Below are 60,948 nucleotides of genomic sequence, written 5' to 3' on the forward strand. Positions count from 1 at the left end.
CCGCCATTGCTTAGCCCGTCTACGCCGGGGGAGGAATTATTCCTTTACCTTGCTGTCTCATCGGCAGCGGTAAGTGCGGCTCTCATTAGAGAGGAAGGGAAGGTACAGAAGCCCGTCTACTTTGTAAGCCGGGCGCTACGAGGCGCAGAGGAGAGGTACCCACGGATGGAGAAACTCGCCTTCGCACTTGTAACTGCAGCCCGAAAACTGAAACCGTATTTTCAAGCACACGCAATAATAGTCCTGACGGATCAGCCAATGCGGAGAGCAATGAACAACCCTGAAGCCGCCGGACGGATGGCTTTGTGGGCTATCGAGCTAAGTGAGTACGACATCTGATACCAGCCACGAACAGCTGTGAAAGGACAAATATTGGCAGACTTTATTGCGGAATTCACTACACTTGAGGAGCAGGGGGCAGCAGAGAAGCCCACATGGAGAATTCACACAGACGGATCCTCCAATAAGCATGCGGGAGGAGTCGGAGTTGTACTCCATACCCCGGAAGGAGACAAGATTGAATGTATGATCCGTCTGGAGTTCCCCACTACGAATAATGAAGCAGAGTATGAGGCCCTAATGGCGGGATTGGAGCTTGCAATAGCGGTTGGGGCCAGGAAGGCAGTGGTCTACTCCGATTCCCAAATCGTAGCTAGCCAAGTTAATGGGAGTTATGATTGTAGGAGTGAACGAATGAGAAAGTACCTCGGAGAAGTGAAGGGTCGAGCGAGTGACCTCCAATTCACAATAACTCAAATCCCGAGAGAAGAAAATCAGGAAGCGGATCGACTCGCAAAGGCTGCTTCGGCCAAACCCATGGTCGTCCCAGAACAGGTATTGTCCTTCGTCCAATATTCGTCGTTGCTAGATAACTTTCAGGTGCAGGAATTAACCACTGAAGACGATTGGACGGTTCCAATTGTGGCGTACCTCAAGGACGGCAAGATACCAGACGGGAAGGAAGAAGCTAGGAAATTGAAGGTTATGGCTGCCCGATTCATACTGATCAAAGGCATCCTCTACAAAAGAGGATTCTCCCGACCATATATAAGATGCCTGGGCCATGACGAAGCAGACTACGTAATGAGGGAAGTTCATGAAGGGATTTGTGGAAACCACTCAGGATCAAGGTCTCTGGTACACAAGCTACTCAGAGCTGGGTATTACTGGCCGACAATGCAGAAGGATGCCCATATGTACGTGAGAGCCTGCGATAAGTGTCAACGGTTCGGCAATCTTATTAGGCAGCCAACGGAGGAACTCACACCCATGACGGCCCCATGGCCGTTCGCACAATGGGGGTTGGACATCATGGGTCCATTTCCAATGGCGGCAAGACAACTGAAGTTCTTGGTAGTTGGTATCGACTACTTCACCAAGTGGGTGGAAGCAGAAGCTCTTGCTACTATCACGGAGAAAAATATTCGCAACTTTGTATGGAGAAATATTATTTGCCGATATGGGATCCCGAGAGTGCTCGTGTCGGACAACGGGAAGCAATTCGACAACGATACGTTCCGAGACTTTTGTTCTCAGCTGGGAATCAAGAATCACTACTCGTCGCCCGCTCATCCACAGGCCAACGGACAAGTTGAAGTCACGAACCGGTCATTGTTAAAGATCATCAAGACCCGGCTCGAGGGGGCAAAGGGCATATGGCCGGACGAACTACCAAGTGTCCTATGGGCGTACAGAACAACGGCAAGAACGCCAACGGGAGAGACACCATTTCGATTGGCGTTTGGTGCTGAAGCCCTCATACGGGCAGAAGTGGGGTTGACGAGCTACCGCATGGAAAGCTATGACGAGAGCAAGAATGTTGAAGCATTACGTCTAGAGCTTGACCTTGTAGATGAAGTCAGGGCAACAGCGGCCCAAAGACTGGCGCGGTACCAGGACATGATGGCAAAACATTACAACTCTAAGGTTCGGCATCGGGACTTCAAGGTTGGAGATCTAGTGTTACGAAAAGTGATTGGCGCAACAAAAGATGCATCCCTGGGAAAGCTGGGTCCCAATTGGGAAGGACCGTACAGAATCATCTCATGGCGCAGGAAAGGAACGTACTACTTGGAGACATTAGACGGAAAGAAATTGGGCCATCCCTGGAACACGGAGCACCTGAAGAAGTACTACCAATAGTGCAGCAGTCACAATACCTACTGCCTTACTTTTCAGTTTAATTTTAGACAGTTATAGCTTTTACTTTTTAGAGCTCAGTTTTTTTTTTTTCCATTGACAATTTGGTTTGTCTAACTTATGAGAGGAATTTTTAAAATGCATGCTGATGAAAATCTACAAGTCCAAAAGTGGACGGATCATTCCAAAACGATGAAATCAACAAGTCCACAAAGTGGACGGATCACCCAAAGGGTGAAAAACCTACGAGTCCACAAAGTGGACGGGTCACCCAAAGGGTGAAAAACCTACGAGCCCACAAAGTGGACGGGTCACCCCAAAGGGTGAAAAACCTACGAGCCCACAAAGTGGACGGGTCACCCCAAAGGGTGAAAAACCTACGAGCCCACAAAGTGGACGGGTCACCCAAAGGGTGAAAAACCTACAAGCCCACAAAGTGGACGGATCACCCAAAGGGTGAAAAACCTACGAGTCCACAAAGTGGACGGGTCACCCAAAGGGTGAAAAACCTATGAGCCCACAAAGTGGACGGATCATCTCAAAGATGAAATTCTACTTATCCACATGGTGGACGGACCATCCGAAGAATGAAAATTTTATAACTCCATTATGTAGACGGTCAATATAAAAGACTAGAATCATTTCATTCACAAAGTTGACGGGTAGCAAAAATCTATCTGAAAGTCCAAACAAAGGACGGACGTCTAAAACTTTTCACTGGAGACAGGTTACCAAAATTAGACAAACATGCGACGGATAAATGATCAAAGCAAATAAGCAATAAATGATTCCATAAGTTAAAATGTAGCAATTACAAGCGACGGTTCAACATGTTTGTTTACAACGGAAATAATTTTTACAAGTACTACGCATTCTTTTGAGAGTCGTTCATTTGGCCATCGTCTGGCTGACTTGGAGGCTGAACTTGACCTTCATCAACTGGAGCCGTGACGGGCAATACTTCATCGGTACTCTCTGACCTGACGGATTGTGCAAGTGTTTGCCCTTGAGCATCGATTGAAATATGGGAAACATCCAAATCAGGATACGACGACTTCATCTGACGGATGGCGTCGTCGAAACCGTCAGCGAATGAACTCCCAAGCTCCGTCAGAAGGAGTTCGGAATCGCGATATTCCTGAATGGCTATCTGTTTTACGTTGTCAAGTTTGGACATTGCCTCCGTCAACTGCTTCTCCTTGTCCTTCAGGATTTCTCGCAGATGCCCGTTCTCCTTTTCCACCTCTCCTCTAACTTGCTCCGAGTACTTGAGCTTTCTGTCCACATTGATCTTGTAGGTCTTCAGCTCGTGTAGTTCATCCTCCATCGTCTGGTTCTTCTTTCTAAGACGGTCCATGGTTGTCTCATGATTGAGACAACGGCCAAATAAGCCTTTCATCATCAACATGGCCTGGAAGTATAAAATGCAAACATCGAGGTGATGACGGGTAGAAAAGAACTAAGTAAAATAGTAGACGGATTCAAAGTTACCTGTCCGAGGGTGAAAAGGCCCGTCTCACCCATCGCCTCCGTTGTGTGATTGCCAAGGTCTGCGTAATCGTCAGATGACCACATGGACGATATCTTTTCTAGGGCATAGCTGGAGTCCTCACGAAAGAGAACGGGTGGTTTCTCCTCAGTAGGGACGGGACCCTTCATCAAGCCCTTACCTTTACCGTGCTTGACGGGTATTTTCTCGGCTCCCAGTGCCACGACGGTCTCTGGTGTGGCCTTTTGTTTCTTTGAAGGACGGTCAATTTTTTCTGGTTGATTCCGCTTTGATGGAATGATTGGGGTCGTCTCCTTTGCTTGGCCCCCCTCCTGTTTTTTCTTCGCAGCTTGTTGTTTGATGAAGGCCCGTCTCTTGGCAGCGTCCATTTCTGTAAATTAAAGATGAATGAGAAAGCCGAAGGTAAACACTTCAAAAAAAAAAAAAGGACGGAGAGGGTGAAGACGGACTTACGTTTTCGTATTCTGTTATCGTAGTGACGGGCGGAAGACGAAGGTTCAGGTCCGTCACAATACCAGTGTAGCGTATCAAGGGTGACGAGCTGTGCCCACGTTCTCTCTTGCAGCTTAGTCTTGTTGAAAATTTTCTCTAGAAAATTCCACTGTTCTAGGTCAACTTGTGGACGGTCTCGAGCTGTGCAAAAGACAGTTATACCTTACAACATAAAAAGTTTTCAAAGATTAAGTTGACGGAAATGAAGAAATGACATACCCAACGGGGGCATTATGCCCCATGTAGTGTCGACGGGCAAGTGTGTCCTATCCCCTGGATGACACATCCATTCGTCCCCCTCTAAAAAGAAATACCGGCTCTTCCAGTCTCTATTTGAGTCCGGTGTGTCATTGACGAGCCTCAACAATTTGCTTCTAGCAGCAAAACTGTACATACCTTTTGACTTAACGATTTCTGTTGGACGATAGCAGTGGAAGAATTCTTCCACCGTCAACCTTCTTCCACCGTTAAACATTGCTCCGTATAGAATTTCTACCCCAATGAACACCCTCCAAGCATTTGGGGAGATTTGAGTGACGGATAGGCCAAGATACTGAAGAAGACGACGGTGAAGAGAACTTAATGGAAATCTAAGCCCCACCTTTAAGGCTTGCTCATAGATCCCAACACCGTTGACTCCCTTGTAGTAACATTTTTCTGACGGTTGGGGAAGGCGTAGACGGACGTTTTCTGGTATTTGGTACTTGGTTCTAAGTGTTCTGAGGTGGGACTCAGTAATTGTGGACCTAAAGTCATTTACCGTCCAAAGGGGCAGCATAACGAACTCCCTCAGACCGTCCGGTCCAATCGAAGATTGAACGGGGGGATCCACACCGTCTAAATCACTACTCGATGACTCTGAGCTATCCGTCTCCAGACCTTCGTCTTGGGAAGAAAAGGTACTGGACAGACTCCTTTCTTCACTTGAAGCGTCAGGATCTCTCGGACCTGACTGTAATTTTTCATCGTAGTCCGCCCCGTCGCGGACAAACGATTGATTACTTGACGCACTAGACATGACCTACATTTATGACGGTATAGCCTAAGACACTGACGGGTCTAAAGTGCACGTATATAGAACAAAAACCATAAGATAAATAAAAATGACGGAAGAAGGGTCTAGAGTACATACCGGATTGAATTGACTCCCGATGTAAGACGATGGACGAGATTGGCAGGATGACAGGAATGCACAACAATACTGACGGTAGCGCTCTGCTCACAAACTTTTGATAAGAAAAGAGAATGAAGGGAGAAATGACAAGTTTTTATAGAGTGATGGGCACGGAAAACGAAGCGTCGCCTCGTTTTGGGGGAACTACCAATCTGTAACAACCACGTGTCCTTCGTTAGAAGTACATGCCACGTATCTTCCGTCATGACCGTCCAATCTCAATACTTTGCTTTGAATCATTCCGTGAATCCGTCAGGTTAAAAAGACGGATCCAAGGACTGAAGGGGGCAACTGAAGGGGATAAAAAATGGAAGATGAATATTCCCATATTATTTGAAGGGACGGAGATCATGAAGACGGTTAGGGCTTGAAGGGCGCGACTATGACGGTTAACTTTTACTGAGTACCCGTCATGTATGTATTAATTGTAGTTTCCAGGTGGCATGTAATTTGATATGCTTCAGATGAACTTTTGCGTTATCCCCACGCAAACGTGCGCACTTGGACTTCTTACGACACATGTTTGAGAAGACTCCTATATGGAAATAAACTTGAGAAGGAAGTTGTATCCTAAAAGAAAGGTAATTCCACTCAATATAAATACCTGAGAAACCCTAAATATGAAGGTACGCATAATATTCTTAACTCTGGCACTCTAGGGTTAAAGAAACAAGATTCTAACTTGACATTCGGAGGGTATTCGGCCGACACCACACCGGTGCTCTCTTCTAGGTCCTTTGTTTTCTTTTTGCAGGTATTGCTTTCGTTTGAGGAGCGCTTGCAACTCACTGGTGATATTTTCAGCTTCATCAGAAGTTACACCAGGATAGCCTGTTTTCTAAACATACAATTGGTCATGTAAACAATGGTGTTTCAAAAAGAAAGATTCCAAGCACATATAAGCAGAACGTATGAAGACCATTAACAAAACTAAACAACGTAACCTATCAAAAAAGGAAACATAATGCTACAGTGGAATTTTTCTTTCTTTTTCGAAAGAGTTTTAGTGACTTATTATTACATTGATATCATGATCTATCATGTTTTTCTTTATAGGTGTATTAGAGTTGCCATTGAAGCAATGACAAAGATTGGTTTGATTCCAGTGAAAGATTTTACAAGTCACATATCCCCCGTCACAATAAAAACTTATCCAACCACAAATCTTACGTTGAAAAGTATTTCTGAGTCTTGATCAAAGAGGTTCATCACTAGGAGTCTTAGCAGGCTGAATGAAATTGGACTCCGACAACATCTAAAGCTGCATTCTCGAATTTGCTACCCAATGCGGCCATGAATTTTCCTTGTTGTAACTAGCTTAAACTTTGGGCAATAGACACCAAGGCATCTCCTTAGGCAACTAATCCAGTATGAAACATCAACAATCCTCCAAAACCTCAAGCATGTCTCATAAAATTAGAGCCAATTCCTTCTAGGCTTAAGATGCTTAATATGCATTATAATACCTCACTTGCCCCTCTTAAACCTTCATTACCTAAAGGGCCAAAAAGAACTAGTCAAATTGTTTCATAATTTTTTCGTAATAACAGTTGAGTTGAGACCATGCTAAAAAGCCCAATGAGTAAGCACATGAAACAAGCAAAACCCATTAGGATGAACTTTTTATACCTTTACCGATGACTAAATGTGATACAACTCATACAAGAGCAACTAAATCACTTGTGCATGTATGTTCCAGTTAGCTTAACTGGTAAAATATTTTATAATTGAATAAAATATTTGAGATTCAATCTTTATCTACACCAAAAATCGATCGGTATCTTAATTTGATGATGGAGAATTATTATTAGGAGCAAACATCATAAGTTAAAACTCTAAAAAAAAAAGGAATATTATTCATAAACTGAAAAATTATTCGCTCAATGTTTTTTATTTCATTGGACCACGAAATTCAGTATCTTTCACTAGACGAATTTAGGCAAAAATAAAAATAAACATCATAACATTTTCAACATGTTACAATGTTGCATACATCACCACTATTGATTTTGAATACACTAATGCTCGGTTTGGCTGCACAAAAAAATTCTTGTCTTGGTCTTGTTTCTTTCTTTTTCTCACTTTTTTAGTTTTTTTTGCTTCTTTGTGAGATGCCGGTAAGCTCAAAATAGCTCAATTACATACATTAGAATTATTAATGTGTTTTTTCCCATATCACGTCCTCTATTTGTCACAGCAACCAAACAGACTTCAATGAAGTGACTAAAACAAAACGAAGCCTAGCATGTGAAAGAAATAAGGCCAAGTAAGAAAGGCAGGTAATCTAACTTTCTTTCACAAAAATGACAAAACGGATACTTACTGCCAATAACAGGTGCAGAAAGAGCAAACTAGTCGTTTCCTTTTACATACTCACACACATAAAGAGACCCCTAGCACGTGTAAGATGATTCTTCTTCTTCTTCTTTTTTCAATTTACTCGTCTAATTTACCTATTTTTTAAACCCACTATTTTGAAAAGTAAAGTTGAGCAAAAAAGTAATCACGTATCGCATCAATTTGTCGCATCAAAATCATTACAAAATTTGTGTCCACATATTTTATCATTACATTTAATTACCTAACCTAACTATTTACACCAAGTACTATCATATAAAATTGTAGAGAGAAACAAAATAGGATCCAACTTTTTCTTTTTTTTGGCAATAAATAGAGTGATTGTTTATCATTTCATCTATCTTTCAAAAAATTGTGGTAAAAAAGTTTTGTTTTGTAAAATTTTGAAAAACACTCCAAGAAGTATCTCTCTTTCAATCAAATCAAAGACTTCTCTATTGCTTTGACAGATTGACTTGACAACTCAATTTCACCAAGGAGCCAGAGTTGAATCACATTACCTAAACCACCGGGACAGGCGACAGCACTAAAAGGTAAAAATTCTATAACTATAACAAAAGCCACAATTTTTGCCACGCGATTAAAGTGATGACTTTGTGGCTTGCTGGATCGTCCGTTTGGTATTAAATTCATATTTTTAATTTTTAAATAATATTATATATATTTTTATATATTTGTTATTTATATTTATTTTAAAATAATAAAAAAAAATATTATTTAAATACACGTATTAAACGGGCTTCTAACTTCTTCAATTGTTATGATTTTAGTTATTTTAATTTAGAAAGTTTTTTATACTTGAATAAAAGACTAGGATTTAATTTTCACCTATATTAAAAATTGATTAATATCTTGATCAAATGATATAGAGTTATTATCATAAACGAATATTATAAATTGAAAATTAAAAAAAAAAACAAGATAAATTATGTTATGAGTTTATTTAATGGTCTTAGAGGGCGTTTGGATCCGCGTTTGTGCGTCCACGTCCGCACTTTTCACGTTTTAGTAACTTTTTCATTAAAAATGAGTCTCACAGCACTATTTACACATTTAAAAATTATTTTGCTACAGTGTTTTCAGTTTTCAGTTTCAGCAAAATAAATTCTATCCAAACGGACCCATAATATTATTGAGCGGAATAATATTACTAATCAAAAGTTGGCATTGCAAAGTTTACTGCTAATAAATATAACTAATTAAAGAAACAACTCCTCAACCATTATTTTTAAAGAAAAAATGTAAAATTTTATTACACTTAAATTTATTGTTTGTTTAGGGGCATTCATGGAAGACTCGGTTGCCTTTAAATTTTGTAGAGATAATTAGATGTTAAATTTTATATGCGTGTATTATTTTCTTCTTGAGAAAAAAAAAATACTTTTATGTACTTTTTACTTGTGATTTGAAAATATCTTTTTTTTTTCTACTTAAAATTAACTCTTTTAAGCTCCATAGTCCATTTTTAGACTGTTTGGGATTTTTTTTTTTTTAACCTTTTGTCTTAGATATTTTTTTGCAAGTAATCTCTTTTAGTTTCTTAAAAAAAAAAAAAGCTAGTTTGTCACACATTTAACATAAAAATTACAAATATATATTGTGAGGGTAAATGAACCGAACAGGAGTGTTGGGCCGTGGGCTAATCCCGAGGACACATAAGAGCCCGAGGATGGTCAAAAGGTTTAATAAGTACCAAAGTCAATGAGTCGAGTAGAAGGAAAAATAATAGCAAGCTGATGGTGTCTCCCAAGGAGCCGAGCTTTCTCGGGAAAGTATTGTGGAAGGTTGGAACTCGACCACCAAATGAAGGCAAGACACCGCAGGGAAGAATAGGCTTGGGGTGTACCAGGGGTCTCGCAAAGGGAAGGTTAGGCGCTCCATGACTTCCTATGACTCGCCCTGTACGGAATCAGAAGAACCCTCGCCCTCAGAAGGGCTAGGAGTATGCTCCCTCCTTTTTCAAGAGGAAGAGGAAGCCATCAGAATAGCAAGTGTGCTAGGGAATGGCAAAGTCAAAGGGATGAGGAACACGGAAAGGAAGACAAAGAAGCAGATTGAAGATAAGCTTAAAGATGGAAAGGTCGAGGAAGTAAAGGAAAAAATAAATAATAAAAATTTGCAATAATAACGCAAAGAGAAGTTGGAAGAAAACGATGTATGGAAAGGCGTGCTAGTTGCCAAAATTTAATTTCAGGGGTGAAGTTATTGGTGGTTATTAATGGGAGTTACGGGGAACGTGAAAATTGGGTGGAGGAAGTTTTTCACTCTAAAAAAAAAATGTAACTACCACATCTCGTGCAAAAAGAGGAAGTTACGAAAGGGTGAAGCACAACACACAAAGGAGACCAGGATACCCAAAATCAGCAGGAAGTCAAGACCCTGAAAGAAGAGAGAAAGGAACCCGAGAATGATTAAAATGGAAAGGAAGGAAGTCCTACGGAAACTAAAACTCTATATTACTCACACGCAAGCTGCAGGCAACCCACGAGCTCTGGGGGCTAAATGTTGAGGTCTAAAAAAAAATCATGACACAAGGCCCAATAGAATAGCACATTGGGCCAGCCCATGGAAAGTAAAATTGAGAAAAAAAGGGGGTTGGGTTCACAAAAAAGAGAAGGATGGTAAACCCCATAAATTTAAGACTCAAGATCCATGAAGGGGGGCTGGTCTTAGAATCCCTAAAGCAAAGGGAAGAAAGAAAATGGCTCAGCCTACCAAGATTAGAGGACCAAGAAGAGTCCAGTAAAAAGAGCTGGACTGGGATCCCAGAGACTGCCAAGGGCCCGGGATCCTTGGGGCATGCAGCATAGCCAAAGCAGGATTAAGACAACTTAAAAAGGGAACCAAAAGGCACAAGGAACGAAGGACTGATATGTCCTTCTCAAGCACTCAGTGACACGGTACAAAACCAGAGGGTGGGGAAAGCAACAACTCATGAGCAAAGGGTCGATATCTCTGGGAACCCAGAAAGAAGAACCATAAGGGGAAGTAGCTGGGAAAACCTTCGACATGGCAGAAAAGAACTTGGCTCGCTGGAGAAAAATGACAAAAAAGGAAGGGCGGCCAAAAGGCTAACTCTGGAAAAAGGAAGATAGAGAAAGCTTGGAAGAAGCGAAGTTGTAGGTCAGCTCCCCCGAAGACACCTTAGAATGGAAGGTCAGTAGAGGGCTTTCGGAGAAAAAAGCACCAAAAGAAGAGAACTATGAGGAATAAGGAATGGGTCAGGCACCAAAGTTGTTAGCACGCTACGGACTCCGTTATCAATGAAGGCAAAGAAAGGAAACTAGCGGTACCCCAGAGCCCTAAGGCAACGCTATAAAAGGAGAAAGCAGCAACAGTGAAGGGGACAATTTTAGCAATTGTGAAATCAGGATAGAATCATAAAATTCTATCAAAAAACTTTAAGAAAACAATAAAATATCTCCCGGTATCCCAAAAACAGCCACTATAACACATACTTGGATTCAAAAATGACTCAAACTTTGCAAGTCTTAGAGACTTAAATAGCCATCAAAGTCTGTAATTTTTGAGCTTATTTGGACCTTGTATCATGTCTTAGTAAGCACATTATGATCATTAATTAAGAAAAACTAACAATACACTTCTTGTTAAATTGAGGATACTGAACAATTATTTTGTGTTTCTTTATTACTTTGTCTACCTTTGTTATTTTCTTGTTGTTCAAAACCTATATTCTTGCTTACCAGTGTATACGTATTGCAGGAGTCTTGCCCCGTGCACCACTTGGTTTGTAAACAGCCTATTTAGCTGTGGTGAACCAAGCCTAGTCCCTTCAAATTACAACAAGAGGGCCCAGGGTCCTTACTTAAGCTTAGGTCGGGACATTGTCCAAAAAGCGACCATCACAGAGTGTTATTTCTATTTAAAGTGTTCTTTCTTATTTTCTTGGCTTGAATCTAATCCATGAAGGCACATACTTGATTTACAGATTCCGTTTTTTGTAAAATCCATTCTCTCACAAATACATTGTTTTGGGTTTGTTGGACCATCTTCCATTGTTTTGGATTCCTCATACTCTTATCTCAGACAATGGACTCCAATTTTATAGTAAGGCCTTTAGGAGGTATTGTGGTGAGTTTGGCATTAGGAATAGGTACTCAACCCAAGCCTATTCGCAAGGGGGCAAGCTGAGGCATTCAATAAGGTTATAGTTAGTGGGCTGAAGAAAAGGTTAGATGATGGATTGAAGAACTCCTACGCATTCTTTGGACATATCGGACAACTCCTTGTCATTCAACTGGGGAAAAACCATTTTCCATGACCTATGGTTCCGATACCGTGATCCCTTTGGAGACAGGATTTCTAGCGTTAAGGACAAGCCTATTCGATCCTGACAACAATGATCAATTACTACGGTAGAGTCTAGATTTAATTGACAAATGGAGAGAGGTGGCTATGGTCCAGTTGGCACATTATCAATAGAAGCTTTAGCAAGGGTACGACATGAGGGTGAAAGTCAGACCGATATCACCGGGGGATTTGGTGTTGAGAAGGGTCGTAGGAACTGCAAGAACCCATCTTGGGAAAAACTAGGACCTAACTGGAAAGGGTCATACTGCATCACTTCGGTGGTTGGAATAGGAGCTTACTTTTTGGAAGATTTAGATGAAAATGTTATACCACATCCATAGAATGTAAATAACCTTCAAAGATATTATTACTAATGAAAGGCAATCTTGTCATCTTTTATTTTGATTATTATTGTCCAATGTTCTTTTTATTTATTTAAATGTTAAACAGAATCTTGGCCATGTCTAGTTCCTCGGACTACGTGTTTTGGATAAATTAATATTATTTATTTCTTTAAGTATTAAATAGAACATTGGTCATGCCTGGTTTCTCAGACCACATGCCTTGAGTAAATTAATATTATCCATTCTTCTAAGTGTTAAACGAGACTTCGACCATATATGGCTCCTCGGATTATATGCCTCAAGTACATTAATACTCTTTGTTGAATTAAGTGTAAGCTTGCTACTTGCTTGGGTTTATGTAAATATGTTGAAACAGTGTTGTGCCAGTTTTCAATCTATAAGAGCTTGCAGTTTTGTTTTATGATTAAAACTTAGTCATGTAAAAAAGTAGACCATTACCAATATAGATTACGCTTAAGTAGCACACACTTGGAAGAAATTGAAGCTTTTCATTGAATTGTGCCTTGATTAAAAAAAAAAGGAGTACATTTATGCTTTCTTTAAAAAAAAAAAAACCAACAACAACAACAAAAAAAAATAAACCAATGTCTTAGCTGCCAGTAAATGGTGGGGGGTCGTTTATTGCTGTTGGTGATGGTTTGGAGTGTTTAACCTCTTTCCCCTTAGAAACTCCTTTTTCCTTAGTTGGTGCTTTTGTCAGCTTTGAGGATATTTTAGTGGTGCCTACATCAATTCGTTGAGTAATTGTAGGACCTTTAGCAGCAGGCTGGGTAGCTACAGGAGCTTTAGCAACAAGTTGGGCGGTTGAAAGAGTTTCAGGAGCAATGGATGTTTGGGCAGCTGGCTGGGCTGCAATTCAGGGTGCTAGAGGATAAAAAATGTTCCCCGTTTTCCTCAGGTCCGAGGAAGCCTCCACTTTGGCCATGTTCAATGCTTCAGTCCATACTTGAAGACAATACCCACGGCAGACTCCTGTGACTTGAGCCCTAAAGCATCCTCAATCTCCTTCACTCCAATATCAGACCAAGATTGCTCAGCCAGAGCAAGGGCCTCTTCTTTCTTTTATGGCTCTTTTTTCAGAGCTTCAATCTACTCTTAAGCAATAGCCAGCTGATCTTCAGTCCTGCGAAGTTGCTAGTGCTGATCCTTAGCCTAATTTTTAGCATTGGCTAAAGCAGCTTCAATTCTTTTCATTTCTCTGTTTGCCTCGATCAGCTTTGTGCCAAGGTCCTTAATCTTCTTTTCGGCCACAGCCAAAGTCTTGACAGCAGATACTTGGTATGCCTCTTCGTCCTTCAACTGGGCATGAGCTCAATCCACCCATTCCTTAGCAACGTTTATCGTTTGAACTGCCCAAAAGATAGCAATAATGTGAGGAATGGCCTAGAAGTAAATTTTTAAGAAAACAATAATAATAGTAAGAACATTCATAGACGTGGTACAGAAAGTAAGTTGGGATGCATACCATGGCCAGGTCCCTTTTTAGGGTTAGGAAAACCTCATGCTTTTTCAGGGTCCTGAGGTCAGCCATGTCTTGTGGCAAGAGTAGGGGCTACTCCAAAGCATTGGCCACGTAGCCCGATTTCCCTTTTTGGAAGTCTCTAACGGGGGAGTTCAAAGGGAGGGGGGCTCTATCCAACTCAAGCGAAGGGTTCCAAATTAGAACCCTGGGACTGTGCTCAAAAACCATCTCCACGCCTGAGCCCTTTGCCATGTTTTTTCGTGGCACAACTTTAGCAGCTTTTACCCCTTTTTGGGGCTCAGGGTCTTTTGAGGGAACAACTTCACCCTCATCAGTTACTTCTTTACCCTTTCTATCCCTCTTCCTTTTCTTTTCAAGTTGTTCAGAAGGGGCAGTATGGGTAGGATGGGGAGTTGGGAATCGAGGTTGGATGGCTATCTCAGGAGTAGACCCCCTGCATGTGACTCTAGTAGCTCAGGGAGACTAGTGTCCTTCCTATGGTGGAGTACCATAGCTTCGAGAATATCAGTCGCCTCTTGGTTAGCGCTAATTTGAATGGAGAGTAGAGGCCTAGAAGTGGTGCTTGGAGACTCTGTAAGGTTTGGTTGGTCAAAGACTTCAAAGTCTTTTTCAGAGTCTGTCACCTTAATGATTTTGACCGCTTCTTCGTCTCGTACTGAACCCCGAAGAGGTCTCTCTTTCCTTAGCTGTGGGTTGAATGGGCAGCACAACCTGATAAGTACCTTCAGGAGGAGGACCAGTAAGGAATTCAGGTATTGCAACGTTTATTTGCTTTATCCAAGGATCCTTTGCTTTGATGACGTTCTTTGGGGATTGAAAACTGGATGAAATCGGCTTGAACCCAAGGATTATGTGGGCGGCACACAGTTGTCCGTCCGTGTGTAGAAAAATCTCAAACTGGAGAATTCTGGTAAAGTCCGCCTCGTTAACCAAGCTGAGGTTAGGAGTGGTGTGGTTCTTGTCTGCAGAAATCCAAAAACAAAAGAACAATTAAAAGAAGAAAGAGTGAAGACATTTAGGAGCTGAAAAGAAAAGGGGATTCAAGATTAAAGTTTTTACTATTTGAAGGGGTTGCTTAAGCCTAGGAAACCCCACTTGGGTGCCCATCTCGCATTGGACAATGTAAGTCATTGTGTCATTCACCCAAAACAATTAAGAAGTCTTGGTCCAGGCCTTTGTTGGATTCAGGGAGACACGAGATGAGTCTGATCGAGAGAACCCTAGTTTTAAGGTAATATCCAGTGTCCTTAAGGTATTGGAAATTATATACCCAGTCGACATCGTGGTGGGTAAAGTTCGCCCCTATTTTTTGGTTAAGGGCATCAACACTACCTAGTATCCTAAATAGATTTGGGGAACATTGGGTCAGAAAAAATCTATGGGCAATTAAAAAGTCCCTAGTCACCCTTCCCATGGGGATTTGCATTCACCCCTCTATAAAAGCTATCATCGGGATCACCACAGCCCCTTCTGGCCTTAGAACATGCCAATCCCCCAAAAGGCAATGTTGTAACCTCGGATGACATATTATATTGGGTTTTAAAATCTTCTATGCCCCCAGGAGTATCTGACAGACTAGCAAATCTACCCATTTGATTAGGAGAGAAAGAATTGCTAAAGAATAAGGAAAAGAATAAGAAGAATAGGCCGAGGAAGAATAGGAACCTAAAGTCAGTATACAAACTAAATGGTACTTACAGAGAGGTATGAAAGGAGCACCTCAGACCGCTTCTTTGAAAGTCTGAAGATTCAAGAAATGGAAAAAAAGGACCCCCCCACTTCCTTTATATTGGAAGGCACAGGGTGCGGGAAATTTCCCGATCGAATTCTCATGAAAAATCTCCACCATATGAATCTCATCGTACCGTAGAATGTGGGGGACAGAGCGCCGTGTGAAGCAATTAATGGGGCGTCGCGGATACCGAAATTTCAGGAGCGCGTTCAGAGCAGCTGAAAAGACGTTGTCACTTGGGATTGTTCACTAAGTGTGTGAAGTTTGAAAACAAAAATCAAAACCCCACTTTCTTCAAGAAATGAAAAAATTTGAAGTTTTGAGGGGCTATTGTGAGGGTAAATGACTCGAGCAGGAGTGTTCCGTCGTGGGCCATGCCCGAGGACACATAGGAGCCCGAGGATGGTCAAAAGGTTTAATAAGTATCGAGATAAATGAGCTAAGGAGAAGGAAAAATAATAGCGAGCTGGTGGTGTCTCCCGCGGAGCGGAGCTTCCTCGAGAAAGTGTTGTGGAAGGTTGGAACTCGGCCACCAAGAGAATGTTGTGCAAGAGGTAATCATTCTTTTGAGGATAAGCTTTAGGAAAAGAAATCAACAATAAAGGAAGAAATATCTGAGAAGAAGGCTAATACCACCATATTAAATGCTCTGCACCTAACCAACTGACTGCATTTATGTGAAAATGACACCTGCACAATAATATTTTAGCTTACAGCTACTTACAAAAGCTTCCAGGAGGTTTCTGATGGGACAAGCATCCATGAGATCACTTACAGGATCAACAAGTGGAAGGTTGGGATGAAGGATGGAAGAACTATATAAGGAAAATACCTCTATAAAAAATGGGGCATGTAATCTGGGGGGGGAAAAAAGAAAAGAGAAAAGTAAAACATCTTGTACTTAGATAAACTTAAGTAAATATTAAAACACTTCGTCCTTGGATTTGAACGGGAAGTGTTATTTATGTTTAAAGTGTGTTTTCTTATCTTCTTGGCTTGAATCCAATCCATGAAAGCTCATACTTGATTTGCAGAGTCTGTTTCTTGTAAAATCCACTCTCTTAAAAATACATGTTTTGGGATTGTTGGGTCATCCTCTATTGTTGGCAAATTCTAGTCCTTACGTATATATATTTAAATAAACATTAAACAAATAAATTGCCAAAAATTAAAGGCAGTCAAATGGACACCTAATCAGTAGTAATCACCTTTTAACTATAAAAATAAGGATAAAAAATGTATTTGTTGGATTTTTGTTTGTTTGTCTCGGTCACCCTGCCACAGCAACAAATTGGGAAAAAAAGTGATAAAGCTTATTGTGTCGGTCCTTGTAGGATTGTTGTTTTATGAAAGCAAAACCAAGTCCATGCCAACATGTTGATGCATACGGGAGTGGGATATGCAGAAAGTACAATTTGTTTGCCTCTCTTGTAAGTAATATGAGCATTGGAGCAAAAATATACATTAGGTTGTAGGCCTAGTCGTTATGTAAAACACTGAAGACAGGCAGAGCCGCAGAAGACAAAATATGTTTTGACCGCAACAAAATTTATAATTTTTGTCACAATTTGTCCCTGTGTCAAGTTATGAGTGGTGTGTATATGTGAGTCTATAACTCCATCACTCACAACTTACCACGTAAACAAGTTGTGAGTTTTATTGTGATTCTAAGCTTCGAGCATTATTGAATAGAGCACTACTAATCAAAATTTGGCACTACAAAGTTTAATACAAAACATAACTAATTAAAAAAACAACAAATCAAATATTATTTTTGAAGGAAAAATAAAAAAATTTATGATACTAAATTTATTGTTTGTTTATGTGCAATCGTGGAAGACCTGCTTGCCTTTCAATTTTTTAGACATAATTATAGGTTATTCACATGTGATTCAAGTTATGATGATATATGTATGGACTATCTTCTTCTTAAAAAAAAAAAAGGCGGGTGTGTTGTTTGTGATGAAGATGGGAATTGGGTGATTGGGTTCTCTAGGAAAATAGAGAGAACCTCCAACTTCATGGCTGAAATGTGGACCTTACGGGACGGGCTAAATATTTGTTTATCAAAAAACTTTCTCGCTCTTGAAGTAGAGCTAGATGCTACGATTATTATTGATGCTCTAACCGACCCACACCTGATTTATTTTAACGATTTCACTCTCATGGAGGATCGCAAGCGGTTGGCCCATCGTTTCAACCAGATCTACTTTAAGCACCGCTAACGTGAGGCGAATAGATGCGCGAACAATCTTGCTAGGAAGGATGTCTCCCAGACATTAGATTTTCTTACTTTTAACAATCCGCCTGAGGACTATGATTTTACTTTTATGTCGGATTTGAATGGTTTGTGCTCGGTTAGACGTTGCCCTGAACAGTCTAATGCTATTTTGCCATAGTTTTCTTGAATGAATTTCCTTTTATACCCAAAAAAAAAATTTATATGTACTTTATTTACCTATGATTTGAAAATATCATTTTATCACCCTAAAATTAACTTGGTTAACCTCCATAATCCATTTAGAGAATGTTTGGGAAAAGTTTTTTTGTTTTCGTTTTTTGCCTTTGGTCTTGTATTTTTTTAATTCTTTTTTTAAAAAGTAAGCTAGCTTTTAATTTTTTTGTCACACATTTAACATAAAAATCACAAAAAAAACTATATATTTAAATAAATTACCGAAAATTGCAGATACCCAAATGGACAACTGGATAACCAGGGGTCTCGCAAAGGGAAGGCTGGGCACTCCATGACTCCCTATGACTCGCCCTGCACAGAATCAAAAGAACCCTCGCCCTCAAAAGGGCTAGGAGTATGCTCCCTCCTTTTTTGAGAGGAAGAGGAAGCTATCAGAGCAGCAAGTGTGCTAGGGAATGGCAAAGTCAAAGGGATGAGGAACACGGAAAAGGAAGACAAAGAAGCAAATTGACTGAAAGAGAGATAAGTTTAAAGATGGAAAGGTCGAGGAAGAAAAGGAAAAAATAAAAAATAAAAAATTGCAATAATAACGCAAAGAGCAGTTGGAAGAAGACGATGTATGGAAAGGCGCCAAAATTTAATTTTAGGGGGGAAGTTATTGGCATTTATTAATGGAAGTTACGGGGAACGTGAAAAGTGGGTGAAGGAAGTTTTTCACTCTAAAAAAAAAATGTAACTGCCACGTCCCATGCAAAAAGAGGAAGTTACGAAAGGGTGAAGCGCAACACGCAAAGGAGACCAGGATACCCAAAATCAGCAGGAAGTCAGGACCCTGAAAGAAGAGAGAAGGGAACTCGAGAATGATTAAAATGGCAAGGAAGGAAGTCCTACGGAAACTACAACTCTGTATTACTCACACGCGGGCTGCAGGCAACCCACGAGCTCAGGGGGCTAAATGTTGAGGTCTAAAAAAAAATCATGACACAAGGCCCAAAGGAATAGCACATTGGGCCAGCCCATGGAAAGTAAAAGTGAGAAAAAAAGGGGGTTGGGTTCACAAAAAAGAGAAGGATGGTATACCCCATATATTTGAGGCTCAAGATCCATGAAGGGGGCAAGTCTTAGAATCCATAAAGCAAAGGGAAGAAAGAAAAAGGCTCAGCCTACCAAGATCAAAGGACCAAGAAGAGTCCAATAGAAAGAGCTGGGCTGGGATCCTAGAGACTGCCAAGGGCCCGGGATCCCTGGGGCGTGCAGCACAGCCAAAGCAGGATTAAGACAACTCAAAAGGGGAACCAAAAGGCACGAGGAACGAAGGACTGATATGTCCTTCTCAAGCACTCAGTGCCACGATACAGAACCAGAGGATGGGGAAAGCAACAACTCATGAGCAAAGGGCCGGTACCTCGGGGAGCCTAGAAAGAAGAACCATAAGGGGAAGTAGCTGGGAAAACCTTCGACGTGGCAGAAAAGAACTTGGCTCGCTGGAGAAAAATGACAAAAAAGGAAGGGCGGCCAAAATGCTAAGTCTGGAAAAAGGAAGATAAAGAAAACTTGGAAGAAGCGAAGTTGTAGGTCAGCTCCTCCGAAGGCACCTTAGAATGGAAGGTCAGTAGAGGGCTTTAGGAGAAAAAAGCACCAAAAGAAGAGAACTATAAGGGATAAAGAATGGGTCGGGCACCAAAGTTGCTAGCACGCTACGGACTCCATTATCGATGAAGGCAAAGAAAGGAAACTAGCGGTACCCCGAAGCCCTGAGGTGACGCTATAAAAGAAGGAAGCAGCAACAGTGAAGGGGACAATTTTAGCAATAGTGAAATCAGGACAGAATCATAAAATTCTATCAAAAAACTTTAAGAAAACAATAAAATATCCCCTAGTATCCCAAAAACAGCCACTATAGCACATACTTGGATTCAAAAATGACTCAAACTTTGCAAGTCTTAGAGTCTTAGATAGCCATCAAAGTCTATAATTTTTGAGCTTATTTGGACCTTGTATCATGTCTTAGTGAGCACATTATGATCATTAATTAAGAAAAACTAACAAAGCACTTCTTGTTAAATTGAGGATACTGAACAATTATTTTGTGTTTCTTTATTACTTTGTTTACCTTTATTGTTTTCTTGTTGCTCAATACCTATATTCTCACTTGCCAGTGTATACGTATTGTCACACATTTAACATAAAAATCACAAAAAAAAACTATATATTTAAATAAAAATTATATAAATAAATTACCGAAAATTGCAAATACCCAAATGGACAACTGGTCAGTCTTCACCTTTAAAAATAAGGATAAGAAAATGCATTTGTAGGGTTTTTGTTTGTTTGTTTAGTCACACCCTGCCACCGCAACAACTTGGGAAAAAAAAAGTGATGAAGGTAATTATGTTAATACTTGGTAGGACTAGGTAGGATTATTGTTTGGGAAATGTTAACAAGCACCCTTGTTAAAGTTTCTTTTTTTGTGTTTCACTTAAAAAAAGGAAAAAAAATTGTCAAAAAAATTGCTAAAAGAAATTAAATTTTGTTTTTGTTGTCAAAAACTGAAAAACTACCGAAAGCTGAAAAAATTACCTAAAAGTGTGTTGTTAACAAGTACCTTCCGTTAACACAACCCTCATTGTTTTATGAAAGCAAAACCAACCCAATGCCAATATATGTTCATGCACATGGAACATGCAAAGAATGTACAATTTGCTTGCCTCTGTTGTAAGTAATACACGAGCATCTGAGCAAAAAGACACTCCAGGTTGTAGGCCTCGTTGGTATGTAAACCACAGGGACAGGTAAGTACCAAAAATGTTATGAACACAATAAAATTCATAATTTTTGTCTCAATTTGTCCAAGTGGCAAGTTGTGGAGGCAAATTTTTAGCTATTTAGCACCATAAAAAAATCACTTTAACTATTTTACCTTTTCACATCCAGCAATAGTGGTTTTATTTTAACTTTTAACACAATAAAATAATATTTCATTCAACCACCAAAACATAACCACAACCACCATCAAAGTCATAGAAATCATTGCATAGCCACAACCTTGCCACTATAACCAATGCCCATCAAAAACCAGTGAAGAAGAACAAAAAAAGAAAGCAGAAAAACCAAAAAAAAAAAAAAAAAAAAAAAAAAAAAAAAAAAAAAAAAAGAAAAACACAAACTCGAAACCGAAACCCATACTTGAAATAAAAACCCAGCCCAAAACATAAGCACAGCCCAAAACGTAGCCCAAAATCCACGCCAAAACACAAGCACAAACGCCGAAAATAGAGAAGAGAGGTCAAGATGGGTCAATGTGGGTCAGCGACCAAGCATGGGTCGACGATGATGGATCTGTGGTGGCTGGGCTTGTGCAGATTGGCGTGGAGGAAGAAAGAAGTAGATGGAGAGGTACAAAGGAGAGAGACATGAAGAACAAATGCACGGAAGAAAACGAAACATAGAAGAAAAAAGGAAAATAAGAAAAGTAGTGTGGACGCAAATTTTTTTTTATATTTAAAATTACCTTTAAGTTATAGTGCACAGCCAAAAGTAGTTGTGCACTGTAGCTATGGAGCAAAAAAATATAGCTTTAGCTCTACTATTGTAGGACACATTTTGGTATTTAGTGGTGCTAAAAAACCACTAAAAATAGCAAAATAGCTATTTACCACCATTGCTTTAGATGCTCTAAGTATATGTAAGTCTACAACTACCGCTCATGTGAATTTTATTGTGGTTCTAGCAAGGACGAACACAAGATTTTAAGTTAGCGGAGACCTGAATATAAAGAAAAAAAAACTTCAAATAAACATCTATATAATATTAAAAAATTTATAAATACACAAAATTGTTATTTCTAAATACATTAAAATGCAATCATCTACCAACAAAGAAAAAAAAAACAAAATAATTTTTTTTTAATACTAGGCTAGTTGGGGTTTTTTATTTTATTTTATGTTGAAGTTAGAGCATTTACAGTGATGGTGCTAAAAATTTTAGTTTTTAAAACCTAAAAAACTATTTTATCTATTTTATCACCCCACTTTACAATACACCTAATAATAAATATTTTACTTCATTTAAAATAATATAAACAACTCATTAAAATAATAAATTAAGAAATTAAGAGAATTTGACATTTTTAATTGAAGGAAGAGATATAATCTTAATAAAATATTTTATTTTATTTTTAACAACTTGCTACAGTCTACTGGTATTTATATCGATTTACTATAGTTGCAAAAAATTTAGCGTTAACTTCTCCAATAACACATGATTTTTTGGTTCTTTGGTGGCAAAATAGGTTTTTTTTTTGTTGCTAAAATACAATCAATATTGTGAATGTTTTTATTATTTTTGTTAAATTTTTAGATTGGATAGTTGTTGTAAGGGCGCGAGTTGGTTCCTAAGCCCAAAAGGAAATAAGATTAAGGCCAAACGAGTCCAATACAATGAATTTGTAGAGAATGGGTTGGAAACAAAGCTTTAATAAGTTGGACAACAACTATAATGAATCCAGATGACAAGAAAAACCAAGGTAAACAGGTTTTATGCAAAATAACTCTTCCTCGGCAACGTTTGAGGATAATAGCTCTTGTATATATCTTTCTTAAACTTGATTACAATTTCAGTTTTTGTTGCTACAGTGTTTTTTTTCACAGATTCTCAGATGAACCTCTTCCTTCTCCTGGAAGATTTCTTATATTATATAGCCTCTTCCAGCTGATCTTGGCCCTTCATTTGTTGATCATGTAGGTCATTACTCGAGTGCTTGTCCTATCAGATGCCTTTCCAAATCTTCTATGAGTTGCGGCAACCAAGACAGCACTGTTCATGGGTCTTCTCCACATAAATGTAGCCAGAGGGTTTGGTGGAGTGCAATAAATGTGGTGGCAGTTACCATCCCTTCAGACACGCTAGGACTAACCCCTTCTCTGAAGCCCTTCCTCTACAGTGCGACCTCCTCTGGTAATGTGTCATGAACGTGGCCAAGGCTCACCTCCTTGCCTTGCCATCCGAGGGTATGGTATTCTTAGAACTGTATCGGCCTCCTCAGTATCAAATATGACACATGACATTATTACACTATCAAATTACTGCATCCCACAGTTGCCATTTGGGTTAGGTCAATTAGGCTGATTGGGGAGGAGGGGGTTTGAGGTTTTGGAAGGGGGCTTACCTATAAAAATTGTTAGGTTCTAAGTACTTAGGAACTAATGTATTAGAACTCTAATGTGTATTGTTGGCAAACCATGATCAAAACAGGTGTCTAGTTATGTTTTAGACTTGCACAAAGTATGTTATTTATGTAAAGTTGGAATCGAGTTAACTGTAGAAGTTATTGTGCATTTCTGCCTGACTCGATCAATCGAGAATTAGACTCGACCGATCGAAAGTCGTGCAGATTATTTTTTTCTGCAGAATTTCTAACTCAGCCCTAAGCCCATATGATGTGTAGGGTTTTATGTTTTGTCCTAGGTATAAAAGGCAAATCCTAGTCACGTTTTTGAGGTTGCTCATATTGCTGTTTGTGTGAATCTCTTGTGAGATCTGAGAGGTGCTTGCCTTCGCACAAGCTTAGGATTATCAAGAAGGAGATTTCTTCGAGAGCTTGATGATCATTCAGTTGCTGCCACAAGAGCTTAAAGATATATAAGTGGGAGTGCTTGTACTTGCTGGAGAATCCAAGAAAGAAGGAGTTTGTGGTCTCGGAGTCTGTGGTCTCGGAGTTTGCACGTGGTCGTGTCAGTAAGTTTTCTAATGGTGGGCAGCAATAGAATGTTAGTGGTTTAAGTCGCTATTGTACAAATTTCGATTCTTTCATAGTAGATTTAGTTTTACCTTGAGGATAGTTAGGCTAAATCCTCTCTAGGTTTTTTACCGATTTGGTTTTCTTGGGTCATCCTATCTTTGTGTTTTTATATTCCGCACTTTACATTGATATGATTATATGATTGTGTTAACCTAGATCTGGAATTTGGACTAAGTAATAACTTGACTTGTTAACTAGGTTAATCCAATTGTGTTTTAAGGGGTCTAAATAATTCCAACAAAAATTATATATATATATATATATATATAATATAATATATAAAAAAAAGGACCTTGTAGGGCCTGGGCCAAACCCCATCTGGTCTGTCCCTAAATTCTAACATTATTGGACAAAGCACTACTAACCAAAATTTGGCACTAACTAATTAAAGAAACAACTGATCAACCATTATATTTAAAGGAAAATTGAAAAAATTTATGACACTAATGGTGTGTTTGGTAGAGTGGATTTTAGGGAGGATGGGAAAAATGAGAAGGGAAAACTTTATGGAGAGTGTGTTATTGGGAGAGGGAGAGGGGAAAATGGTGGTGGAGTCCGGATGTTTTTTCTTCGTACCAACCAAAAAGTTCTCTCCCCAAAATGGGGAGAAAATTGGATGAGGGGAAATCTACTGGCAACTGACGAAAATGCCCGTGTGCACTTGCACATGGACTTCATTCAGTATATTGCTCTTTTTTTTATAACCTTCTTATTTCCTAGATGTTGCATCTTCCTCGTTGTCTTTTTTCTTTTTTCCTCTCTTTTACTTTCCTGGATGTTGCCTTTTCCCTTTTTTATTCTTTTTTCTTTTGATTTCCTTGGGTTGTCGCCGTGACAATGCTTTGTTTTTTTTTTTTTTAGACTCAAATTTTTTTCCTGGACATGATTATTATTATCTATTAAATTTGGGTGATTGTTTTGTCTTTTTTTATTGCTTGTCACTTTTTTTGTTTTAATTGAGCATCATTTTTTAAAAAAGGTATATGAGTAAATTTATACAAACTCACTTTTTCTATCCCTCCACTTTTTCACTCCCAATCAAACAAAAATGAGAGAAATTATAATTTTTTTTTATTCTCTTACTTTCCATCCCTCCAACCAAACAAACTCTAAATTTATTGCTTGTTTAGGTGCATTCATGGTAGGGGTGGCAATTCGTGTTCGCGTGTCGGGTTCGTGTCGTGTCAAGTCATGAGTATTCGACTACATAGGTCAACACTAACCCGACCTGTTTATTAAACGGGTCAAGATTTCTCAACCCTAACACGACCCATTTATTAAACGGGTCAGTCGTGTCGACCTGTTTATCAGATTTTATCAAAATGAAAAATAAAAATTAATGAAAAAACAAACAAATAAATATTTTTAATATAAAATTTAGAACTAACCAGTAACTGCATCACAAATAATCATTCAAAGTTAAAGCATATCCCAATATCACAAATAATCAATCACAATATGTCAAAGAAAATAAATCACAACAACTAATAAGTTTATATACCTAGAGTTTGAAGGGTATATTGGTAAAATATCATTTAATTAAACGGGTCAGACGGGTCAAACAGGTTCTATGTGTTCAACCCTAACCCAACCCATTTATTAAACGGGTTAGTCGTGTCAACCCGAATATGACACGAACCCGTTAAGCCTCAACCCATAACCTGCTAATTTCGTGTCGTGTCGTGTCGGATTCGCGGGTCGTGTCAAATTTTGCCACCCCTAATTCATGGAAGGCTAGCTTGCCTTTCAATATTTTAGGCATAATTATATGTTACTGATCCCATGTGATTCGGGTTTTTATTTTTATTTTTTATAATGCTATTGTTATGAACTTATTCAATTTATGAAAAGTTATAATTTTATATGTATGGAGTATGGACTATCTTCTTCTAAAAAAATGTTACTTATATGTACTTTATTTACCTATAATTTGAAAATATCATTTTATCAACCTAAATTTAACTTTTTTAACCTCCATAATTCATTTAGAGAATATTTGGGTTTTTTTTTTTTCGCTTTGGCCTGTTTGGAATGAGGGGAGAGGGAGGAGTAGAATTGACTAAAAATAAGCTAATTTTGAACCAATTCTATTTTACTTTACTCTACTCCTTCTTTCCCTCTCCCAATCCAAACGAATCATTATTGTTATTTTTTTTTGCAAGTAATCTCTTTTATTTTATTTTTTTGAAAAAATAAGCTAACTTTTAACATTTTTGTCACACAGTTAACATAAAAATCACAAAATAAACTATATATTTAAATAAAAATTATACAAATAAGTTGCCGAAATTTATATATTCCCAAACGAACACCTAATCACCCTTCACCTTCAAAAATAAGGATAACAAAATGTAGATTTTTGTTTGTTTAGTCACACTGTCATACCCTGCCATCACAACAAATCGGGAAAAAAAGTGATGAAGTTTATTGTGTTGGTAGGATTGTTGTTTTATGAAAGCAAAACCAACCCAATGCCCAATATGTATGTTCATGCACATAAAATATGCAAAGAGAACGTACAATTTGCTTACCTCTCTTTGTAAGCAATGCTCCAGGTTGTAGCCCTTGTCGTTATTATGTAAAACCCAATGCCACGCGTTCTTTTGGCGCCACATTCCCTTTTCGACCATGATCTCACTCACACAACTCTCGTTTCCTTTGACTGAAAGCAACGTGTCTAGGTCAGCCCAAAACCAAAGAAAATTAAAGAAGAGGGTTAAAAAGATTAAGGCAGTGTGGCCGACCACTATTTTTGGATCATACTCCTTGGTCCTTTTACTCCTTTTCAGTTTCCACCTCTGCTTCTCTATCGCAATACATGACAAGATCTTAAAGAAGGTTATCCTAATCAATGACTTTGACGAAGACATTACCAACCCCTAAATATAAACGTTATAATTGTATGGGGAAAAAAAAAGCATTTAATCATTTATGATTGGGATAGTTCATAATTCTACTTTTATTTTTAAAATCAAATTTATCTATTTATATTTAGAAAATAAGAAAATATTTAAATTTGTTACTTTTTTCAGTTAAATTTAACAAAATGTTTTGAAAAAGTTATTAATTGTATATCACAAATGAGAGAAAAAGTTAACGATTATACTATTATTTTCTAAGATTACATTTGTAATCATTGTAATTTTATTGGATTTAACTGAAAAAGTAACAGATTGAAGGTATTTACTCATTTTTCAAATATAGATGGAAAATTAATTGGTGTCAAAGATAAAGGGAGGGGGAGATTGTGAACTACTCCAAACATAGAGAGGATGAATGTATTTTTTCCCCTAATTGTAATGTACCTTTTTATTTAATCAACACTATAAGTTTTATTCAAGAACAAAACAAAGCAGAGGAAAAGTCAAGTTTAAGGTATAGAATAAAAGATTAAATTAAGAAGAGTAAGGTTATAAAAAAACAAAAAAACAAAGAAGGATTCTAGTCTTTCTAGATAAGCATTGTGGAATAAATGATTAGGTGGGTCTTACTAAAAAAACAAAGAAGGATTCTAGTCTTTCTAGATAAGCATTGGGGAAAACATGATTAGGTGGGTCTTACTCTTACATGGAAGTATATTTGATGAACTTGAAATCCAAGTGCTAATCTAGTATTAAGTCACCATATCTATAGTGTCGGCTCAATGGTATAAGCCATTGATGTGGCCGCTTAAGGCTCCGAGTGAAAAAAAGGTCCCTAAATTTTAACCAATAGCAATAATTAAGTCAAAATATTAGCCAATAAATAAAATGATATTTTCTTATCAAATGAAAAACAAATTAAAAAGAGAAAAAAATGCTATGTCCACAACATTTTTCATAACATTTTTACAAAAAATCCTAAATAGCAAATTGTTAAAGGTTGTTATTGACAGCAAAAAAATAATTTTAGTGGTTGGTTCAACTAGAAAACAAAAAACAATTTAACACCTAAGATTTATTATGAAAAATATTCTGAATGTAGCACTTTCAAAAGAAAAAAGAAAAGAAAGAAAGCAATTCACTTAAAAATTCACAACATTTTTTACTATAGTCGAGTTAGCAAACTTTTACTAGTTTTCAATTAGATTCACCACTAACATCACTTTTTTACTTACTACTATCAATCTGCCACATCAACAAATGTAAAAAGTTTTGTCAAATCTTTTTGTGTCTATAAACTTTAAAAAAAAAAAATTCTACGTGGTTCATGTTAATTAATGGTAATTTTATATATGAAACAAGATAACTAATTTTCACCTCAAGCCCCCAAATTCATCAAGCGCCCCTGCATACTTGTTACTAAATTTTGTGGAAATTTGGGGTATTATTTATAGGTTGCTCCTCTGTTTTTGGGGTGGGGTTTCATAATTGAGGTTTCATGTTTATTAGTTTTTTTTTTGATAAGTTCATGTGTATTAATTTATGCAAAAGAAAAAGATCGCTTTTCCATACACAATTAATCCAATCGACAACAAAGGCTGGTTTTAATAGAAAGCAATAGACATGAAACAAAGCATATAACATTAAAAGAAGTAAAGCACTTTGAACCATTTCTTCGGGGTAAGGAGGGAAAAGAATCCACTAGGCAAACTCTTTATAAAACGTACCTTGTAAGTAATTTTGCATAGCTATTCTAAGAGCTTTTTGTGTGTGTTATGCTTTGATATTTGGAGAGGAAGATTAGAATATTAGACGTATTCGTCAGAAATACAAAAAATAGTACCAATTTATACCTTCACAACATGAACAACAAAACTAAAAAGGTCATGGCTAAAAGGGAAAAATGCTCTGTTTTGCTTGATCCATCGTGCCTCCCGTGGGTTTTCTTCACTTGCAAATGGGATGGGACAAGTACATGCCACACGATTAAGTGTCCATTTGAAACAGTTTATTTAGTTAACATTGAATTTTTTTTGCTGAAAGTGTAAAAAAAAGTTAAAAAATAAGCTAAATAGTATAGTGAGACTTATGAATAGTATCAAAAAATGCAGTGAGACTCATGAATAGTAACAAAAATAAACTGAAAGTAGAGATAAGCTGAAAATTTTAGCACATCCTAAACGCACACTAAACCCTTAAATCCAAAACAAATTCATGAATTAAATTAATATCCTTACTAGAATTTTGAAATCCACCCAAAAAGGAATAATAGAAAACATTTTTATTTATTTATTATTTTTCAATAGTCTTAATGCACAAGGGGCCACAACCACTAAATTATAGTAAAGAAGTTATATATGCTTTTTAGATACTACTAAATTAATACATGATGCACAAGGGACCACAACCATGATGCCCAAGGGCACAAGGTAGGTTTCATGGACCTGTGATTCAATCTTGTGGCGGGCAAAAAGTGAAACAATGACCTTAAGTCAAAACTTACTATTTTTGCTCACACAATTAATTTTGAAGAGATAGGATGCTTACTCAACTTTGAATACCCTTAACAAGATGAAAAGATTTAACTGTAGTTGATTGAATTAAATCAGAGTGTAAGTGTACACACATAGATAAGAAACAGCCTTGAAGGGCCTATATTGAGCTCCTCGGGTTTAGTTTGAGGTAGTGATTACAAATGGTTTTATTTCTAAAAAGTGAATCCCCTTCTTCCAAGGGCTTCTCAGCCTTATATAATCAACTAAGGTATATCTGAACCCTACATCTGGAGGGTCAGGGTTCAATTCCTTTGATAATTGTCCCGTCAAGGTCTTACTAGAAGGCTTCCACACTGGATATGAGTTATGCTGACATTATTCAGATGCCATTTTCTCATTAATGCGGTCAGCTAAGTGGATGCAAAGTGTTGAATGCAGACGTGACGAATGCTTTATCTGTTATCTATCCTTTTCCTTTCCTTCTTAGCTTGATGACAAATCTTTCTCCTCATCCTTGGTTTGCACCCTACAACCTTTAGCCTTGGTTCTTGATCTCCCGATGGCATGTCGATATCCTCAGGGTCCTCAGGTGTTATGGTGTTCCTGTACCTATAAAGGGTTACTCATATTTTCCCAAGGATGTTTTGTTAGTGCTTCCCGAGGTTCGTACTCCTGACATTGTCCTTAGTTTATCTGTCTATATTCTTGAATTCTTGTCCTCCCACAAATCCCATCCCACTTAATTGTCATCTCTAGCCATAGCTTCTTGTTTATAAAGACACTTGTTTATATGATAAAATTGGTGTAAGTAGCGGGTACATATAAAAATAATTTTTTTAATTACAATTTTTTTTATTTAATAAAAATTACAAGTTATTATCTTAAGAAAATATAAAAAACAAATTATGAAAAAAAAGTAGTGATAAAAAAATAATTCTAGATTGTCTTTGTATTTGACCAAAAGGCCATTTAAAAATTAAAATCATGATCTTATCAAATAAATAAATATAGAATCATGGTGCCATCGAATTTCACTTTTTCTCTCTTTATTTTTTTGAAAATATAATAATGCGACAAAAGTAATTTTTTTTAACAACTTTTTTACCAACAATGTGAAAATGAGTAATTTTTAGGTATTATCAGAGTATGAAGAATGGTGTTTCTTTATTTTACATTCATGATACAGTCTACTCCTTAAATTTATAATAAGGTTCACAATAAATGTAAGAAGATGAAGTACAATTTTTCCATATTCTGGAAGCACCTAAGAATTTTATCATGATAAGAATATATCATTTTTTTAGAGAGTTTCAACTTATAACATTTGCTCTTAATAATGACACTTTATTATTAGACCAAAACACCAATCAGTTTTTGATGTAAGCAGAGATTGAACCCCAGATCTCTTATACAACCGTTAAAAACTTTGCCAGCTGAGCTAACTAGAACCCACTCAATATGACATATTTGAATTCTCCATTTCTGGGATTGTTTCAAAGTTAAAAGAGTCCTCCCAATGCAGTCCTAGTCGGCTATACAAAAAAGTGAAAAACATTTTACCATCCAATCTGATATACAAGGAATAAAGTGAGCCCACTTCCCAACCAATAAAATCAAAATATTCTCTTAAAAATTTTTAATAAGAAACTTAGGAGAAAGGTACAAGTAAAAATTTGGATACATGAATAATTTCAAATGAAGCATTCTTTTTCTACTTTAGATAAATATGAAGAAGCCATTGAATGATATTCCTTTCCCACCAAAAAAAAAAATTCCTAGTTTCCTACACTTCACTTAAAAGCAAAAAAGTATCAAAGATAATTTATATACATATGAAGTCTTCTAAAGTATAGGATATGCCCACAAATATGAAATGATAGGAGGAATTGAGTACTTAATAAAAAGAAATAGATAGACTTTAAAACAAGTTTACTTAGTGAAAAATGTTTAGGATGCATAACGACAAGGAATATGAAGAAAAAAAAATGTATTGTGCTCTGACTCTCTCAATCTCTCAGCCCTAATTTTGCCAATAGTCAAGAGTTCCTTCCATGCTAAGTCTAATACATATACAAGTTTATACTAAATGATAACTGGTAATTTAAGCCAATAAACGTGGCCTGAAAGTTTCGAACACGTAAGTCCTACTTTTTCAATGGCATTTTCTTCAACATAGATCAAGGTGGTCCAAAAGTTGGGGTATATATAGGACGAATAGAATACAAGAATCATTATTTTAAAACATTTTATTCTGTTTATAATGTTCCCACTTTTTCTCTTTGTTCTTTTCCCACACAGAACTTACGTGTTAAGAGCCTAAAAAGCAAATGAATGTCCAACGACACTAAGCAAAGGATTGTACGGATTTTTGGGGGTCCACTGAAGAGCAGTTTTTTTTTTTTAAACAATTGGTGGGGTCTCCCTTGAGTCCACCAACGACCTAGGAAGTCCTATTTCCCAGATCACGTCACGATTTTCTTTGTACAACATCGCCGCCTAAAATTTATATATCGTGGGTAATGGCTTGGACTTAGGAATTGGATAATTACTGGTTTCTTCTTGGGCACATCGTATGGTAGTTTGGTACTCACCATATATCCAATACAATTTCTTCTCTGTTCCCAATAAACCCACTCTTGACTATTTTACCCCTTTGGTTTTGTCTTAAATTTGCCACCAGAGTAATCAATGCCGGCACTTCCTCTCCATGTTTTAATGGAAAATGTTAACCAGCTGGATAAATTATTTTGTCCACGTGACAACGTGAAGTTCATTATTTTATTAAAATTGTTGAAAGAAAGTAAGTTTTTATTTATTCTTTTTAATCTCAAACTGACTCAATAATGTTAAATAGATCTGAGTCTTTTAGTGAAATGTTAAAAAATGTCGTGGTTCTATTATGATAACTGTATAATTTGTTCTACTATTGTAATTGTAAGGTGTCTCCTTCTCAAAAAAAAAAAAAAAAAAGTATAGTAAGGTGCCGCTAATAAAAAATTGATATAAATTAATGAAATGAGCTAAAAATACTGCTAGGGTAATATATGAAACTAAAAAAAAGTTGACTCTACTAATTCTACTATCTACACTCTATAAAACAGAACCTCGGACATAAAGCGATATTTGAAAACCAATAATTTAAGCCGATATTAATTATTTATTACATTAATTGCACCCACTTTTCAAGGGTATTGAACTGAAAATTCTCTAATTAAAAGACGATTAATAAATTGTTCGGTTCGTCATCCAAAACGACTTGTTATGGGTTAAGTGGTTAACAACTACTCGTCTTCCCCACTCGCGGCATTTCAATGGTTTTTAGCGGTTTTTCAAAATTTTAAAATTGGATTAGTTGAAAAGGTCATTTAAACGTTCACGATAGGATCGAATTGGGTATTAGGATAAGAATTGGAGGGTAAAATTGTCAGAAAAGAAATAAACCCCGCCGTCGCCCAAAAAATTAAATGCTTATTATTATATTTTGATTTTTCCACACGTCTTAAGGCATTTCTTCCCTCTATATTTTCTACCTGACCAATTTTCTTCTTCCCTGCCTCTCCCACTACTATTTTCTCACACTCTCTCTCTCTCTGTTTCGCTCTCTCATTGAAAGTCGTGACACTTCACTGAGTTTTCTCTCTCTCTTGCTCGCTCGCGCACACAATGTCACGACGTGGCGGCGGTAGGCAACCGGACTATCGTCGTGATCAACCGTCGCCGGCGTCTCAACAAGGCAGTGGAAGAGGCAGAGGCGCTGGTGGCGGACGAGGCGACGGCGGTGGACGTGGCGGACGAGGCGACGCTGGTGGACGTGGCGGACGTGGTGACGCTGGTGGACGAGGCGCCGGAGGTAGAGGCGCCGGTGGAGGAGGAGGAGGAGGAGTAGGCCGCGGTGCTGTTCCTTATAGTTTCTCTCCGGTGCCTGCTCCGGTTGTTTCACAACCATCATCGTACGCTCCACCTTCAACTTCGGCTCCTCCTCCGCCTCAGCCTCGGCCTCAGCCTCAGCCTCAGCCTCAGCCTCAGCCATCGTCGTCCACGGTGGCTGAGCTTGCCAGAGGTGTCGAAAGGACAGTCACATTGCAGGAGCGAGCTCAGCCTTCGTCCTCGAAAGCCTTGGTCGTTCCGAGAAGGCCTGGTTACGGAACCGTCGGAAAGAAAATCCAAGTCCGAGCAAATCATTTTCTCGTCGAAGTCGCTGATAGAGATCTCCACCACTACGATGTGAATATCTCATACACAAACTTCGTCTCCTTTTTTTCCTTATTTATTTATTTACATTTTTTCCTTTTATGCCTTTCTTTTTAATGCTCCAAAATTATTTTTCATCATCCTGTTTCATATATTTTATTTTGCTCTTATATTTTAAATCTTCGTTGATTACAATTTATTTTCTTTATTTTTTGTCTTTGAACTTTCGGTTTATTTCAATATTTTTTAAATGTGCGAAGTTGATGTTTGTGTTAATGTAACAATCGGTCCAGAAATGGAGTTTTGTTTCTTCTTCTTTTTCTGTGTTTACTTATCTATTATTTATTTACTGTCGAAGAATCTCGTTTCAGCAAGACTAATAGCACAATGTTGATTTTTAGTCTTTTTTTTTTAAAAATCTGTTGATTAATTTTTTTTTTTCCATTTTTTGTGTTCTTTGACCCTTTGTTTTCAATTTTTTTTTAAGTGTGTGAAGTTGATGCATGTATGAGAGTCAGTGAATGTAAAAATGGAACCATTAATGGAGATATTTTTTTTTACTCTCATTTCAGGACTAATGGCTTTCTGTTGGTAGTAGTTTTTGTTCTTGGGTATTTATCTCAGATTCAATATGTGTAGAATGTAATGCATGTGTATATTTTGTGTTGGTTTAGGTGACTATAGCGCCTGAGATAACTTCAAAGAGTGAATCGGAGTTGATGTTTGTGTTAATGTAACAATCGGTCCATGAATGGAGTTTTGTTTCTTCTTCTTTTTTTGTGTTTATTTATTATTTATTTCTTGTCTAAAAATCTCATTTCAGCAAGAATGATCACACAATGTTGATTTTTAGTCATTAAAATAAAAATCTGTCGATTAATTTTTTTCAAATGTATGTGTTCTTTGACCTTTTGGTTTTCAATTTTTTTTTTGAAGTGTGTGAAGTTGATGCATGTGTGTATTTTTGTTTTTCATTTCCGGACTAACGGCTTTCTGTTGATAGTAATTTTTGTTTTTGGATATTTATTTGAGGATTTAATATGTATTAAATGTAATGCATGTGTATATTTTGTGTTGGTTTAGGTGACTATAACGCCTGAGATAACATCAAAGAAAGTGAATCGGAGTGTAATGACTCAGCTAGACACAATGTACCGAGAGTCACATTTTGGTAACAGAAGGGCTGCTTATGATGGCAGGAAGAGCCTTTATACTGCAGGAGCATTGCCATTTACATCCAAAGAGTTCATTGTCAAGTTACAAAATGAGGACCATCCTACATCTTCATCTTCTGGTTCTGCGAGGTATTGTTCTTTCATTTTCTCATGTTGGGTATTTTCAATTTTGTGGTGGTTTAAATTTTGTCTGATATGAGTTGCCATTGCTCTGTTTGAGGTGCAGAAAAGAACGCCAATTCAAAGTGGCAATTAAGTTCGTTGCTAAGGTTGACTTGCAGCACCTGAAAGAGTTTTTAATCAGTAGGCAGTCAGATGTTCCGCAAGAAACAATTCAAGCTCTTGATGTGGTATTCAGAGCAGAACCATCATTGAAGTAAATTATATATCTACATTTTTCTTGTATTGATATGGATTTTTTTTAAAAAAATTCAAAACTGTGTTAACCTGGTGAAAATTTGCCTATATAGATATACTGTTGTGGGGAGGTCATTTTTTCATCCTAGCTTGGGTACTCAAGGTGAATTGGGTGATGGTATTGAGTTTTGGAGAGGCTACTACCAATCTCTCAGGCCAACACAGATGGGGCTTTCTCTAAATATAGGTATTCCTCATTCTTATCTATGCTTATTCGGTATGTTTCATTCAAAGTTGCACTCGTATTATATTGCTTCTAACATGTGATTGGTTTTGTTGCAGATGTGTCAGCCAGAGCGTTCTACGAACCACTTCGTGTGACTGACTTTCTTGTAAAACATTTCCGTTTTAATCTGTCAAGGCCTCTGTCTGATCAGGACCGTCTTAAGGTTATTTTCTACGCTTTATGATGTGATTGTTGATGAATAAATGTGACTTTTGAATGAAATGTAGATGATGATTGAAGTTAGCTTCCATTGTACCCCAACAAAAAAAAATTGAAAAACATTAAGAGTGTTTATACTCATGTACCCAAAAAAAAAAATTCATATAGTTTTGAGAATTTTGAAATTCACCAAATAGGAATAAGAGAGAACATATTTTTTAATTATTTTTCAATAGTCTTAATGCACAAGGGGCCACAACCACTAAATTAATACATTACTATTCCCAAGGGCACAAGGTAGGTGTCATGCACCTATGATTCAATCCCATCCCACTTAATTGTCATCTCTAATCATAGCTTCTTGAATATAAAGACACATTAATATGGCTTGTTATTATGATAAGATTTTTTTTTGGGAAAAGATATTATGATAGAATTGGTGTAAGTAGTGGGTCCATATAAAAATAATTTATTTCAATTACAATTTTTTATTATTTAATAAAAATTACATTTTATTTTCTACGCTTTATGATGTGATTGTTGATGAATAAATGTGACTTTTGAACAAAATGTAGATGATGATTAAAGTTGGCTTCCATTGTACCCAAAAAAAAAATTGAAAAACATTAAGAGTGTTTAATATGCAACAGTGTAAACATGTACAACCACATATGCTTTCTTCAGATATTCTGTTGGCTATTACTAGAAGTTCTACTCTCAATGGCTTGTTGATGATGTACTTATAAAAAAAAATGGTTTGTTGATGCATAGATTTGCTCCAATGAAGTAATTCTGTTTTGTTTGTGAATTTCAGATTAAAAAGGCTTTGAGAGGAATAAAGGTCGAGATTACTCATACGGAGTATGCAAAAAGTTACAAAGTCAATGGTGTTTCGCCACAACCAGTTAGCCAGACAATGTGAGTAACTAGGGGTGCATTTGTGTAAGGCTTATTGCATTTGCGTTTTCCCTAGTTGCTTTTTTTTTGGTTGGTCCATGGCACTGTTCAAGGACCAGCTAAGTGCTAAAAACGGGTGAACAGTAATTTGTAGCAATAAAAAAAATTTGCCAAAGTGTTTTCAGCAAAAAAATTTTAGTTTTCAGCAAAATAGGCGGCATCCAAACGCAAACTAGGCTTTTGTATTTGTCCTCTTCCATTCTCCCCCTCTTTTGCATCCCTCTTTTATTGGGGTATTTAGTATGTAACCATAACGTTGTATGTAGTGAATATAAATGCCAATTCAGCTAGGTAGACTGTGTTTGCATTGCTCTGTTGTGGTTGTTGCTGGTTTTTTTTTTTTTTGTGAGTTGAATACAAAAATTGAAAAATAAATAGGATTTTATTTAATGAAAATGCCATGGTTTCTTGAAAAATCATAAGTAACTGCCTCCCTCCCCCTTTTTGCCTCTTTTTCTAAATGATATCTTTTATGACGTTTTTTGTTTTGTTCTGTTTATTTGCAAATGCTCTTAGAAACTATCCTTTCTCATGGATTTAAGTTTGCTTATACTGCAAATTGTTTTCTAGTTGTATTAAGTTAGCAATTTAGGTAAAAACAACTTTTTGATAAGAATTTGTTGACTAGTGACTTGTTTATTTGTTGGCTGTTTTTTTTTTTTTTTTTGTGCTTTGAAATTGTCTTCTTCAACTTATGTGCGTTTTTTTTTTAATAAAATTTTTGGACTAATTATTGTTCATTTTCCATCAGGTTTACCCTTGATGACAAGAAAACAAAGACATCAGTTCTTCAATATTTTCGTGACAAATATAACATTGTTCTCCAGTATGCGTTTTTGCCTGCCCTTCAAGCTGGTAGTGATTCAAAACCAGTTTACTTACCGATGGAGGTCTGTGTGATTGCTGCTGGACAGAGATACACTAAGAGATTAAATGAAAAACAAGTAACTAACCTATTAAGAGCAACGTGTCAACGGCCAATTGACAGGGAACGGAGTATCACAGGGGTATGTTAATGTTGTAAATTGGCAATAATTTGTTCATATCTCTTTTGATTGAGCTTGTATGATATCCAATATGGATTTGTTGTTGGTAATTTGGTGATGTATGGTTCTCTTTTATTACAGATGGTAAAGCATAATGATTTTAGTAGAGTTAAGCTTGTACGTGAGGAATTTGGAATTGAAGTACGAGAAGGACTTACAACAGTTGATGCTCGAGTGTTGCCGTCTCCAATGGTAATTTTGTGGTGGTTTGTTTGTTTGAGCTATTTAGTCTATATAATACAGTAAAATTTAATGTCATTTCTGTTTTTGCAGCTGAATTATCATGAAACTGGGAGAGAATCAAGGGAACATCCTAGGATGGGGCAATGGAATATGATAAACAAGGTCAGATGGTGGTTATTTGGTTGTGTAGCTGGTTACTAGATTCTGGTGTATTATAATTGTTCCATTCCTCTGACATTATTTAGCTTGAAAATTCTGTAAAATTGGGTTTAAGTTGGCTTTAGAGCACCGCCCAATGAATAATGGTAGCCCAAAATAAGTGGCAGGTAAATGATTAATCTGGGTGTTTCTCAAGTATCAATGGCCGTCTGCCTGTATAATGTGAATGGCTTTTATTATTCGAAAATGTTATTTAAGTTTGATTAACCTTTATAATTTTGATTTTGTAGAAAATGGTCAACGGTGGTAGAGTGTCATATTGGACGTGTGTGAATTTCTCTACTCGGGTGAACAGAGATTTTCCGTTCCAATTCTGTGAGAAATTGGTCAACATGTGCAACAGCAAAGGAATTGTATGAGTCATATTACCTGGTGTTACATGATGACTTTATTGAATAATGTGTAGATCCTTGCTGAATCTAGATAATTGACTCTAGACATTTTTGCACATTTCACCAGGATTTTTACCGAGACCCTTTGATACCAATACATTCAGCTCATGCTGGTCAAATTGATAGGGCTCTCATGGATATTCACAAGCAATGTGCAGCCAAACTTAAAGAAATTGAGCCAGGAAAACAGCTTCAGCTGTTGATAATTATTTTGCCTGATGCTACTGGGTCATATGGTGAGCAACTCAATCAGTATTCAGATTTTATAATTAGAATTGGGTTCTTTTGCTTAAAATAATTTTTGTTGCTTTTAGGGAAGATTAAACGTATATGTGAAACGGAGCTAGGAATTGTTTCTCAGTGCTGTCAGCCCAAGCAAGCATCAAAACTTAGTATGCAGTACCTGGAAAATTTGGCTCTCAAGATCAATGTGAAGGTTAGTTCTATATGATTTCTGATTGACTAATCTTGTTGAATTCATTGGTGGATTCAAATTTCTAAACTGACAATTGAAAACCTTTATAGGCTGGGGGACGTAACAATGTGTTAACTGATGCTATTCAAAAAAGAATTCCTCTTGTATCTGATCGCCCTACAATTATATTTGGTGCGGATGTGACACATCCACAACCGGGAGAGGACTCTAGCCCTTCAATAGCAGCGGTATGTCATGTAGTTTTTTAACCCCTTTATGACTTTATCATGTTAAATGGTTTAATTGATTGATACAGGTAGTGGCTTCTATGGATTGGCCGGAGGTAACCAAATACAGAGGACTTGTCTCTGCCCAGGATCACCGTGAAGAAATTATCCAGGATCTCTATAAATCAGTGCAGGATCCTCAAAGGGGTTTGGTTCATGGAGGCATGATCAGGTAAGATCATGCATGATTCTTTATTACCTTAGTGGAAGGAAATATTATTTTATTCTCTCATTTTTTCTTTGATTGTGTCACTCCTTTTTCAGAGAACAACTTATTGCTTTCAGAAGAGCAACTGGGCATAGACCCCACAGGATTATTTTCTACAGGTATAATTTATTTTATTGGGCAAAATTGGATTCGTTTATTATATCTATCTGATGTTGTTCTATTTTACTCACAGAGATGGTGTTAGTGAAGGACAATTTAGTCAAGTTCTGCTTTATGAGATGGATGCAATAAGAAAGGTATTATAGCTATTGCTGTGAACTCAGGAGTCATTGAACCGGGGTGCCCTTATTTATCAGATAGGCATTTGTCAGGAGTACAAGGATGAAAAAGATTCGAACTCAACATGACTTGATTGTTGAATATTAGTTTTTTGTTGTCTCTATGTTGACACCTTGGTCTCTAATTTTATAACTGTTTCTTTCAGGCCTGTCTCTCACTAGAGGAAAATTACCTGCCGCCAGTTACTTTTGTTGTTGTTCAAAAAAGACATCATACACGCCTCTTTCCTACAGATAATCAGACGGACAGGAGTGGCAATATCCAACCAGGTTCCCATTTTGTCACCATAGGGTCAATTACAGTTTGTTGATTTTACAACAACTGACTGTGTATTTCTATGTGTAGGTACTGTTGTCGATACGAGGATTTGCCATCCAACTGAATTTGACTTCTACCTTAACAGCCATGCTGGTATACAGGTAAAACTTTGGTTCATTTTAGAATTAAACTTTGAGAACAGTTTGCTTTATTTATAGATGGATTTTGATTTATAAATAGACATACCTTTCTTGTAGAGGAATGATTTGAATTCATTTGTATTGTACTTTCAGGGGACTAGCCGGCCTACACACTATCATGTGTTGTACGATGAGAACAATTTTTCTGCAGATCTCTTACAAGTGCTAACCAATAATTTGTGTTACACGTAATTCCCTTCCAATCCCTGGTTTTTTTTTTTGAATTCCTTTTATGGATTATAAAATCATTTCTGTTGTGTTATTTTGTAACTTGGATCAACTTCCTTTCCAGGTATGCAAGGTGCACTCGATCAGTTTCCATAGGTTTGATATCTTTTGTTTCCTTTTATTTATTTATTTCATTTAAATTGCAATTAGATTGTGCATATGCATGTTTCTCTACTGAATTGATAACTCCTATTGCAGTTCCTCCTGCATATTATGCCCATTTAGCAGCTTTTCGAGCACGCTATTACATTGAGGGTGAAACATCAGATGGTGGTTCTACTGGGGGTGAGAACAGAGCAGAGTTCCGGCCCCTTCCTCTGATCAAGGATAACGTGAAAGATGTCATGTTTTATTGCTGAGATATGTCTTTTGTGGGGTTTTCTTTGGGATGATAATTCTCATAGTTCCCTCTTTTGTTTCTCTTCTGAGATTAGTTAGGCCTTTTGTGGGGTTCCTTTTGGATGACGCTCATAGTTCCCCCTTCTATGTTTCTATCTTTTGTTAATACACTCTTGCGATTGGTGCTTTGGTATAGTTTCCATTGCCCAGAGGCTTTAGGCTTTAATTATCTTTTGGGCATATATATATGTTTGTGAAACTGCTTTCTTTGCCACGAGCCTTTGAACTGTGGTGAGAATGGTATATAATTTCCATAGCAAAGAGAAAAAGTTCAATACTCAATATATTGATGTTGGTGTTACTGTTGGCTTTTACTTGATGCAGTTGAACTGTGGTCATCGAGTTGCCAGAACTGGGAACTTGGGTCAAGTTTCTGGAAATGGCAATTGTGGTAATGCAATGGTCAAGTAATATGTTATGGTTCTGCTAGTTAATTGGGGCAAGAATGGTATTAGCCACTTCAAGGGGATTAGAGAGAGATAGAGAGAAGACTGTAAACATATTATTCATCAAGGAATCTGTTGCAGTGTAGTTCATCCCTTATATCCGTAGGTACACTAACTCACAGTGCAGTGATATTACTCTCACTCCTAACCGCTAATCAAATCTATTAACCAGTGTGGTAGCCTTTAACCCAATAGTAACTAACTAGTAACTATCTGTTACAACCAATTAGCTCACGTGTAATTACAATTCAATTGTAATAGATTCCTAACATTACCCCTCCCATTCAAAGCACCTCGCCTACAAGGTGATGGAAAGAGAGTTGGAGCTGATGAAGGGGTTCCCAAGTGGCATCTTCAGGGGAGTCACCTAAACACTGGACCAACACTTCAGTGATGACCCTAGACCTCAAGAAGTTAGTCCTTTTTTGTAGAACATCATCAGGTTCTGTGATCACTTCACCTGAATCATAAACAGGAAGCAAGGTGGGTAGAGGTGTAACATGCTGGCTTAATTTCAGCTGCAGACAAGATACATGAAATATCGGGTGGATTTTTAACTCGGGGCAAATCCAAATTGTAAGACACTTCCAATTCTCTACAACACCTGAGAAGGCCCAAAATATCTTGGTGATAACTTCCACCTACCCTTGGAAGCCAATGACTGCTGTTTGTAGGGCTGCAACCTTAGAAAAACCCGATCCCCCACTGCAAAGGACCTATCCTTCCTGTGCTTATCAGCTTATGTCTTCATTTGAACTTGAGCAGCAGCCAAATGAACTTTTAAGGTGTCCAAAACAGCTTGCCTCTGACTCAACAAGGAATCCAAAGCATCCACAATCTGTCTGCCCATCTGTTTGAGGGTGATAGGCAGTAGACATGGCCAAAACAGTGCCCTGTAGCCTAAATAACTCAAACCAGAACAAAGAAGTGAAAGTGGTGTATCTGTCACTCATAATGGAAGAAGGCATTCCATGTAGTTTGCAGATGTATTGCATGTAAAGAGAAGCAATCTTAGCTGCACTATATGGATGTGAAACATGAACAAAATGCACATACTTTATTAATCTGTCCACTACCACCAAAATAACCTTAAACCCCATAGACTTAGGAAGGCCCTCCACAAAGTCTAAGCTCACATTAGTCCAAGGTGTAGTAGGGATAGACAATGGTTGATGCAGTCCAGCTGTAGAAAAGGTATCAGACTTGATCCGCTGGCAAGTATCACAATCTCTGACAAACTTCTTGAGGCCAGTCTTCATCCCATGCCAATAATATTCACTTTTGGCTCTCTGATAAGACTTCAAGAGCCCTGAATGGCCCGCCAAGAGGCTACTATGGGCATGATGCAAAAACTGAAGTTTGAGTGAACAAGATGGACCAATGTAGAACCTGCCCTTGTAGAATAACAAACCATTTTGAAAAGTGAAGCCATTAGGTGGAGTACTCGCTTGGACAACAGCAGTGATCTGTTGGACAGACTCATCCAAGGAGTAGCTATCCTTCAACACATCCAACTAAGTGGGGTCGGGGACTGTTGGGAGCATCAAACAACTTGCTTTGGAATCAGGGTTAGAAGCAGACAATATAGAATTGGATCCAAATTTCTGAGACAAAGCATCAGCTACCCTATTATCACTACCCTTTTTATATTCCACCACAAAGGCATATCCCAAAAGTTTAGCAAGCCATTTCTGCTAAGATGCGGTAGCAATCCTCTATTCTAGCAGAAACTTAAGGCCTTGGTGATCAATTTTAACCACAAAAGGTCTTTCATTGTAGAAGCTAAGGCCAGCAATTCAGTTTCATAAGTGGATAAATGGAGGTACTTGTCTTCCAAAGCCTAACTGTGAAAGGCTATAGGTCTCTGATCTTGCATCAGCACCGCCCCTAGAACTCTCCTTAAAGCATCACGCTCAATGACAAATGGCCTAGAAAAATTAGGAAGAGCCAACACAGGGGGTTAAGTCACAGCCTCTTTCAACCTTGTAAAAGCTTCCAAAGCCTTATCACTTCAATGAAAAGAATCCTTCTTAAGGAGATCAATTAAAGGTTGGGCAATGGTCCCATAACCCTTAATGAATTTTCTATAATACCCAATCAACCCTAGAAAACCCTTCACAGCCTTAACAGTATTAGGTAATGGCCATTGGATCATAGCTGGGATTTTCTTGGGGTCTACCTTGACACCCTCTCTAGATATGATATGACCTAAGTACTCAACCTTAGTACAACCAAACACATACTTGGACTGCTTAGCAAATAGCTGGTTTGACAATAACACTTCCAAAATAGTTATGAGATGAGATAAATGAGCATCCATGGACTAACTAAAAACTAAGATATCATCAAAGAACACTAGGACAAATTTCCTCAAATAGGGTCTAAATATAGAGTTCATTAGTGCCTGGAAAGTGGATGGTGCATTAGTCAACCCAAATGACATGACCAAAAACTCATAATGCCCTTCATGAGTTCTAAAAGCAATTTTATGAACATCCTCACTCTTTATCCTAATATGATGATAACCTAACCTTAAGTCTAGCTTTAAGAGAAGATTAAGGCAACTGCCAATTCATCCAGTAACTCATCAACTACTAGAATTGGAAATTTGTTTTTAATAGTAGCTTTATTAAGAGTCCTATAATCTATACACATACGCCAGCTACCATTAGCTTTCCTTACAAGCAAAACAGGTGAAGAAAATGGGTTTTGGCTTGGCTGTATAGACCCTACTTCTAGCAACTCATTCACTATCTTTTCAATTTTAGATTTTTGAAAATGAGGGTACTTGTATGGTCGTTCACAAACAGGCAGGGTCTTTTCCTTAAGGTTGATGTTGTGCTCATAACCTCTGATAGGTGGCAAGCCAGTGGGGACAACAAAGACCTTGGAAAATTCACCCAACAAATCAGCCAGCACTGGTGAAAGATGAGGTTGGACAGAGGAAACATGATCTGTAGCAGTAATCTGCAGCATTAAACCATTCCTTATTGACCCACTGAAAATCTTGTTAGCATAAAAAATGGTTGAGGAAGTAGGCTGCAACCCTTGTAGGAATACTCTCTTACCCAAATACAGAGACTTCATATTCAATAGTTGAAAATCCCAGCTGATTACCCCCAAAGTGCTCAACCATTGGATACCTAAAACTACCTCACAACCTCCCAAATGCAAAACATTAAAATCCAAGACAAACTTATGCCCTTGCAAAGTGATAGTGACCCCATGACAGCTCCATAAAGTCTTAATAATTGTGCCATGAGCTTCTTTAACCTCTATGAGAGGTATCAAGGTGCAAGTGCAGCATTGGTAACACAGATGCATCCAAGAAATTATGGGTGCTCCTGGAATTAATGAGAGACACCACATCATGATTCTGGATTCTTCCTTTTATCCTCATGGTATGTGAAGTAGGATTCCCTACTAATGAATACAATGTGATCTCAGTAGGGTTAACTTCTTTTCTTGAACTAACTTCTTGATTATCTAACAATACTTTATCCTCATTAATCTCCACCAATTGTACCCCTGAAGTTTTAGGTCCCAATTCCATTATCTCTTCCAACAAAAACAATTTAGCTCCTTTACACTTATGCCCCATCTGCCACTTCTCCTCACAATTGTAGCACAACCCTTATTTCCTTCTTTCCTCCATTTGTGCTCCAGTCAACCTTTGTCAAGGAAATTTAGTTCTAGACTCCACTCTAGCTTCCAACTTAGGTGTTCCCAAGACTGAAACTTTACCATTGTCAATTATATTCAGTGAGGGTGATACCGTACCGTACCGGCCGATACGGCCGGTATATATCGTACCGGCCAGTGAACCGGTACAGTACACCTCATGTTTCGTACCGGAAAAAATACCGGTCGTACCGGCCGCATACCGGCCGTACCGGCGAAATCCGGCTGTTTCGGCCGGTAAATGGATACCGGGCTGAAACACGAAATACAAATCTGAGTAAGCCAAGAAAACCCAGCAGAAAGGAGAAAAATGAAAAAAAAAATGCAAAAGGTAACCAGTGAACATATATAAATTCCAAATTTACAACATATATAAACTCAAAAAAAAACAAACACTCCTCGGCAGCGACACTGGTACCGTCCCAATTGCGCCGCTTGCCATGGCCAGTTAACCACGCTGCCAGTGTTCTTGCTAGGAGTCTGTAACGCCACTCCTCAGCGGCAACACTAGTACGCCTCTTTCTCTCTTGCCACTCTGCCATGGCCAATACACCTCTTTCTCTCTTGCTCTACACTAGTTAAGACTTAAGAACTGCTCAACACTGCTGTGAAGCAGTTCACTTTGACCGAACTAGTAAACTTCTTTGAGAGTTGAGAGAGCTGGAGATGGCGGCGGCTCTTTTCACAGAGAATGCAAAATGGGAACTAGTAAACTTCTAGACTAAGGGTTGAAGTGTTGTACAGCTGAAGTGTTGTACAGCTGTTTGGTTTACCCATAAGATAAAAATAAAAAAAAGTGTTGTACAGCTGTAAACTTCTAGACTAAGTTTTATCTTTCTTTATTTTTTTTTATTATAATAAGGTATATTAGTTTTACAACTTTTGTTCCGGTGATTGAATATTCTTTACACAGTACACCACAATTAATAATAATAATAATAATAATATATAATAATGTGATTTATATTAGAATATCTATAAAACATTAAACATACCAATAAAATAATATTTATAACTAAATGTTTGTAAAAAAAAATCATTATAACTTTGTATATTGTATAAAATAGTAAAAAATAGCGGTAAATCCGAAACGGTACACCGGTATTGACCGGTACCCGAAATATATCGTACCACTAGCTAAACCGGTACAGCCTCCGGTACGGTATTGACTTCCTTGATTATATTCCTAATTCCCTTCCTACTACTGGTTAGGTATTCCTCTTGAATTTTTGTCAACCCAAAGGCTTCATTAAGAGTTTTGGGAACTAACATCCTAAATGGTAGTCTTATCTCATCCTTCAACTCAATTTATGTGGAAGTTTGTTTGAGTCTAGTTAGTGAGTGCCTCCATGGGATCATCATAGGCAGTGACACCAAAATGAGTTTGCAGGGCTTTGATGAAGACCTCCCAGCTAGTAAAACCACTTGCTTGCTCTGTATCCTGGAACCAAATAAGAGCTTCTTCCTCAAGATGATACGAAGCCATCATCAGCTTTCAATGCTCAGGATGTTGTGATATGAAAATAATTGGTTAGCTCTATAAACCCAACAAGTTGGGTCTTCTCCATGGAACCTTGGAAAATCCAATTTCAGATTCTTGATAGAATTGAGAGATGAAGACTCTAAATTTCCCCCATTATTGTTGATGAGAAGAGCTTGAGAACTTGAATTTGGAATTTGTTGGCGCTTATCCTCTACTTTAGCAACCCTTTGCATGAACCCAGTAATGGTTTGCAATTGCTTTTGGATTTCTTGTAATGCATGTTCATGATTCTTAGAAACCCTAGCTAAAGCTGCAATTTTCTCTAAATTCTATTTCTCGAAATTTTGTGAATTGGAACGAGTTTCTGTCATGGCGGTGTGGAAGGATCAATGGCTCTGATACCAAATGTTATGGTTCTACTAGTGAATTGGGGCAAGAATGGTATTGGTCACTTCAATGGGACTTAACGTTCACGGAAGATTAGAGAGAGATAGAGAGAAGACTGAGTAAACATACTATTATTTATTCATCAATGAATCTGTTACAGTGTAGTTCATCCCTTATATTCGTAGGTACACTAACTAACTCACAGTGCAGTGATATTACTAACCCTCACTCTTAACCACTAATCAATTTATTAACTAGTGTGGTAACCTTTAACCCAATAGTAACTAACTAGTAACTAATCATCTGTTACAATGAATTAGCTCACATGTGTAATTACAATTCAATTGTAATAGATTCCTATCATAATATTCGCTTTCAGATCCAACTTAGGTCAATATGACCACTTTGCTCAGTAACATGGAGATTTAGGGGTTGTTGAGAAATTCCCCTAGGTAAATTTATTTAAGATAATAAAATGGTTGGGCTTGCGAGCCAATACACATGCAATTGCACACGCACGGATAAAGCATAGGCAATCAAGCCCTGAAGTATAATCCCCAGCAAGAAGGCAGTGGCTCGAATTGAAGGCGTTGTCCTTCGTGAAAAATGGGATAACTTCAAATTCACAGAAGTGCAAGTGTTGCTCAATAGAAACTAAGATCACTCTAGAGGCAACTATTTTTATGGCTGTTTCTCCATGTATGTATATGGCTTTAGTAATTAAATAAAAAGTCGGCTAATTAATTGTTTTGCTTCCCTCTCTGCACAAGTAAAACTAATTATACTTGCTATTTCGATTGCTTGGAACAAAAATAAAGTGAATGGTGATTACCAATGTGGCAGACAATTTTTTTTTGTGTTGCAAGTATCATTTTTATTTTTCTTTATAAGATGGTATTTTAAACCTACGAAAAGTTATAGGCATATGCATTTAGTATTTTAAATAAAATGTGATATGAATAAAAAAAGTCAATTCCCTTTTTTTGAATAAAAAAAAATATAATTTCTATACCCTAATTATGTGTGATATACAATTATGTAGGGTGAGAAAAGGTGAGATAATATTGATTTGTTGTTATTCCAACAATCTAAATATTATATAAGTATGGGTCATTCTACAGTACCCCCTATTTTTTTAGGGGGGTACAGTACCCTCTTTAATCTTGGCCATAGATTTTACACACTTGGATCTTGACCATTTATTTATTTTTAATGAAAACTAGTTACCAGTTAAGTAGGTAATATATAAAAGCAAGAATGCATAGACAAACAAACTAGTATGCTCTCTCTTGCGTCTTCTCTCTCACATCTTCTCTCTCAAATTGAAAACCTAGTGGGTGTTCCTTCTTTTACTTCAAAATAGGATTTTTTTTAAAAATAACTATAAAAACCAAACTATATTATTAGTTAGCTAAGGTTTGAAACAAATTTGGTATCTAACAAATAGAGTCCTTTGGACTTGATTTTGGAATGCTAAATCGACTGCACTGAACTCGATTTCAACATCGTCTATAGCTGATGTGGATACTTGGTCCATGTAAGCATGAAAATTGAGTATGTAATGCTCGATTTTGGTATAGAAAATCGAGTCTGTAAAGCTTAATTTCATTACTCAGCAATACCGACAAACAAAGCACCAGAGAACAAAGCAACCCAGGTGGCAAATGCTTTAGGCGATGGCGGCGAAGGCTGAACACGTCGGAGTTAATGTGGGTGTTTCTTGCCGCTGCTTTGGTGATGTTGCTGCGGCATTGTTAGGGCCGCCAATCTGGGTCACAGCGTCCACAAACCTCTCATGGAGCTCGGCAGTCCATTGCAGTTGGGGCTTTGGATTCGAAGTGAGAACAAAGCATGCATCACTCGATAAGTTCGTTGAGGAGAAGCAACCCAGGCGGCGATCTGATCAGGTATTGGGTTTTGTATTTGGTTTTGTTCATGGATTTTTGGGGGCTTGGAAGAACAAGCAAGTTTCTGCAGATGTTGAAGCAGAGTACAACATCTATTTGATAGAACTCGAGTCCATTTGACTCGAGTTCCATACCTACGTGGACAAAGTATCCACATCAGCTGTAGACAATGTTGAAATCGAGTTCAATATAGTCAATTTAGCATTCCAAAATCGAGTCATTTGGACTCGATTTGTTAGATACGAAATTAGTTTCAAACCTTGGCTAACTAATAATATAGTCTGGTTTTTATAGTTATTTAAAAAAAAAATCCAAAAATACTAAACGATGCATCTCTGCAATGCTTGGCTTCAACCACCGATGGCCCCAGAGAGAGAAGGACTCATTCTCTCGAGTCGTGTGCTTCGTCAATAACTCCTTAAAACCTGATGACCTAGATTTTGTCTACTCCACTCTCAAATGGATCTCTATCATTGACCTGTGAGATTTCTTCAATTCTCTTTACTCTTAATATTTTTTTTAGTCTTATCAATTTATATTCGATATTGGGTCTCACTTTTCTTCTTTTATTTTATTTTTCTCATTTTGACTCTAAAATATTGGGTATCTTTAGCTTTTTCAGTATCATTTCAATTCTGGGTATGTTTTCTTTTTCCTTATCTTAATTCAAGTTGAAAATTAGTTTATTTTTGTATTTGTCTCTAGAATTTAATTATGCCTTTTGTTTGCACGAGTAAATAGCAATAATTTTCTGGCTCTGAATTGTGGATTATTAGATGCCCATTTGACTGATGATTGAGTTAAGAAATGAATCCCTTACAGTGAATATTGGGGTTTAAGGTAAAGTGAGACTACATAAAGAGTTGTTCTTCACTTATGGTTTGGCGCTTTTCCTTTTTGTTTCATTTTTCATATAGAAAGCTAGTTTTGCTTATATTTCATCCTACCTAATGTGGGTTGTTGGGGGTATTTGGATGACATTTATCTATGGAATCGGGCTGATTTCACTAGGAAAAAATGTATTTTTTTTTTCTAAAGTTAAATTAATTAAGCAATAGTGATAGAAGACCTTTAGGGGTTGATTTGTGAAATGCAATAGATAATGAACTTGTTTATCTTTCTTGATATTGAGAAATGGAGGAATTTCTAATTATCTACTGAAATGTTAGCTGTAAAGTATGCCTTAGCTTGAGTCAAAGAGCAGGGAAAGTTGCGAGGGAGTAGAGGGATGACTACTGCAGTTGTGAAAAATTTGTAGCCATACCATTCATTTGCCTTGTTTTGATGGGTTAGTTTTGAAACTATCCTAACGGAATTGAATTGAAAACCTTGTGAAACATGCCATTCAGTAGCTTTGTTTTGTTGGGTTAAATTTGAAACTATTCTAATTGGAATGAACTAAGTTCCTTGATAAAAATCTACCCCATTTATAAGTTATTACTAAGAACCTACTCCTAATCCAGTGGTGTAACCAGAGACTAATCCTTTATTGATGGGTTTATTAAATACGTTTAATTATTTGCTTACTCTGTGTATTGCTAATGTAAATGGGTCCAAACACTTCTAACATGTTTTTTAAAGTAATATCTAATTTTAATAACTTGGCTCATATATAACCATTTCATTTTTCCTATCAAGATAACTCAACTTATCAATATGAATAATTTATTCTTTGTTTCCTTTTCAGCCTCATTTATTCTTGAGCTGTTATATGCTACTCCTTGGAAATCCCAACTGTTAAAAATACACAAGGGTTTAAAAGCAGAGAAAATGAAAAAGCCTTGTAGTTAATTTGGATAATTATCATGTTATTTGGGGTTTCCAAGGAGTAGCAAATAACAGCTCAAGAATAAATAAGAAGAATTAGTTCGATAGATTTTGATTATGGTTTTATTTCTTCATAAATTTGGCTGTTTTTACTTGTTTCTTCTTTTCCCCCCCTTACCAGAGAGATGCAAATAGTGCATTGGAGCAAAAATAGATAAGAGGGAGAGATAATAAAGTTATCTTTGTGTTTATAAAATTCTATTAAGAGAAAAGACAATGTAGTCCAAGGATGCTGAGTACTTTTAATCAGTTATTCAAAATATTGCTAGTTTTAGCTATTTCATGTCTTGTTATTTAATTGTAGTTGTTCAACAATTAAAACATTGAACAATATTTTAAAGTCTCACTTGGTCAATTTTGATTTAGCTTTGATTTTATCACTTTTAAAGACATGACAAGCATGAGAGGAAGGTAGAGTTAATTGACAATATTTTTCTGCCTCATGAAGCAAAGATTATAAAAGGGATACCCCTTAGTGTTTATGAATCACAGGACAAACATATGTGGTTACCCTCAAACCATGGCAAATATACCACTCGGTCAGCCTATAAACCGCTAGCAAGGAATGGCAGAAATTTGATGCCAAGCTACTCATCAGGGGAAAGGAGTACACAGTTATGGAAAGGGATATGGAATCTACAGCTCCTTACAAGGTGAAGCACTTGATTTGGAGAGCAGCTAGTGAGGCTTTACCAACTTTGCATAACCTATTGCGTAGAGGTGTGGTTAAGTATGCTTGCTATCCGAATTGTAAATCTGATGGTGATAATTATCAAATCACTGTTGGCCAGGGATGTCTCTCATCCAGAGTATGGCCATGTTATCCAAGATGTTTTGTTTATTGGTTCTGGTTTTCTGGTCTGTAACTCTACCCATGTCAAACGCTAAGGCAACTCCGTTGCCCATTTTCTTGCCAAACGTGCTAAGTTAGGAAATGAGCTATAGGTTTGGTTTAAGTCTATTCCTGATGATATAGTTCCTCTATTTTAGAGATGCTTTGTAATTTATTTCATCAATGAATAAAACAAGGGCCTCTCAACCTAGATTCTTAAAAAAAAAAGAAAAAAAAAAGACGTGGCCTGTGTGTTCCCCTTAAAAAAACTGCAACTTTATGCAAAATTGAAATAATGGATTCCAATGACCACTCGTAGATCAAGTTTTCCATATAAAAATAATTATCTATAATTAAAAAAAATGTTTCATATCACCACACATAAATTAATTCAAATGACCATCAAAGCACGTTGAGCTCACATGTTGCACGAGGTCATGAATTATCTTCTATATCATTCTGATTTAATCTCTCGTGTTTGCTAAAGGATTTTTTCATTTCCGGCATAGAATGATGTACTTTGATCCATTTGCTCTTTAATTTCATTATAAAAAAAGAAATAATCTAAAACATTTCTCTAGCTCTGAGATATTAATGGTGATATTTTGGAACTTATATAAGATCATTGTCATGGGTTTTATTAAAATTGATGAATAGCCACCAATTCCAAAGAGTTACTTGGAGAGGTAGAGAGTGTAAGAGTGATGGACATACTAAAACTCCTTATATAATCCAATATCTTTTTATCAAAATATGAAATTTAATTTTTTTTCAAAAAATTGTAAAATATCTCAAATGCAAAGATGGCTAGAAGGACATGAGAGAGAGAGAGAGAGAGAGAGAGAGAGAGAGAGAGAGAGAGAGAGAGAATATTGTGTTGGTACCATCCAATCCAATGTGACTAAAAATAAATAAATGAACTACCAAATGTGACATTGGTACTGACTATTGTAATGTTAGTACTATCTAATGAGACAAACACATGAAACGGGTTTGAATTTTTTTTCCAAAGAAAGAAAGCATAAGATACTTATCATTAAGTTTTGTGAATGTGAGTAAATATTGCACATTAGTATTTATCTCTCATCACAAATAATGAATGTTGCACATTAGGATTCCAATCTCAAAAATCCCTATCCTTGATTCGAAACATTCAATTACGAAATGGAAAATATTAATTAAAAAAAAGTTCAAATAAAAATTAGGATTCCAATCCCCCCAAATAATCAATAAAAAATTAAATTTCAATTTCTCAGATTCCAATCTCCTAAATCACCTGAACCTAGATAAAATTCACAATATTAAAGTCAAATCTAATAAAAATGCCTAAAAAACATGTAGTAGCGTTGATTGATGTCTATTTTATACTGGATCTGTATTTTCAATTTAAAATTTTCATCAATCTTTGGATTGGATTTTTTTGCATAACTTGCTAATTGTATGGTCACCCTATTTCCAACCTTAGACAACACAATAAACACACAATTGTGATTAAGTTGCAAATATTGCATAAGAACAATTAGAGAGCACATAAGGTTATACATCTTTGGTATTATAGTATATATAAATTAGAAAAAATAAACATCAAGAAAGTGACCTCAACTATGTTATTTTATAGGGAGGTATGGCCCTGAATGTGATGGGAGCTACCAAGGGAGATACATAGGAAGTTAATTGGTATATTCAAATATTTGTGGAAGAAACCAAGATAATTCCATCTGATTTTTCTTGTGAACAAAAATAATTATTGTGGTTGGGCTAATTTCTTGGGATAATTTTTTTAAAAAAGATTTTAGATCTAAATTTTTTAATGACTTTTAAAAAATTGTCATTGTAATGAGCGGTTATTAGTAAGTAAAAATGTGACTTTAGTGGTAGGCTTAAATATAAAATTATGGTCAGATATGATATTAGTACCACCCACTGTGATGATTGAACTGTCAAATGTAAGAAAAAAATAAGGTACCACTGAATGTGACAAAAGTACGGTCAGAAGTGATGTTGATACTGCCCAATGTAATAATGGAATTATCAAATTTGAGAATAAAGAATTGGGCACCACTGAATGTGAAAAAAGTAGAGTCAAATGCAATGTTGGTACTATCTAATGTGACAATGGAACCATCAAATTTGAGAAAAAAGCAAGGGAACTACCAAATGTGACAAAAGAATTATCAAATATGATGTTGGAACTGCACAATGTGAGAATGAAACTATCAAATGTAAGAAAAAAAAAGGGGAATCACCGAATGTGACAAAAGAACTGTCAAATGTGATGTTGGAACTGCAGAATGTGTAAATGGAATCGTCAAATGCGAGAAAAATAATGTAACCACCCAATGTGACTAAAGAATTGTCACATATAATGTTAAAACTGCACAATGTGAAGATGAAACCATCAAATGTGATGGAAAAAAAAAGAAAAAAGAGAACCACCAAATGTGAGAATGAAACAATCAAATATGAGAAAAAAGTAAGGGAACTACCAAATGTGACAAAAAAATTGTTACATGTGATGTTGGAACTACACAATATGATAATGAAATCATCAAATGTAAGAAAAAAAATAAGGGAACAGCCAAATGTGACAAAAGAACTATCACATGTAATGTTGAAACTGCACAATGTGAGGATGAAACTGTCAAATGTGAGAAAAAAGTAAGGAAATCACCAAATGTGACAAAAAAACTGTCACATGTAATGTTGGAACCACACAATGTGAGGATGAAACTGTCAAATGTGAGAAAAAAGTATGGGAACCGCCGAATATGACAAAAGAACTGTCATATGTAACGTTGGAACTGCACCATATGAAGATGGAACTGTCAAATGTGAGAAAAAAAGTAAGGGAACCACTAAATGTGACAAAAGAATTGTCACATGTGATGTTGAAACTACATAATGTGAGGATGAAACCGTCATATGTGAGAAAAAAGTAAGGGAACTATCAAATGTGACAAAAGAACTGTCACATGTGATGTTGGAACTGTACAATATGAGAATAAAACCGTTAAATGCGAGAAAAAGATAATCAGATATAGCATGTTACCTACTAGTGGGTACCGTATCCTCCTTTTTTGTAGTTACGGTAGAATTACCCTATGAGTAGTACTATTACAAATTATTAGTTTTTCATGTAGCGAGGGAAGTGATTCTTGACAACGGCCTCAATCTATATAAGTCAGATTTTAGAATAATACGTATTCTAATCAATGGTGAAAGTCAAATTTTAGAATAACCATTTGGAAACAACTTCCTTTTACCTTTTATATATATATATATATACAATAGATTTAATATATATATATATATATATATATATATATATATATATATATATATATATATAATAGATTTAACCTATCTCTATGCTAATTGTTTTTTATCTTCAATATAAAAGTCTTTAAATTTCTTTTTATCATCAATATAAAAGTCTTTAAATTTGAAAAGTTAAATGCCAAGCATGTAGTAGTGGATTTTAATTCTAATAACAGAAAAAACTATAAAATCCACTTTTGGTATTGTAAAGATAGGATTTTATTAAAAATAGTATGCATAAATTGTCAAACAGATCCTACTTTTAACTTTTAGCATGAATAATAGCCAGATCCTATTAGTTGTGATTTGTGTTACTTCAATCATGTTGATGACTAATGAGTTATAATGTTCTTGGAAAGCTTGCAACCTGTGCATCTTATTATAGGAGTATAAGGACTAGATAATTGAACAACAATTTGCAAATGAGTCATGTTCTTTTTGTTATTCTTTCATGTGTAGGAATTTTTTTTTTTTTTTGGGTGCAGATTGTTGCAATGGCAGCCGTAAAGTTTCCTACGTTAGAAGTGAACTACTTGATTCTCAAAAAAAAAAAAAAAAAAGTGAACTACTCTGATGGTACAACAGTGAAGGTGCCAAAAACTTCCAAATGGAGATATTGTTGATGTGGACAAATCAACTATCCCAAAGGCATCTTTGCTATGTCTTTCATTCCGAGAAAACTCGTAGGTATTGAACTATAGTTATGCTTATTTGGATTGCTTATTCACTTAATATCTTGTACTACAACCTTTATGTGCAATAAAGCATGTAACAAGTTAAGTGCTTTATGAACTACTTAACATGGTTTCATACATGATATTCGTACATGAACTACTTAAATTGGATTTGTTCATTATATCTATCTGATCTTGTTCTGTTTTACTCATAGAGATGGTGTTAGTGAAGGCCAATTTAGTCAAGTTCTGCTTTATGAGATGGATGCAATAATAGCTCAGGAGTCATTGTACTGGGGTGCCCTTATGTATCAGATAGGCATTTGCCAGGAGTACAAGGACAAAAAAGATTCAAAATCAACATGAATTTTATTTTTTATTTTTTTATACAAGATAGAATTCTACTCTAGCCTAATCTAAGTGTATATGTATGTGAAGCTCTCTCCTGGAGACTTGAACCCGGCCCTTGCCCCCTACACTCTATAAGCACTTATACTTGTGAAGTGACTATCGCACCAATGGTGTGTGGTGGTTAACATGACTTAATTGTTGAATATTAGTTTTTTTGTTGTCTTTATGTTGACACCTTGGTCTCTAATTTTATAGCTGTTTCTTTCAGGTCTGTCTTTCACTAGAGGCAAATTATCTGCTGCCAGTTACTTTTGTTGTTGTTTGAAAAAGACACCATACACGCCTTTTTCCTACAGATAATCAAACAGATAGGAGTGGCAATATTCAACCAGGTTCCCATTTTGTCACCCTAGGGTCAATTACAGTTTGTTGATTTTACAACAACTGACTGCATATCTCTATGTGCAGATACTGTTGTCGATACTAAGATTTGCCATCCAACTGAGTTTGACTTCTGCCTTAACAGCCATGCTGTAATACATGCAAACCTTTGATTCATTGTAGAATTAACTTTCAGAATAGTTGGCTTTATTTATGGATAGATTTTGATTTATAAATAGACATACCTTCCTTGTAGAGTAATGATTTTAGTTCAATTGTATTGTACTTGCAGGGGACTAGCCAGCCTACGCACTACCATATGTTGTACGATGAGAACAATACCGTAGATCTCTTACAAGTGCTAACCAATAATTTGTGTTACACGTAATGCCCTTCTGACCCCTGGTTTTTTTTAATTCCTATTATGCATCAGAAAAACATTTTTGTTGTGTTATTTTGTAACTTAGATCAACTTCCTTTTCAGGTACGCAAGGTGCACTCGATTAGTTTCCATTGGTTTGATATTGTTTCTCTTTTGTTTCCTTTTTCATATTTTTTATTTATTTACTTTTTCATTGAAATTACCATTAGAATGTGCATATGCTTATTTCTCAACTAAAATGATAACTCTTATTGCAGTTCCTCCTACAGGTTATGCCCGTTTAGCAGCTTTACAAGCACGCTATTACATTGAGGGTGATACATCAAATGGTGGTTCAACTGGGGGTGAGAACAGAGTAGAGTTCCGACCCTTTCTTCTGATCTAGGATAATGTTAACAATATAAAGTGAGGTAAAGTGAGAGAGAGACTGAATAGTCTGTATATTAATGTGTATATAACAATGTACAATAGAGAGCCTTATATAGGCTAGGTATGTGTGCAGTACAAGTAATATGAGTGAACTACAAGTACAGTATCCTGGGCTAAGCCCAATGGGCTAAACTAGTCTAAGCTATACACTAACATCCCCCCTCAAACTCAAGGTGGCAAGGAGGAAGCCAACTAGAGTTTAGATATAAGATCTCGAAGACGACCTGACAGGTGAGTGTTGGTGAAGATATCAGCAGGCTGGTCAGTAGAGGAGATGGAGAACAACTTGAGAATTCCTTTCTTGAGATGCTGGTGAGTGATGTGGCAGTCGATCTCAATGTGCTTGGTGCGTTCATGGAAGACATCATTATGAGCAATGTAGATAGCACTACGATTGTCACAATAAAGAGGAGTTGCAGTAGGCTGTGGAGCATCCTTGTTAGCTAAAAGCCAGCGAAGCCGGACAAGCTCGCAGGTGGTGTTAGCAAGGGCACGGTACTCAACCTCAATATTGGAACGGGAAACCACATCCTGCTTTTTACTATGCCACGAGACAAGAGAAGTACCCAACAAGAAACAAAAACCTGTGATAGAGCATCAATCAGTTGGATCACCTGCCCAATTTGCATCTGAATAAGCATGAAGCTCAAGAAAAAATCAAGAGGAGTAATAGAGACCATGATAAAGTGTGCCCTTAACATATCGGAGAATCCGAAGAACGGCAACATAGTGGACAGAACGAGGGGCATCCATGAACTTACTAGCCATATCCACGGCGTGTGAAATATCCAGACGAGTAACAGTGAGATAGATCAGACTACCAACCAACTGACAATAGCGAGTAGCATCTGATATAGGTTCACCATCCAAAGGTGTGAGCTTTGCATTGTATTCCAAGGGAGTGGAAACAGTCTTGTTGTTGGTGATACCAGCTTTGGAGAGAAGATCAGAAGCATATTTAGCTTGGGAAAGATAGTATTCATCAGAGGAGGAGGTAACCTCAAGCTCAAGAAAAATAGCTAAGAGTGCCTAAGTCTTTCATCTCAAAATGTTGACTAAGGAAGTGCTTAAGAGAGCGGATACCTGTAGAATCATCTCCAGTAATAATCATATCATCAACATAAAGAAGAATAAGAGTGATACTAGCAGAGGATCTTTGGACAAAGAGAACAATGTCATAAGGACTCGAAGTGAAACCCTGCTGAGCAATAACTGAGCTAAACTTTTCAAACCAAGCTTGAAGAGCCTGCTTGAGGCTATAAAGAGCACGGCGAAGGCGGCAAACTTGACGGCCTGAGTGTGGATAGCCAGGGGGTGGCTGCATGTACACTTCTTCTTGGAGGTCTCCATTAAGGAAAACATTCTTCACATCCATTTGATAAAGAGGCCAGCGGCGAACAGCAGCCACAGCAATGAGACATCGAACAAATGTAAGGCGAGCAACAAGAGCAAATGTTTCCTCATAGTCAATGCCATACTCCTAAGTAAAGCCCTTGGCAACGAGGCAAGCCTTGTATCATTTAACAGATCCATCAGCCTTGGTCTTAATCTTGTAAACCCACCTACAACCCACTACAGACTGACCAGGAGGCAAATTAACCATATCCCAAATGTGATTCTTATGAAGGGCATTTAGTTCTTCGTTCATAGCTTACTGCCAAAGAGGGTCAGTATGGGCCTCACGATAGGTGTGAGGTTCATAGAGGGTGGGAAGAGCAAAAAAGCAGTGATAATTAGTGAGATAAGGGGGAGGAATGCTTACCCGAGTGGAACGACGAAGTTTAGGACCAAAAGGAGACTTAGGAGATGGTGGTGCCATAGGATCCAAGATAGGCGGGTCATATGCCGAGGACAGAACTGAAGATGAGTCGTCTGGAGAGGCAGTTGATGTTGAAGAATCCTCCATAGGTTCAGGATAGAGAGGAAGGAAAAGATCAATAAAAATGGGAGACTTTGAGGAAGAAGACGCAAGAAATTGCTAAAGACTCGTGAAAGGACGATGTTCCCAAAACTCAACATGACAAGAGACACGAAGGCGATGAGAAATAGGATCATAGCAGCGAAACTCCTTTTGAGATACACCATAACCAAGGAAACAACAGAGACGAGCACGAGGCTAGAACTTTGTTCGTTCATGAAGAGGAAGAGCGACAAAGCAAGCACAACCAAAAACCCGAAAAGAGGAGTAGTCAGGAGTTTGACCATAAAAAAACTCGAATGGTGATTTGTTATGTGTAGTTGGTGAAGGAATATGATTAATGGTGTACACAGCAGTGAGTGCGGCCTCACCCCAAAAGCGCTCAGGAAGAGAGGCAGAAATGAGAACGGTGCAGACAACATCAAGAATGTGACGATGTTTTCGTTCTGCACGACCATTTTGTTGAGATATGTAAGGATAAAATTGCTGAGGAAGGGTACCATGACTGTCTAAAAAGGATAGGAAAGATTTATCATTATATTCTTGAGCATTATTTGATCGAAAGACTTTGACAATGCGATTAATCTGTGTTTCAATCATTTTATGAAATGTTTGGTAAATAGACACAAGTTTAGACCTATGGTGAAGCAAATAAATCCAAGTATATTGAGAAAAATCATCCACAAATATGACAAAATATTTTGATCCCCCTTCGGTAGGAATAGGTGCAGGACCCCAATTATCAGAATGTATAAAATCAAAAGGTGCAGAAGAAAAAGAGTCACTATTATTAAAGGGCAATTTTGTTTGTTTTCCAAAATGACAAGAAGTACAATCAAATTTTTGAAACTGAATTGAACCTAAGTGACCTTGAGAAGCTAACAACTGAAGACAAGACAAGGATGGATGATCAAGACGAGCATGCCATAGATCAAGTGAGAGGGTGGCAATGGTAGCAGCTGCAGAAACAACTTGTGAAGGAATCTTCAAATCTTTCACCTCAAACATGCGACCAACTTTACGGCTTGTCCTAAGCACTTGACCCGTCCGGGGATCCTGCACATCCACACCATGATTAGTAAATAGAAGATCTACGCCTAATTCACAAAGTTGACCAATAGAAAGTAAATTAAGGGATAACTTTAGGATATGAAAAGTGTCACTAAGGGATAAACAAGGAGAATAGATTGTTCTTTTATGACTAACAGGCATAGGAATTCCATCAACAGTGTAAATGGTGATTGGATGTGCTAAGGGTGCCTTATCGAAAAAATTGGGATTCATCAGGAGTTATATGGTTACAACATGTAGTATCAAAAAACCAAGGTTGTTTACCTGAGGCGACAGAAAGAGCAATGGAAGTGCGGGATAAAACCTGTTGAACAACTGCCTCAATATCAACCGTAATAAGTGAGGAAGCTAAAGATGGATCTGTAGGAACTGATGGATCTGAAGGACATACAGCAGCTGCCCGAGGAAGAGAAGCTTTATTCTGCTCTTGCACAAATTTCTGTAGTTTGCGACAAACTGAGATGTCATGGCCTTTGGCACGGCAAAACTCGCAACGAGTACCTTTGGAAGACTGAGAGGTGGGACGCCCAAATTTTATTCGTGGAGGAGCAGTGAATGCAGAAATTGGAGGTTGTGGAGATAGTGTAGCCAATACATGATCAGATGATGACATGTGATGAGTAAGCCGACGGTTCTCCTCAGAAATGAGCTCCTTGACTGCAGCATCAAGAGAAGGAGTAAGAGACCGGCTAAGCAAAGAAGCTCTAGTAGGCTCAAAATTCTCACGTAAACCCATCATGAAATGCATAAATTTACGGCGATCTCGATATGTGACAAAGAGCTCAATGTCCTTAGAACACACTAGTGGAGGATTGCAGCAGAAAGTTGTTCCCACATAGTAGAAGTCTGAGAATAATAATAAAAAATAGACTGACCTGTCTCTTGGCACATTCGATAAAGCTTTGATTCAATGTGGAACTCCAAGCTTGAATCATTAGTACAATTATAGCGATCGGCTAGAAATTTCCAAGCAGCCTCAGCAGTCTCAAGACGAGGAAGAAGATTATGAATGGAGGGAATAGAGGTATTGATAAACCAAGACAAGATCTTACTCTGAATACTCTCCCATTCCTCTAGGCATTCTTCATAATCATCCGTTGTAACAGCAGTCTTGGAGGCATCTTCAGCAGCTGTGGCTTTGGACTTAGGGTTTGGCACTGGCTTAGAAATTGAACCAGTCACATATCTCCATAGTTTACGACCCTTGAGGAAGACAGTCATATTCAAAGACCATGCATGACAACTAGTGGGACCATCCAACATAATGGTGATAGGTCAATCATTTTGTTGAGCCATAATGAGAAAAATGACCAAAAAATGGGATTTAGAGACCTCAAATGCAAAAACGGAGCCCAAAATCGGAATCTACGCAAAAAACTGAGCAAGACAAGTCCTGTTGAAATTTTTTGACTTCGGTCAAAGTCAACAGTCAATGGTCTGGTCAAAGTCAACGGCTCGTGTGCTG

General features: G+C 37.2%; 2 protein-coding genes across 2 annotated transcripts; one reads left to right on the forward strand and one right to left on the reverse strand.

The window, feature by feature from the left end:
- Nucleotides 1–32,674: 32,674 nt before the first annotated feature.
- Nucleotides 32,675–40,697, forward strand: LOC142607726 (protein argonaute 5). Its single transcript, XM_075779329.1, has 21 exons — nucleotides 32,675–33,360; nucleotides 34,411–34,631; nucleotides 34,729–34,878; nucleotides 34,973–35,106; nucleotides 35,202–35,308; nucleotides 36,119–36,222; nucleotides 37,013–37,268; nucleotides 37,389–37,499; nucleotides 37,581–37,652; nucleotides 37,940–38,062; nucleotides 38,169–38,337; nucleotides 38,416–38,537; nucleotides 38,627–38,764; nucleotides 38,833–38,975; nucleotides 39,068–39,130; nucleotides 39,205–39,268; nucleotides 39,457–39,580; nucleotides 39,657–39,730; nucleotides 39,863–39,957; nucleotides 40,062–40,093; nucleotides 40,196–40,697. Exons 1-21 carry the CDS (start codon nucleotides 32,800–32,802, stop codon nucleotides 40,354–40,356), a joined length of 3,024 nt encoding a protein of 1,007 aa, XP_075635444.1. The 5' UTR covers nucleotides 32,675–32,799; the 3' UTR covers nucleotides 40,357–40,697.
- Nucleotides 40,698–58,610: 17,913 nt separating this feature from the next.
- On the reverse strand, nucleotides 58,611–60,704 carry LOC142606377 (uncharacterized). The gene is made up of 4 exons (XM_075777739.1): nucleotides 60,359–60,704; nucleotides 59,748–60,284; nucleotides 59,282–59,509; nucleotides 58,611–58,921 (listed from the first exon to the last, which is right to left on the reverse strand). Exons 1-4 carry the CDS (start codon nucleotides 60,702–60,704, stop codon nucleotides 58,611–58,613), a joined length of 1,422 nt encoding a protein of 473 aa, XP_075633854.1.
- Between the last annotated feature and the right edge of the window lie 244 nt (nucleotides 60,705–60,948).

The sequence above is a fragment of the Castanea sativa genome, chromosome 8 (genome assembly GCF_040712315.1).
Source record: "Castanea sativa cultivar Marrone di Chiusa Pesio chromosome 8, ASM4071231v1".
In the NCBI taxonomy this organism is placed as follows: Eukaryota; Viridiplantae; Streptophyta; class Magnoliopsida; order Fagales; family Fagaceae; genus Castanea; species Castanea sativa.

Bases quoted from the DNA above. Each gene is read 5' to 3' on its own strand.
- LOC142606377 (XM_075777739.1), bottom strand. From the start codon at position 60,704: ATGACTGTCTTCCTCAAGGGTCGTAAACTATGGAGATATGTGACTGGT. The intron at 59,510-59,747 runs GTAAACAACCTT...TTTGTGAATTAG, and splicing joins TGCTCTTTCTGTCGCCTCAG to GCGTAGATCTTCTATTTACT. The intron at 58,922-59,281 runs GTCACTTAGGTT...TATCCTTTTTAG, and splicing joins TCAGTTGTTAGCTTCTCAAG to ACAGTCATGGTACCCTTCCT.
- LOC142607726 (XM_075779329.1), top strand. From the start codon at position 32,800: ATGTCACGACGTGGCGGCGGTAGGCAACCGGACTATCGTCGTGATCAA. The intron at 38,765-38,832 runs GTATGTCATGTA...TGATTGATACAG, and splicing joins CTAGCCCTTCAATAGCAGCG to GTAGTGGCTTCTATGGATTG. The intron at 39,269-39,456 runs GTATTATAGCTA...TGTTTCTTTCAG, and splicing joins AGATGGATGCAATAAGAAAG to GCCTGTCTCTCACTAGAGGA.